Raw genomic sequence first — 60308 nt, forward strand, 5'->3', positions numbered from 1 at the left:
TGCATAACTGGTTCCACAGCACAGCTCCCTGTTCTAAAGCTCAGAGACAAACATCTTGACAATGCTTTCAACTATTAACCGCTCCCAGGATTTACATTTACATTTATGGCATTTGGCAGACACCCTTATCCAGAGCGAGTTACATTTTTATCTCATTTTTTTAATACAAGTGAGCAATTGAGGGTTAAGGGCCTTGCTCAGGGGCACCTCAGTCATGGCCTCAGGTCTGGGAATCGAACCCGGGACCCTCCGGTCACAAGACCAGTTCCCTAACCACCAGGCCATGCCTGCCCCCAGAACTTGGCACTCAAACATACACGTAATTAACAGTTAACTCTGTTTGTTTGCCCAGTTTGGCTTAAACATCACATGGTGAAATGTGCACTGTTGAGATACTGCTACTGGATAATAATATAACCTAAAGGAAGTATCTTTGAGTCTAGAGACACCAAACTTGTCATAATTCCAGCCAGGGGAAGGACCCCTGCACCAATGGAGGAGTTAAGGAAACGATGTTTCCCTACCAGGGTATGATCAAGAACTCTGGACTGAAGTTGATACCTATAAGTGTCTATACCAGGATTTAACATTTGAACATTGTAATATGTAGTTGATAAAAATAGATATAAATAGATGTAGTTGACATAAATCCACCACTTAGGACCCCTCATGTGTTAAGTATTAATGGGTCCAGTCAGGGCCGGAGTGGGACACTTTTTCAACCTGGGAGTTTCATGCCCAAATCCGGCCCAAAATTATTTTCCCCTCCCAATCGGCCCAAACTAGAGATTGACATGAGAATCCTCCCGAATCTCCCGATTAGTCACTCCAGCTCTGGGTCTAGTCCAAGAACCGTTCAGTGTATAATCATTTATATCTCCCATGCATTATTCTGGATCATATGCTCATATGCAGGTGCTGTGTTATTTTAGACTTATGCATGACCAGATATTAGTGTGTGATATGATGTCTTAGATTTAGGCATACCTAGGTATAAATGTGTGCTGTGTTATTTCAAACGTAGGCATATCCATGTATTTCTGTGTTACTTGTCTCTCTATGCATTATGTGCCATTTATCATCTAAATGTATAAGTGAAAGATGGCTCAGGATTTTGAATGACAAAAAATCAAACTAATACACAATTAAGTGATAGGGATTGATATAGACAGGAATAGAGGGTTTCTTTGTCATCTGTGTTACTGTTTCTGCCTAGTCAACTTGTCGTTATCTGCTAACTGGACCTGGGGAAATCCTGTGATTTCAACACTCGCCCTTTCTCTCAAGATAAACCCCTTTTTGCGACAAAGTTAATGAATATTCATTAAGTTCCAATAGTTAGCTGTGTAACTGACCAATACGTTTACTATGATCACAACCATGGCTGGAGTGGGCCACTTTTTCAGCCCGGGAGTTTCATGCGCAAATCCGGCCCAAAATAATTTTTCCAACCCAATTGGCCCAAACTAGAGATCGACGTGAGCCGGCCCATCGGGAATCCTCCCGAATCTCCCGATTAGCCACTCTGGCTCTGATCACACCCCTAAAAGTTGCTTAAATAGTGTTCTACATTCTGAATTATTTGAGTTCCAGCCTCCAAGATCCATTTAGCCTCTTGAGACTTAGAACTGCGTTGTTTTATATCATTTTGGTCAAATTTACTTTAAAAGTTATTTTACTCTTTCACTCAATTAAATTAAAGGTAATTCTGCTCAGCCGGCAGATATTGATTTTAGTTAACATTCGGTTAAGTCAACGTCAAGATACTAAAATGCAGAAGAACTGAGCACCTGTGAGCCACCGCGTTGACATTCTGCGCAGACTTCACTAACCAAGGAAGTTGGGAGCAGCCTGAACTAGGCCAGTTCAGTGAAGGTTTGAGAACTGAACTTGAGAAAGGTTCCTGGGTCATATAAGCACCAACTGCAAGGCCAAGATCTGCGCTTCAAGACAGCGCGTTGAGTCCAGTCCGCCTTTGAAAATTTCGACTGTTGACCGCCCATGAACGGGTTTCCCTTTCAACCTTCAAGTAAGCCGCTATCGTATGTTGCTTCGGGTACCAGCTTTGAATCATCCATTGTAGAATTCTCTCTCGCCATAACGTTTGGTATAGCTAGCACTCTTCATTAGCCTCGGTCTAGGGTTCTGTGCTCTTTCTGATTTCCTTTCCCTTTTTTCCTTCTTTGTTTAGGGAAGGTTTACTTTAGCTACATAATCCATTCATAGTTATATAATAATTGTTTTATGTCTTTCCTTTTGATTTATACTAGCAAGCTTATTTATTAGGATTAGCTATTCTTCTAAGCCATATCATACCACATGTAAAGCTTATAATTGTGATATTAACCATTCAATAAATTTGAACATTTATTCATAAATTTGGTTGTGGTAGTAAATACATATTTTGGTACATGGCATTAGTTCACTGTGCAGATTCAGTATTCACCCTTCGGTAATAAGACTGATTCAACAATACTCCACCTGTTCCTGTTATCAAAGCATTTGGTTCCTGAGTGATCAGGATGGTGCCCCGTTTCATAATTCATAACCAATCAGTATATTTGCTACAGAGATTAATAAAACTTCCCTACTGCAACTGGATCCGGTTGTGTAGTGTTGTTCATCACATCTTAAAAAATACTTCACCTACATTGATCCAGCAGAGCTGCTCAACCTCTTAGCACAACGGGAGGCAGCCATCGCAGAGCTACACAATACCGTCCACAGGCTAACGGAAAATCTACCTACCTTGTCTCAGGAGGGCGCAACCTTGGCACCTCCGTCTCCGTGCATTCTAGTTGTTGTTCCAGAAAAGTATGACGGGTCTCCGGAATGCTGCAAGACTTAATGCAGTGCTTGATCTATTTCTCATACCACTCCTCTCTGTTCCAGTCGGACGAACAGAAGATCCACTTCATGCTTTTTTTGCTATCTGGAGAGGCAGGTGCATGGGAGACGGTGTTGTGGAGTAGCCGAGATCCTTCCTTGCTTTCTGAGACACAGTTGTACGCCATGTTTCATGATGTATTTGACCACCCTGTGACAGGCAAGGACAGACAGCCTTATGTGAGACAACGGCCTGCGGCAGAGTATGCCCGGGAGTTTCGCACTTTGGCTGCCGGGAGAGGATGGAGCATTACATCCCTCAAGACAGTATATCGCCACAGATTACGACACAAACAAGTAGAACTAGCTTGTATAGGTGAAACTGTCTGAGTTCATCCAGATAGCTGAGAATGTGAATAAGCTCCTTGGATTACTTGTGAGCCCCCATACTACATCGACCAAACCCAGAACTCCTGCCTTATCCCGGTTGTAGGATAGGAGTACTGCCACACAGAAAACCAAAACAATACTCACTGATTGTTGTTTTGTAGCCCCGATTAGGTGGAGTATGGATGACGAACTTGAAGAGCCGTTACGTGAAATCCATAGGCCCCTGTGAGTGTGCAGTGTGTAAGCCGTTCATTCCTGTTTCCTTACGCAGTAGATCAACAGAACAGATACATACTGGTCATCTGGGTATAACACGCACTACCAACCTGTAAGCCAAGAAATACCGGTGGCCGTCAATGAACAACAATGTACGTGATTATGTTTTAGCCTATGCTCTGTGTGTTCAATCTATCTTCTACATTCTGATGCTTGGTTTGAACTGCAGCAGATCGTATTTGCCATGTCTACATGCCTAAATGCACTGAGTTGCTGCCATGTCATTGGCTGATTCGACATTTGTGTTAATGAGCAGTTGGACAGGTGTACTTAATAAAGTGAGTGTACATTACTCTCTCTGACATTGTGACTCCCATAGCTCAAGTGACATGGGTTAACTTATTTATTTTTGGCAAGCATATTGTAACGTGGCTCGCGCCACGGAGCGAGGAGACGGACACAAACGCCGAGAAGAGCGAGATTTATTACAGGGCATTCCATAATCGTCGTCGAAGTCACAGGCAGGAGTCATAACCGGAGAGCCATCCAAGTGAGACAAATACAGGGGCATGATCAAAACAGACACGAAACAAAACCAGGCAGGATAACACAGAACAGAGCATGAATCAACAGAGTATAACACCGGGAACAGGGCACATGAAACACGAGAGAACGAAACAGCCAAACATCCAAAACAACCGACAAGGGACAAGGGACACTCAGGGATTATATATACAGAACACCAAACATGGATCAGGTGCAAACAATGATGACAGGGGTGTGGTAACAAACGAGGAATCAGAGACAACAAGCTGGGCGGGATAAACAGGCAGGAAAAACAAAACCACGAGGAACAGAGACGTTGGAGTGACAGCGGGGAGAGGGGGCGTAGCCATACGTGACACATATTTTTGTTAAAAAGGTGGTGAAGAGGTAAAGAGCACTGGAGGGCACCAAATCCTCCAGTTGCACTCCAAAATATTGTGAAAGGCCTTCAGAGAACTGTAAAGGTTTAACTCGTTAGGCATTAAGGAGCGATAAGGCGGACACAAACGCTGAAAAGAGCGAGATTTATTGAAAGGCATTCCAAATTCAGGGTCGTACAGGCAAGCTTGAGTCAAATCTATTAAATAGTCTGAACATGAAGCATATCCAACACAAATTGGCATATGTAGAACAAACAAGCACAAATTGTAACACACTGGAGAACACGAAACACAATGTCTGAAGAAAGCACACTAAAACATACCAGGTAACACATCCAATACATGATTACACAACAAACGCTAATCAGCAAATACATAGACAAAACTCCGGGCTTAAATGCCCAAGACTAAACACCTGCACACAATAATGAGGAGACCAGGATCACAAAACATGAGGAGGGACTAGAACACGAACATGCTTAACAAAACAAAACATACATGAATGACAGGTGGGGCGGTGAATGACAGAAAGGGATTATATCCAGAGAGGGAAGGCGCCAGCCTTATTTTAATGCTATATTATTTCTGTTGCCAGAAGCTGAGACACATTTTATTTCTATTTATTTAATTTATTCATACATTCATGCTTTTATTTCATTTGTACTGTTAGACAACAATCCCCAACCTTTTTTGCGCCACGGACCACTTACATGTTGTGATGGGAAGGGAGTGTGAAATAAAAAGGAAGCGATCAGGCCAAGTCTCGGGGGAAAAAAAGAGGTTTTAATTAATAAGGTGCACAAACCAAAAACCTGTGACACGATCCAAATTAAGGATATAATAACCATCAGTCAACTGGTACAACTGGACAAGACATATATAGACAGACAAACGATTGTCAGTTGCCTTGCTAATAGGCCCCGCCCACCCGAGGGAGAAACACAATACAACAACAACAGGAGAACTGCCGCCATGAATGGGGTGACCAGCAGGGAGAGCCCCCTGTACCGTGACACGTCAGACAATATTTTCATGGACCGGCCTTTAAGTGTGGGGGGTAAATACGACAAAATCAAATGATACGGCATAAAATCTGCATAAAAATAAAACTCACCAGATGCACTGATCGATGTAATTGGGAGAGAATCCCCCAAATTTTTTATTTTTCAAAATAAAACATCACTCAGACTCTGATCGTCGATAAAATATATATATTTTTTTCTGTGTGGCCCGGTACCAAATAACCCACGGACTGGTACCGGTCCGCGGCCCGGTGGTTGGTAACCGCTGCTGTTAGACATCTCTCAGAATTTGATCAAGCTGATAATGAAAAACCATTTCTTAGCTCTTTTTTGATTATCTTTAACAAGGGTGCCAATAATTCTAGAGGGAAAATTCTGCCATATTTTTATAGGATTGTTGTGTTCAGTATTATCATACAGGGTTTCTGGCAAATGTGTAAGAAAGCACAATGCCTTACTGTTAATAATTTGTGATTCTTATACATAGTACACTAGCATCAAATATTTATTTAATAAATTATTTACAAGACTTGATGGTGTTAATGGAAAAGCTGCATCCATGCAAATTAGTACCATGGCATTAATAAGAATGTACTTATTCATGCAAACGCACATTTACATACACACAAAACCATATATGATCAAGTTCACAAATGCTTAGAACCAGACATTTATACAGAGAACAATTTACATAATATATTCAGTACTACCATATCTCTGCCATTAGGCCCTTAGAGTACGCTGCTTATTCTGGATTGAGCTTCTTTTAGACGTTCTATGCGCTGAAGCAGGTCTGCCCTCCTGCACCCCCTTTCAGAATCTTCACTCAGTAGTTTAACAACATCAGCATCATTCCTCAGGTCCACCATCTGATTACGCAGCATTTTAGCTGCGTCCTTCAGCATGAAGAGGAGGAGCAGCATTGGAATGTAGTCTGACAGCCTCTGGTAGACAATCTAAGAAGATTAAAATACCCACTGTGATGAAACTTCTCCTTAAGTCACCCATTTGCCATCCATGTAGTGAGAACACACATACACACACCAGTAATCACTAGGGGGCTGTGAGTACACACATGCCCAGAGCAGTGGGCACCCAGGGAGCTTTTGTGGTTAAGTGCCTTCAGTCACAGCCTAGCTGGGAATCAAACCCACAACCCTCTGATCACAAGACCAGGTCCCTAACCACTAGACCTAGAGTTTTGTGTTCAATGAGAGCTGTGGACATATAAATAAAAAAATTAATAAACCTGTCGCTAGCCCAAAAGTAGGTGTAATGATTAATGAGGTATTTTACAATGGCGTGACCTGGTACATGAGCCAAACCCTAGTTAAGCACAGTGAGGTAGTATAAACATAAAGTCAGCAGTAATTTACATACACATCCATAGTAATTTTACTGCTCACAGTCATCTCCTGTCTTATCCCATCACATGTTTTATGTAATTAAACATTTAATTATATCCTCAGAGTGGATTCATATTTTGCAGGTTATAATTCAGTATAAGGTGACGAACCAACCTCATAGTACAGGATAAGCTTTTCTGGAATGAGTTTCCTGCTATCAAGCGTCATAAACCAACTTGCTGCATCATCATGGACAGCCTCGTTGGTCATATCTTCCTGAACCATCTCTGAGATCTTGGAGTTGCTGAGTTTCTGCTGTAAAATGCTGTCCTGAGTGAAAATCAGCTGCTCCATCTGAATGAACTCTTTGATCCTGGTCTCCACTCGGACTTCTTGCTTTGATTGAATATTATCGATCATTGTCTAACACATTAAAAGAGTAGAACTAATGGTTATATAAGGCCAAGTTGTCCATTCATTGAAAAAATTCAGTTTTAAGCAGTATAAGGTTTATGTACTTACCATCACAAGGTACCTCAGATGAGGGTAGTTTTCAAAAGATATTTCACAGATTTTCTTAAACTCATTTTGAATTACCTCTGAAAATCAAATTTGTCAATACAAAAAAATGAATTCTCTGACACAAGTGAATTACTGAAATTCAAACGTAGTGTGTACTGATGTAGCAGACCTCTGATCAGTTTCAGTGTGTCCATTGCTGGTTCTTCCAGTGCATCCACTTGTTTTTTGATGACACGCTCCAAAGCACAGAAGTCATTAAAGGTTATCAGCTCCCGTCCACGGTGCTGTTTATCATACTCTCTGATCATTGTCTCCACTTTGTATTTGACTTCATTCAGAGTCCACCACAGAGCAAAATCAAATGATTAGTCTGAGTGCAAGAACTGTGTATCTCTGTGAAGTACAACATTTAGTCTAGTGAACCGAGTTTTCCAAACCAGACACACTTTACATTTGAATAACACATTACAGTTATTATACTGAAATGTTGTTCATACTTAATCACTAAGATTGCAGGTCTTACATGATATTTTGCTGGTCCTTAAGTATCCATCCCATTGTTTAAAGACTGGGCGTAGGTGTCCATACAGGTTTTTGTCCTTTGATTCTCCTGTTCTACTCAACTCACTGAGTTTATCACTAAATTCATTTATAACCTAAATAAAGGCCAAGAAAAAACAACTTATAACTTGAAACTTATATTCAGGTATGTAGTAGCTAAACTAAAATGTAACAGTCATGCAGTTATTCAACTGATTCAGAAATGTTTTCAAAATTGATTAAAAGGTTCCTGTTGTGCATGTGAATTAATGCTGATTCTGTTCTAAAGACAAGATGAATTATTTTATTGTATATATAAGCTACCTGGCTCAAAAATGGTCCCATCATTTCACGGTCTAATGGAGGGCCATCTTGATATTTCTTAAGCTTATTATGTAGATCACATAGTAAGCTGTGAATTTGATCTGCCAAATATGGAAGTGATTTCTGTAAGAGAGAAAGCATTTTGTTTAGTTTACCAGCAAAAGAGACCTCAGATCTCATCTTAGCCAACTTCACAAAGAACAAGATCATGCTTGCCTTGATGTGTTGCACCAAGTTTCGGGTAAGCTTTATTCCCAAGCAATGTGTGCTAGCCTTATCTTCATCCAAGAGAGAGCTGAGATATCAAAGTTTGGTTTGATAACACTGTACATTAGGTTTCATCTAAATTTCACCTAAAATGTCAAATGAACCAAGGTGCCTGAGCCCGTCACATGATATAACGTAGTACCTAAAGTATCTGTGGTTCTTAAAGAAGTCTCTCTCAAACTTCATGGCTTCAGCCAAAGAGATGTTATCATTGATATCCTGCTGACCTCGGCATCGTACAATGATGTAACCTTTACTGAGTGGAATCACTTTGCCCTGGAGGACCCTTAACACATCAGTCTCAGCCCCTTTGTCAATCAGATCTGGTTTTGTAAGTATTGCTGCAATAGAAGTGCATTTTAGATCTCAGTTTGCTTTCTGTAAAATTTATCATTCGGATATAAAACCACCTTTGCCTTGCAGTTGGAGCATATATTTTAAATACCCAGGGTCCTGTTTCCTTCAGGGTCCACTTCCTGTGCCATTCTTAGTGCTTCTGTTGTTGCTATGTCAACATTGCAAGGGACCACAACCAAATTAATGGTTTCTCTTTTGGTTATGAATTTCAAAATAAGACGACGGATCTACAAATAAAAGCATAATTTATATAATAAGTGATATTTCAATGCAGTGTGGTATTCTGATAAATAAGTCAAATATAATGCCTGATAACATCTAGTATTTCAAATCAACCAAGGTCATTCTGCAGATATCCCTGATCTTCCACTCACCTGATCTCCAATGTTGTCAGGTTGACCTTTCACAGGAACTCTGGTTATACCAGGGAGATCAATCAGTGTGAGGTCACACACATCAGGAGATGATATTTCTAATGTGATCAAGTCATCACAGATGCCTACGCCATCTCCAGCCAGGATGTTCTGTGCTGTGGAGGAAATCCCCCAAAAGTGCTACATGTAGAAAACTACACAAAAGTTTTTTTGTGTCATTGAAAAAAAAGTTACTTTGTGGTGTATAAGTTGATATAGGGCACATAGGGACTTGCCTGCTCGGACCAGCTCCTCTACCTGTGAGGGATCGTAGAACGTCTCAGAATGATTTTTAAATGAGATCTTCCCCTCCCATTGCCTTAGTTTCTGCTTCCGGAGTTTAAGCTCCAGAGGGCAGCGTGTGACAATACCTGAAAATGAAAATGAAAATATATATATTATGGCTTCTATATTATATAATATAAAATGTCATAGGATACATGTAATCAGTCACCAAATGCTAGCACTTTAAACCAGGGACAGTGCCAATATTCTGACCATCAAAATGTAAGACTTTTTTTTTTTTTTTTTGATCATATAGAGTGATGAGAATATATAGTTTACCACTGCCTCTCGGTAGAGCTACCCCAGACAGTGCCTCGAGAACTGAACTTTTTCCAGAACTCTGGTCTCCAACCACAGCAATAGAGGGCAGAGCAAGGTCCTTCTCTATACCGAGCTTCCTCAGAGAGTCGATTAACTCAATGAGAGGCCGAACTTCTATTTGCATGTAGGTCTGGAGCATGCCGTCATTTTCTAAGGGACCATGTTTTCTTTAACAATAGAGGAAAAAAATTAATGTACAGCAATCAAAAACTGAAAATGTATTTTTTTAGCTTATGGACTGATTGCACCTTACCTTTGCTCTACATCTTCCAATGAATCCATCAATCCAGTTATGAATAAATGAATGAATGAATTAGATGTTTCCTAGTAGATCTTCAACGTTCTTCACAAAATCTGAAATGGTTAATTGTTATCTATCATTTGTTATCTAGGTTTTGTGCTGCTAAACATGATTCTTGCTTTGGAAAACCAATAGAATACAACTGTAGTGTCGATCTAAAATGGGAATTAGCAAAAATCATAATTTCAGTTCTTTAATTGTTAATGCTCAATTATATGAACAACAAATTTAAGTCAGGAATTTAAAAAGAAGGGATTATGATCACCTGTATCATGTGACGAGCAGGTCTCCAGCTAAGGCACACAAAGTTGACACAGAACACAAAGCATAAAAATCTATGCTTCTATGCTTCTATGCTATGTCTTCTCTTGACTTCTCTTGAAATTTAAATCAGAAAAAAAAAAATCTGTATCATGTGATTAGCAGGTCTCCAACACAAAGTTGACACAGAACACAAAGTATTAAAATCTTATGCCTTCCCTTGACTTACTAGTGAAAAACCCCTACAGGTTCTGAAAAACAGTCTATTTATACTGCTCAAAAGACCAAGGGTCATCAAGCATGTGGGTTTTTATTATGGACTGAGAATATTGTAATGGCAGCTGCATGACATTTTATATTCTACAAACATTTATAATTGATAAAGAATAGGTCTTTCCAACTCTTTTGGAATGGGCATTGGCTCCAGTGCGCCATAAAACATGTACTTTGAACTGCATGTCATATCATGGCCTAATTAACATAATATGTTGCTAATCCACAAATCGGTTTAGCAGTCATAGGAATGCTCTATACTAATTAACAAGCTCAACCTAAGTAACATAATACAGGAAGATGATAAAATCCTGCACCTAACATCTGGAATCATGCAAAAGGCTTGGCTAGGATGTATTAACCAACCAACCACTATGATCTAATAATACCCTACTACTATGCTCATTACCCATCGTCTCAACTACCCAGTACTACTAAGAAACTACTGCGATGACAAGATAGATTTCTCACACCCTATGTACACACTAGTTGCTTGAACAGAACACAGCAGCAGCTACAATCTGATACTGGCTCGACAAGGATCCAGAAGCAAAGCGCAACATGTTCATGGTCCATTGCCTCAACTGTCAAGTACTCAGACCACCACACAAATCTGGACTGACCTTCAAAACAAAGTGACATGGACACACACAATACCTTGCAAGCTTTTCATTGGGGTCATCAGGAAGGCACCTCCCTTCGTTGGTGTTTCGATGAATTGAGCCCCCAACACCTCCAGAAGGCTCATCAGTGGAGTCAGGCGTCCCAGACCCACCCCCCTCCAAGCTCACAATGTAGCCCATCACAAGATTTTGCTACCGCATGCTCTGTTGTGTAAGGCATCTACTAACAACCTTGCTCCCCTTATCCCATATCCCAACATCACACACACCAAACAATTTATCTCTTCAAGTACTATCCTTACCCCACCTAACCTCAGCCCTTCTTAGCCACACCCACTGACTAGATCTCTCAGCTACCGCTGACAACTCCTTTACCACTGCTCTCATCACACAGCCTCTAAATTCAAACTCAGCCAGCAGTCGTGTGGTAGACTTCGCCACAAAACCACTAGCCCCTACCTCTACAGGTCTAATATATGCTTGCCAGCCCCCTCTTACCTCAGCCACCAAATCTGCATACTTCAACCTTTTCCTTTCATATGCTGCATCAACTTCATCTTCAAATGGAACAGTTAGCTCTATGAAATACACTATCCGCTTACTTTCAGAGTACAACACAACATCTGGCCTCAAGGTTGTGACTACGATATACTCTGGGACCTGTAATTTACAGCCTTCCAATCAACCAACAGCTTCCAATCTCTTGCATCAGCCCACTTACCGCCAACCTTTGAAGACTGTGCTGGCTCCTTGCTACGCTGCCCCTCACACACAAACCTAATTACTATATTGGAACTAGCAACTGGCGTGCCATTAACTTCCAACCGCTTCTTATCCAGTGCACCTGCCAATGATTTGAGTACCTGATTATGCCTCCATGTGTAACGTCCCTGTGACAAATTCACCTTGCATGCCAACAGGATGTGCTTCAATGTACCACTTCCTGCACATAGCTTACAAGTTGGATCCTCACCTAACCACTGCCCAAGGTTTTGTGGAGTTGGAAGCACATCATAAGTAGCTCCCACAAGAAATTTTATACGGCTCGCATCCAATGCCCACAACTCTCGCCAGGTGATTCTCCTCTTCTCCACACTTTCCCATTTCATCCACTGTCCCTGCTCACTCTGTCCTGCAGCTTTTGCCCGTCTTACTTCCTCCTCCTGCTCTCGAATAAAACCAGTCACCATTCGCCTTCTCTCAGGAGATGTGGCCTTGCTGAATGCCCTCCATGTATCACCTGACCCTAGTCCTGCCCTCCCATTTTGCACCTGCCCTACAACATCTCTATGCTCCAATGCCCTCTTTGCTGCCTGAGTTGCCTCTTGGGAATTCCACTTTCTTCCTGTATGTGTCACTGGTGCCGCTGCTTTGATCAGTGCATCTTTCGACCCCATCAACAACATTTCTCTGCCTACCTTGGCACATTTAAACTCCTCAACTAAGCTTGTTAGTGGCAGTTCTAGTACTCCTCTCCCAAACCATGCCACACTACTAAGACAATGTGGAACCCCAAGCCATTTTCTTATAACCTTATTAACAATCCTTTCTAGCCTCTCAACTTCAGTCATTGGAATATCATACACTGTCAGTGGTCACCTTAGACGAGGCAACAATCCAAACTGCAAACACCACAACTATTATTTACCTGGCAAAAAGGACTTATCGATACTATTAATAGCCTCACCCAATTCCTTCCTTCACTCTACAACCTGCTCTTTGTCTTTCAGTGCTGCGGTGTACCACCTACCTAGACTCTTAACTGATTTCTCCAGAATAGACATAATGTAGATATAATGTTTAATTTTTGCAAATATTTTACATACAGTCCCTGACATGAGTTCTGTTGCTTATCCATGTTGTGGAAACAAAAACTTATAACCTGACTTTAAATTCATCGATTGGTTTTAGAAATGACTCATATGAAAGCTGAAGCCCTCCCAAATGAGATTTATTTTACGAAAATAAATTTGCTTTACTGCAGAAACATTGATCATTTAATGAACACAGAAAAGTCAGATTTTGGCAAGACAAAAGTTCCTATCTCTATTCTGGGTTTCATTCTAGTGTTTTGTCACTCTCCATGTAATAAATATTTGTTTATTTGCAATTGCATCACCCCTGCTTCTGGTAAACGTTACATGGCCTTTTGGCTACTGAATTCATGCCTTTTAGTTTGCGTTGCTTGTGTAATAAATAAAGGAAATAAATGAAGTCTGAGCATAGCTGTCACGGCTACAGCTCCGGAACCCTTGTGGGCGTGTTGTTATGTCGTTTGCGTGCAGTTATGTCCATGTTTGTAGTTCTGTGGGTGTGGGTTGTTTGTGAGCGTGTTCGTTAGTTTCACCTGTGCCTTGTCTCGTGATCACTGGGGAATGTGTTCAGCACCTATTTAATGTGCGTTCCCGCAATGTCTCGTGCTCGTCTTTGTCTAAAGTTCGTGCCTGTGTAAGTGTCTGTTATATGTGCTTGTGCTACCGCACAGAGCTACACGTTATTTGTCAATTAAAAGTTGTATGTTGCACCGTTGCTGTTGTCACCGTGCCTGCCTCCTCCGCACGTCACAATTGCAAAACAAATACCTTTGTACTTAAGCCAGAAAGGTATGTAAACAGTTATAAAAAATGTTCCCATACACAAGTATTGTATTATAATTACAAGAATTGGCAAACTGATGACATTTACAGGAGTGTTGTTTGTTTCCTGTAAATGGCCACTCTAAAGATGATCACACGACTCTTTCGTGACATTGCAGTTCAGGAAGTTGGCATCTTTCCTATGGCAGGAACGTGTTGAGTCATTTGCTGGTATTGTAGTTTGCAGGGTTGCCAACTTTTGACATTCGCTTGGAGTGAGATTTTAACCTGGAGCCGGTGGCGAGTGTATTTTGTTGAGGGGGGGGGGGGGGGTGGCGAACGTAAAATAGATTCAGTGTTATATCGCCGTTGGATGGCGCCAGAGCTAGCGAACTAGTAACGTATTGAATCATATATGTGGATCTGAGGTAAATAAACTGGATATTTTTTTTCGGCGTGAGATATCGGAAGTGTGGCGTGAGAGCGTGTGAAAACGGTCAAATGCGTGTGTCATGCGAGAGTTGGCAACCCTGACTATGTTTTGTTCAACTCCGTCAGTAATAGCTGGTATCACTAGTTCTGAGCTCAGTAAGAAAGCAAATCTACTTTGTAGTGGAGCGAGCACGTGTTACCTGTGCTTGAAAAGTTTTAAAAACCTTTAAGTACACTTTTTTCACCTTGCTTTATTCACAGTGAACGACATGACGCTCAGTTTGATTGCCCACAATTCAAATATTTGCTGAACAAAAAAGAGGTCTTGGTTTTTTTTTTTTTAAGGCTTAATATCATATTCGCTTTATGTCATATTCACTTAATTTCCATTTGTAACGCGTGGTAGGTGACCAAGGGTGTCAAAAACATGACATTTATTAACAACAATGTACATTGACATAGATGGATGAAACCACACACAAACATGCCCAAAGGGAGGGGTCAGGGACTGTTATGGAGCTATTATAGTGTCACCAGAACCTGAACCTGAAATCATTATTACTTGAAAAAACAGTCTGTAAAATCCTCGCAGGTATGCAAAAATTCGAGTTAAAATTCAGGTTCAGGTCGAAATTCAGGTTCGGGTCGCAATTCAGGTTCGGGTCGCAATTCAGGTTCGGGTCAAAATTCAGGTTCGGGTCGTAATTCAGGTTCGGGTCGAAATTCAGGTTCGGGTTGTAATTCAGGTTCAGGTCGAAATTCAGGTTCGGGTTGAAATTCAGGTTCAGGTTGAAATGCGGTTCATCCGGGATACGTAGGATGAGCAAACAAACTCAGAGCTAATCGAACTGCATCTGGCCAATCACAAAACATATCAGAGGTCATTAAGAGGCGGTCTTTCTGCTAAATTTCCTGTAAGAGTGCGGTCCCTGTTTGGCGTGTAAGTAGCATGTAAGCAGCACGAAAGTGACCACTGTGCCACCCAGAAATGGCACCTTGTGGCAGCTGCCACATAATCGTGGCACTTAGTGTGACCAGTGCTGCGTGACTGTGGTCTCCGTTGTCCAGAAACGCCGCCTGCCTCTGCTGACAGACATCTAAAGACTCTTGGGTGACTCTGCGTATCGGCCACTCGCTTAAAATCATCCCGACGAGCTCCGAATCGCCATTTGTTGAAATGAAGATGGTTCATAACTTTTGTTTAAAAATTATGTTGAGTGAAATACTAGCCGACATCCAGCTAGACAGCTCTATATTACTAGTTCAGAATACTGTTTAGCGATAACGTCGAATTAAGATTATAGGAGGGTACGTGAATCTACAGTGGTAGACCGTTAACGACAGCACTAAATTTAAAGGGTTTATTATTATAGTTGTATGGTTATCAGTGAATGTTCCTACACGCCATCAGCGTCATTTAAACCTCTGCGAGCGAATGGCATCGCATTTAGTATTTGTGCAATTTGTAGTATATTTCGCTTTGTATTGGTTTATATTGTTAGTCTAGATTGTCAGCCGAGCGGCTCCCGACATAATCGTTAAACAGCATCCTGAACTCGTAGTTTGGAGCTGTCGGTCAGCTCCGAATCGTTCACCCAACATAAATTAACAAACAAAAAATATAAACCATCTTCATTTTTACGAATACTACAAATGCGATGCCACTCGCTCGCAGTGGTTTAAATGACGCTGATGGCGTGATGAACGTTCACTGATGAACAATCTGTAATAAATCTGTTTTATGTTGTGACGTGGGGGTGAAGTGTTATCAGTGGGAGGACACTTGATGAGAAGAGCATTTTATATAAGGGGTTTCACATTTAACATTAAATTAACTACGTTAATATAATAGAAGACACACGGACAGCACGATCATGATGAAGCATGACTAAACTAGACGACACCACAAACCACTACAGCGACACAACACGGATTGTAAATGACAGCCTTATGTTTATTTATTTGTTTATTATTGAATATTTGATTATTCTGCTACCTCCTGTTATCGCTGAACTAAACTTTCGGCACGAGACTTTCAGCGCGAGCTCTTCAGCGCGAGTTCTTCTGTGCGCGTTCGATGTACGTTGCTCCAGAGTTTGAAAAAACACAAGAACAAACGAATTACTTGTTATATTCCTTGTTGACACTTGTGGAAGATATTTTACTGTAGTTGGCTTCGTTTTTTTGTGTTGTTGTATGTCAAATGTAAAACAAAGTTCAAACTTAGCGCCCTTGGAAGCAGAAGGAGGTAGGAAGAAAAATTGTATTAATCCAAAAGAGTGATTTATTTAATTTGAAACGAAGGGAGATGTGATTGTTGTTTTGTTTTCAGTAAGAGCTGCGGCTCATAACATAAAGTTGAGTTCATGTGCAAGTTTGCTAGGAGTGACGCATTTAAAGTTTGGACCCTGTTCTACACATTATCTATGAGGTATGGTGCTAGGGCATTTGTGTTTATTTTTTATTTTTTGCCACATTTTGTAGTTTTCACGGTGTCAAATGTCAGTGGCGAAAGGAGGAGAGAATAAAGATACACCAGTCGAAGCTCCGAGCATTGTTTGTGTGATTAATCCAAGTGGTCCGCTACACGGATGACTAAAGCGAACATACCAGAGAACGAGTACAGATAAACACGAAAACACTCAAACTTACCCATGCACAGTGGCGTGCACAATTAGACCCCAACTCTGCCCTTTATCAACGAAAGTGCCCTTTTGAAACTTCGTTTTTTATTATTATCATTTTACTGAGGTCGGTTTGAAATGATCTTTTGAAAACCTGAGCGATTAAAAACAATGCCCTGAAATGCGCCACCACCTCGCACACACCCGACCTCTCTCTTCCTTTAACATCAGATGCGCTGCAGCAGCAGTTCAGTTCAGCGAGTGGAAGGAAGCGTCTTCAGCACAGCACACACGCTCACATAGACTTCTTCTCCCGTCCCCACCAGCCAGGTCACATACACATCAAGTCAAATCGTACCGTTTGTCCTCTAAGCCCAACGTGAAATCATTTTGTTGTGCAGTAAAATGTCTCATACAGCACCAAACTACTAAGCATTTTTAGCCGATGGTCACCTGATAAACTAGTCGCACTAGCCCAAATCAGTGATAGATAACGTGAGGACGACCACATACAAATAATTAAGGTAGAGTTTGCAAATCTATGTGTTAAGCTGAACGTTTTCTGTTGTATACGTTTTGTTAGGCAACATAAATTAACACATTCGTTTGTGAAAGAAGAAACGGGAAGTTCCCCATTACCTGTGAAAAATGTCCATCTGCATTCGTGTAATGACAACAGTCAGTAGCCTATAACTCATTCTCGTACTTTTTGGTCTTTTTACTGTCTTAATTGTAAGCCTATATTGATTTACTAATTGCAAAATATATGCAACAATGCCTGCAGACAGTGGAGGGTAAACAGAAGTTAACTGAAGGACAATGACTATAGTTAATATTGGATATGGATTTTATCAGTTGGCGGTGTGACTTTTTCCATTGAAAACTCACGTTTAGAGAATGTTACTAATAAAAGTCAAATTTCATTCAACATGCGCTTGTAATTTTTTTATAATGAATTGTTCCACGTGCGCTAAAAAGTGCCCCCCCCTTCCCCCCAGCACTTGCCCCCCAAAATGTCTGTGCACGCCACTGCCCATGCACACACCACATACTCTCATACAGAACACATACTCTTTAACGATAATGTCGAATTTAGATTAGTGGTAGACAATGAGTGGCAGTAGCCGCTCGGTGGTTGATGGCTGATGCTGCGGTGTTACGTGAACTGTGGATTTTGGGGAGGTTGTTTTCTCTTTCGGTTAATTTTGGTTTAACAGGTGGATTGCCTCGGTACGGGTGGATTATGTCGGCCAATCGAAGATCGTGATTTGGATGAGGGGGAGGATATTCGGCTTCATAATCTGCATGACGGAGTTGCTGGAAGTTGCCGGGAGGCGACGCGAGCATTTATTGCCTTTACGGTTGTGTGTGACTTTTGAGAAACTGTAGCTCATGATTCTCATGTGAGAGTTGAGGGTTTGTGCGATAGCTTTTGTCATGAATAGCGTTGTGAAAATCGCCACCATGGAGTAAGAACGTAGTAGCATGTGCACAATTATATAGACACCCATGCAGGGATATTTTATAAGAAACACCAGTATAGAGGCGGGCACCGTGTATGTATATTTGTTTGAGATTATCGTCGTAGATATATTTTCTTTATTTATGTTAGTAAGGTGTGAGTCTTGCTTTGTTAACTTAGTGTAGTATATTTTGTTTGTTTCTTTTCTTTGGTGCCGTCTACTGCTCCTTTCCTTGGTTGGTTTATGGTCAATCGTGTATTTTTGTACGTACGTGTCTGTTCAGTGTTTTGCTGCGTAGAAAAGGCTCTTCTACCCATTACCACTCTGCAGTAAAGCGTTTTCTTACGTATCCGTCTGGTTTTCGCGTTCTTCTTTAATTTCATCTTGTCCACTACGCACATGCTACTACCCCACACCCCAAACCTAGACCCATGACATCGTGGGGTCGTAACAGACGTAATCTAGACTAACAATATAAACCAATACAAAGCGAAATATACTACAAATTGCACAAATACTAAATGCGATGCCATTCGCTCGCAGAGGTTTAAATGACGCTGACGGCGTGTAGGAACATTCACTGATAACCATACATCTATAATAATAAACCCTTTAAATTTAGTGCTGTCGTTAACGGTCTACCACTGTAGATTCACGTACCCTCCTATAATCTTAATTCGACGTTATCGCTAAACAGTATTCTGAACTAGTAATATAGAGCTGTCTAGCTGGATGTCGGCTAGTATTTCACTCAACATAATTTTTAAACAAAAGTTATGAACCATCTTCATTTCAACAAATGGCGATTCGGAGCTCGTCGGGGTGATTTTAAGCGAGTGGCCGATACGCAGAGTCACCCAAGAGTCTTTAGATGTCTGTCAGCAGAGGCAGGCGGCGTTTCTGGACAACGGAGACCACAGTCACGCAGCACTGGTCACACTAAGTGCCACGATTATGTGGCAGCTGCCACAAGGTGCCATTTCTGGGTGGCACAGTGGTCACTTTCGTGCTGCTTACATGCTACTTACACGCCAAACAGGGACCGCACTCTTACAGGAAATTTAGCAGAAAGACGCGCCTCTTAATGACCTCTGATATGTTTTGTGATTGGCCAGATGCAGTTCGATTAGCTCTGAGTTTGTTTGCTCATCCTACGTATCCCGGATGAACCGCATTTCAACCTGAACCTGAATTTCAACCCGAACCTGAATTTCGACCTGAACCTGAATTACAACCCGAACCTGAATTTCGACCCGAACCTGAATTACGACCCGAACCTGAATTTTGACCCGAACCTGAATTGCGACCCGAACCTGAATTGCGACCCGAACCTGAATTTCGACCTGAACCTGAATTTTAACTCGAATTTTTGCATACCTGCGAGGATTTTACAGACTGTTTTTTCAAGTAATAATGATTTCAGGTTCAGGTTCTGGTGACACTATAATAGCTCCATAGACTGTACCGTGACACCACTTAACTCTCTCACTCTAATGGTTACGCACATTAACAAATTTAACTAATTTGTTGCTACTGACCCCTGTGGTTCTTAAATGAATTACAACTAAGCACATAAACACAAATTGCTTAACGTAAATATAGAACAAAGTTCCTAAATTAATTGTAACAGAACACACACACACAAAATATTTCTAAAAAAACCCCACCCATTTGGCATTTAAGTCCTAAACTTTCAATAATAATAACACTTAAAATGTTTGATGTATAAGACTCCTCCAAATACAGATCAAATGCACATGATATTTCATATATTATGATCCATTTCTGACTCTGAGAAATACAAATGATATCTGGTGTATTAGCAACTCCTTCAAAGATCTCAGATGCTACATTAAACCACTTAGGTCTGACTATAGAGTACTTAATGGATGAATTTGTTCTTTACATATGGAAGTTGAGCTGTTATGAAGTCCACTGGTCTATCCTGACGTGCGATGTACAGATCTTTAAGAGAATTACAGCCATTCAGAATGTGGGCCACAGACTCCAACTGCTGGGTGAAGCAAACAGAAGGGTGAATGAACAGATAGATACCAAAGTGAGAGGTTATATTTAGTTGGTAGAATCTGTAAGCGTGCTTTCACGCCAAATATCAAAACGTCCTCACGGATTACAGCATTTCTGAATATTGAGTGTGATACTGAATAATCAGCAGATGCCAGATTCCCATGAATCTTCAGACTGGAGGCACTGGACCAGTATTGTTGTTGCTCTAAACGTTGAACCTCCAGCAGTATTTTTCTTGATGTTTTACTCTGCAGCTGGTGGGATGTTTCATTAACATTAACACAAGCCTCAACAATCACTGATGTATCTTTCACTATTATTTCTGAAACTTCTACAGATTCCTGCCCTGGTGTTGTCCATTTTAATGCTGTATTTGTTCATTAGTAGATCATTTTGATGTGGCCAGTCGGATGAAACACCAAATCGCTGAGCTTGCACATCCAGTTTCCCATTACCTTTTCTTCTAAATCCTAAGTGTAGGTGCAGCTTCTTCTTGTTTCGTTTAACTTCTTGCATTCAAGTCAATTATGTGAGACTTCTTTGAAGGTTTCAAAGTTTACTAAATGAAACATTTCTCAAATGACAACATACAAATTCTCCTTCACTATATAGTTTAGCTCCATGTAGTCACGGTCAAAGACTGTTGTGACACTCGGCTACTGCAGCTTCATGCCTAGAAACGACGTCGTGCATAAATTAACATTATTAGGAAAGATAATATTTAACAGTCTTATATTCAAATATTCAAACATTACAATAAATAAATTATAAAGACACTATATTCTGTACATAATGGCTCCAACACTAAGAAATTACCTTCACCAGGCAAGGCTAGTGGAATTTTACATCATCTAAAGTCTAAGAATAGCAAGGCTCTTGCCATTTCCCGCACCAATTTATCATAATTATTCAGCATATTAATAAGATGAGATTGTCGGGTGGCATTGTATAACCAAGTACAGTGAGAAACACCCAAGCTTCTATGTTTTCGGCTTTGGAATATAAAGCACCTGGTTGACTGTGTGTTTAGATTAAGCCACTTTCTTACGACCTGCACAATCTTATTGTCCATTTCTTGGAGAACATTTTGTGGTAGATGAACATTACCAAATAGATGCTGATTTTTTGCCACTACAATTTCTCTTATTGCTTCTAACTTCATAACAATTCTCTAATCTCTAATCTAATTAATCTCATATCTAATCTAGAATTTAAATGGGTTCTCATTTATTCCACTTGCTGACTCCAATCTCCTGCTATATTAAATTTGTGACCCAAATAGCTGTAGGTCTCAAGTCTATACACTCTAACTCGCTGATCAAGAATTGTAAATTGTTGGAGGCTTGTCTGTCTTAGATCTGTAACAACGATTTCCTCCACTTCTCCTCTTATAAAAAAACAGCACATTTAATCGAAACCAGACCATCTTAAAAATATATCAGTACATGAAAGCATGTTCTTGATGACAGATTTCTCTCTAGATGCAAGTACGATATGATCAGCCTAGCCCTGCACAGGATTAGGGAATAGCGAATGAGTTGGTGCATACATACATAGCCACTTAATCCAGTAATTAATAGCAAAGATAAGGTTTACAGCACTCCAGGGACATCCAGTTTTAATTACCTATTACCTAATTACCTATTCCCAAATGTATAGGTAATTGTAATAATGTATTGTAATAACTTTATCACAAATAACCTGCAGGAAGGAATCAGAATATACATCTTTCACTATTTCCACAAATAGTGGAATTTTTGGAATACTATACACTGGTGCACCTTTCCATGATGTAGGAACTTTTCTGTTATACAAACAATTGTTAAAATTATCTGTCAAAGCTGGGACAATCTTTTGTCTCGTAGCTTTCAGATTTTCATATGTAACTATCAGCACCATTATTTGGTAAATTCATAATCACCTTTTCAATCTCATGAGATGTAAATGTTGACGTTGGTGGTAGATAGTCTGGCTCCTTTACCTTTAATTCATCACTCCAGGGGGGCAGTTCATTTAATGGACTTTAGGTTTACATTTTTCCACATAATAATTGTACACTTGTTCCACATTGGCAGCACTAGATGGTGGACTCGGATACATGCTTGTTATGACCCTGTGTAGTCATTATCATTTTGCTATGAAAGGTACTGTGCTGTTGTGTGTTGTCTGCGTTTTTGGCCTTAGTTCCTCCCTGTCTGCAGATGTGGGTTCCTCCCTTCTTTTGTCCCGCCCTCCACGGATGATCCCGCTGACGCATATCGTCGCCAATGTGAACGTCCATAAAGGCGACAAGGATGTGAACCAAGACGAGAATATTTCTCCATTTTTGTTGGTAGTAGTGTGCTGGGTGGCTTGTGTGACAATCTGGTTAAGGAGTACTGATAAAATGACATGGTGGTGCATAAGTGCACATAGGGGGCACATAGGGACTTGCCTGCTTGGACCAGCTCCTCTACTTGTGAGGGATCGTAAAACGTCTCAGAATGACATTTAAATGAGATTGTACCCTCCCATTAGCTTCTGCTTCTGAGTTTAAGCTCCAGAGGCCAACGTGTGACCTGAATTGAAAATGAAATAGGCTTCACTCAGGTAACCATAAATACAGTATAGAATTACACACAGTTCAAAGTGTCAAAATGTAAAAGCATAGAAACCAGAGATGTAAGTATATATATTAGACTTATTTATAGAGCATATATCTACAACTGCAGTTGATCCAAAGTGATGTACAACAGAGAACAAAATTAAACTAGGTAATTAAAAGATATAAAACAGTCACAATACATCAGACATAAAACTATATTTCCTAGGATATATGCCACCAAACCAAATTTCTAGAAGGCCGAACTTCTATTTACATGTAGGTCTGGAGCATGCCATCATTTTCTATGGGACCATGTTTTCTTCAACAATAGAGGAACAAAAATTCATTAGCAGCAATCAAAAACTGAAAAAAAAATTAAGCTTATGGAATGATTGCAACTTCCCTTTGCTCTACATCTTCCAATGAATCCATTGATTCCGTTATAAATGAATGAATGAGTGAATCAGAAGATTCCTATCAGACCTTTAGCGTTATTCACAAAATCCAAAAAAGTTCATTGTTTAACTTTTGTTACCTAGGTTTTCTGCTGCTAAACATAATTCTTGGTTTGGAAAATCAATAGAATACAACTCACTCGATCCAAATTAGCAATAATCATAATTTAAATACTTAAATGGTTAATTAATAATTGCTAACCCTAACAACAAATTTAAATCAGAAATAAAAAAATCTGTATCATGTGATTAGCAGGTCTCCAACACAAAGTTGACACAGAACACAAAGTATTAAAATCTTATGCCTTCCCCTGACTTACTAGTGAAAAACCCCTACAGGTTCTGAAAAACAGTCTATTTATTCTGCCCAAAATACCAAGGGCCATCAAGCATTTGAGTTTATTATTGTCAATGGTCATTGGACTAGTATGAAACATATAATTTGACCTGCATGCAATATCATAGACTAACAGAAATATCTAATCCACAAACCAGCTTTGGTGGAGCATGTACTAGAAGATTGTAAAATCACTTCAGACCTTAGCCTAAATATAATAATATTTTGCATGTTTTGAAATATTATCTATCACATAAGAATTTACATCTAGTAGAAGGACTTTTACTTTGCAAAAAAAGAAAAAAAAAACAAAGAAGCTTTGCCCAAAATAACATTTGCAGTACCACTGAGGCCCATTTGGGGGGCAAATCTGAAAAACACTGCTTTATTAAATTGAATTTTATTGAACGGCATTCACGGTTAACTTTGAAAGCCATCATTTGATCAAATATGATCCAACATGAATGGGAACGATGAAAGCTTATGAATTAATGTCTGTAGACCAGTAAGATGTTTTACCAAATTAATGATTGACGGTCCAAAATATATCATAAATGAATGATATCATCTCCATGTTATCTAAAAGTAACTGACTTGACTAGAGTTGCTGTTCAACATACTTTGTGTGTACTAAAAGCTTTTTTGAATGCTTATTAAACAAAGTTTATGGTGTTTTTTAAAAATCGTATAAGATCTACCTACTATTATTACACTTCAGGGCACAGAAATATAAAATGTAACAAAATATAAATACTGGGGGATGATAATAGACAATTCTCTTTCTTATAAATCCCATATTCAGCAAATGGTTAAAAAATTCAAGTTGAAATTGAGGTTTTATTTAAGGAATAGGACCTGTTTTGCTCATAAGGCTAGAAAAGACTTCAACTTTTATATTTGTGTTGGATTATGGATATATATATATATATATATATATTGTATTTTGCTGGTGTTGGATGGTTACCCTTGTCCACTCGCTGACTAAAGCATTGACATATTTATATTTATAAGGCTCTCCTTGGTTTGCTTCCAATCCTTATATGTTTTATCACTAAAGATTGTGGATTTCATAATTATGTAATGTATTATATGTTTGCTGTAAGTCTTATCAGTATTGCTGCCTGCCTTGGCCAGGACACTCTTGTAAAAGAGATTGATAATCTCAATAGGAATTATCCTGGTTGAACAAAGGTTGATTAAATATTTACATTCTCTCTCATATATATATATATATATATATATCAGCACTGATTAAAAGCAACTGAAAGCAGAAGGAAAGCATATATTTTATGCGAGAAAAGAGGATTATTTTTTTGCAAAAAATATATGATTTGCGGTCCAGGCTAGTGATTCCGATTTCGTGACCTCAGATTTTTTTTCATCGCTTGTCTGTGTTGAACTGCTGACCCTGCCTTGGGGGTTCGGCTTGTACGAGTGTCATACTGGAGATTCCGGAAGCTCCTTCAAGTTCGGTGTTTTACTCGTCATTTATCTAGCCCGCAATCGGATAACTTCAGTATGGTTGCATACTAGGAACCAGAAATTGTAACAAATATAAAGAACGTGGCAACCTGACTTTAACGAAACGGTCGGTGTTTGTAACCACCAGGTGTTATGCAACAACTGTGATGTCAGGCCGCTACTTTTAGCCCAAGGTTGGTGCTCTCTGCTCTGCGTGCTAAGCTAAGTGGTATTAGCTTGCATTGCTAGCACATTTTTGAACCTAGACCACGAGAAACCAGACAAGACCAGCGCCGTCAACTTCGTACAATTTTATTCCACACCAGGCGTCACCAAAGCCTTTTTAGACGATGTCTTTTTCGGCTGCAACAAGATTAGTCGGCTTGAGTCTCTCACGCAGCTCCGGGATACTTTCGGTATGTGCCAGTAATGTTAATTCTTCGAAGATTTCAACACTCGTCAGCAAATGTCACCTGGGCAAATACCAGGTCCGAGGAAGAGAAATTACCTCCGGCAATGTCACGCAGCCTCTCAGGTAATGAAACACGCTGGTTGTCGCACCTCGGGAGTGTGTATTGCACCTACATCTAGGACCTCTATCTCCAGGCTTTACTAGATAGACGGTTCACTGTTTGAACGTTAAGCAACTTAACCTTACCACCGTTTGACCTGGGCGGTAGCGATGGGTCTAACTAAATAAATTACTTGGTTACTAGCGCATGGTATAGGTTAATGAATATTATTAAATATTCTTTAAAAATGTCAACCACGATCTGTACAGATCTGGCATAGAGCTTGAATTAACACCAAAGTCTCTGGTAGGAAACGTTTGAGAACGTTTTGGCAAACGTTGTTACTATGTAAAGTGGCAGCCAAAGTGATAAACGCTTGTAGAGGGATTCATTCTAATGACACTGCACAGTTGTCTTTTTGGCTACAGACTGAATTTATGCCTTTTAGATTGCATTGCTTGTGTAATAAATAAAGGAAATAAATTAATAAAGTCTGAGCATAGCAAAACAAATACCAACTGATACCTTTGTACTTAAGCCAGAAAGGTATGTAAACATTAAGAAACACGTTGAAAGTCCAGGTAGTGGGATTGCCTATTGTCACCATTAAAGTCATCATCATCATAGGTCATACGTGAACGGGCTGGAGTTGAAATTTCAGCAAATTTAATCTAGGTTCAGACAAGGTAAAATTGTGTTTAGCCAAATGTAGTGTCTTATGCTTTTTGACACTAGAGGGTAGCATGTTCTCAAATTTTGCATGATAGGCTGAAATTGTCTTTCTCGTTGAAAATGAATTCATTCATATATTGAAAAGAAAAGAAAAAAAACCTAACTTTATTTTCTCTTTACGTTGCTAGATCGGAAAACAAGGTGACTATTAATTTTATTAATCAAGATGGAGAAAAGATTACAGTCAAAGCTTCCCCTGGTGAGACGCTGTTAGATGTTGTGATTGAGCAACAGCTTGACTTTGATGGATTTGGTGAGTTCATACATTTTTGTTTTGAGGAATTTCTTTTCTAACTGCTGTTCACTTTGTTTGACTTGCTTTTAATGAGTGCTCATTTGTCAGTATAGGTTACATAACTATCATAAAAGCACCCACATATAAAATTACATTCTATTTTACTGAAGGTGTTCATTTCAATAAGTTACCTATCTTTGTATTTTCTGAAATAAGAAAGATCTTGCGCCTGAAGAGTGTACACACTGAAAAGCAGTTTAACCTTCATTTTGAAAGACACATTACATATAACCTTCCCTTGGTGTTTAATATACAATAAAGAGAGAAAATCTGATTGGTGGGATTGTCCTTTCACCTTTTGACTTCTCCCTTCACCAGGTGCCTGTGAAGGAACCCTGGCTTGCTCCACCTGTCACCTCATCTTGGAAGAGGACACATACAAACAGCTGGGACACATCAGTGATGAGGAGCTGGATATGCTGGACCTTGCCTACGGTCTCACAGACACGTAAGTGGTGTTTCCTGTGTGTCCGAGACCAGTGCATTAGCACCTTCTCACTGTTCAGACTCGGGGCTGGGGGGTGGAGTGTGTACAAGCGGGTTGCAGAATCACTTCAGACATTTATTTTAGGGTTCCTGATGTTGGTTCTAGTGCCTTTTTACAGATTTACACAGAGATATGATAAATAGTGGTATACGTTTATGGCATTTGACTTCTGTTGACAACATTTCATTTCGCCCCATCATTTTTCCTCCATACTTGACTGTATCCCAACTTTGCTTCCAGGGAAGCTGAATGGCATGTGTTGTAGGAAATAATGCTGTAAAAATGCTGGAGTTCAGAAGACATAATATCCTTCTTAGGGCATTGTAGAGTCTGTTCTTTTCACAGTGTTCTTTTCAGAACACTATGTTCACACCCCAGGAGTCACCTTTAACAGCCATTAGTCTGACGTTAATGTTCGTTATTCTGCAGTTGAGGCTGGCTGCAAATTTGGAAACACATGATTTTAAAGCAATGAGGCAAAGAATGCCAAAACTTTAATGATGGGTCTCTGGAGTCATGGCAGCGACTTCACTGGAGAGGAATATCTCCGAACGAAATCACCCCTCACAGTTGTCATCTACCATATCGGATACATATTAAATTTTAGCACCATGTAAGAAAGTGGTCCAAATCAGAAATGAATTGAAAATGAAAATGTCAGATTTAACACTTACTTTTACTGTGTGAACCTAATAGAAGCACAGATTTGAGCATGTCAGTAAAATGGATTTTGTTGATTATATAGAATCCAAAATGTAGCAAATATTTTTTATTAACTGGTTACCCTTATTGACTCACAAATGATCTGCAAGAGGATGTTTATGATGGTGTATTTCCCCCGACGTTTAGCCTAAAGGGTCTACCTCATGCTCTTCATCTGTGAACATAGTCCATGGTCTACCTGCATTATATTATTTTCTGCTTTCCTCTAACTCATAATTTAGTTTGTTTTATAATGTTAGAATGTTACAATGTAATGTATAATGTTAATGTTACAAACACGTCCTTATGAACACAGTATTATGTCTTACATCAGCTACAAAACATGTTTTAAATTAATAACATGGGTAGCAAACTGACATCACATTGAGTGTCAATAGGTTAAGTACTAATTATTAATGTACAACACTGTTCAAAGTTAATCCCTACTGTACAATGTGACACACATGGACTGGATGTTACCCATGTTTCTAATGCAGTCTCCAGATAATACCCTAGTGTAAAGTATTACCAGAGGTTGGTTGGAAGTTGAAGGTTTATCTCCACTGAAAAAAGCAATATTAAGTCCATCTGGACTTTTAATTCCTTCCAAAGAATGCAGCACTATGTCACAATTATGCATTTATTTTGTTCATTTCCTGCTTTTTTTGGAATTTAATCAAATAGATGGGGAATACCCTCACTGGACTCTTTGTTAGGTACATCCTGCTAGTATCTGGTTGCAACCCCCTTTTGCCTTCAGAACTGCCTTAACTCTTCGGGTCATAGATTCAACAAGGTGCTGGAAACATTCCTTAGAGATTTTGGTCCATATTGGGCCATGTGAAGGCCATTTGAGTACAGTGAACTCATTGTCATGTTCAGGAAACCAAGTTGAGATGATTTGAGCTTTGTGGCATGGTGTGTTCTCCTACTAGAAGTAGCCAGCAGAAGTCGAGTACAGTGTGATCATAAAGAAATGCCATCTGCCAATGTTCCAGGGAACCAATCGTAGCTACCTAGATGAAATTTCCTGTGATTTCTAAACCAATACTGAACTCTTTCCTGTTTTAATTTTGTTGCTGCGGTTCTGAAAGTGTAATACAGTACATGATTTGTCCAGCCATTATTAGCACAGATGTTTTAAAGGGTTTCTAAAGGTGCTCACACCCTAACCATAGATTACAGTGCAGTGCTCTCCCCTGATGCGGCCTTGAGGCTCATCTCCGTTTTGCTATCAGTTGATAAGTGGGCCATCAAGTGCCATGTGCAGTTGTGCACTGTGTACATACAGGTCATGTGAAATGGCAGGCTATAGCTTAATTATTTTCTACAAAGTCTTGAACTCTGTACAAATGTGGGCTCAGAGGGTCTATTATTATAACAAATTATTGCTTGATTTGGTGAATGTTATTGCTGTAAACATTTAAATCTGAACATTGCCACTTCTGTGTGCTAAATGATTTTCTTTTATAATATTAGCTTTTCTTTTACCATCTTTTACAAAATTCAATTAATCCAAATTTTAATTGCATCTTTTAACTGATCTTCATTGCAATAACTTTGTTCTGTCCTTCCATAGGTCTCGTCTAGGTTGCCAGATTTGCCTCACAAAATCCCTCGATGGCATGACAGTTCGTCTTCCTGAGAGTGTGGCAGACATCAGGAAGGCAGATAGCAAAGTCTAGGGTTTCCATCCCCCCACCTGCCTACCTTTAATTAGAGTATACCAATGTAAATTAATCATGGATGGAGTAAAACATGATTGGTGAACGCGGTTGTTAATTCATTGCACTTATGATGGATATTAGTTTTGTTAAGTCACATTATGGCTACAATGTCTTTGTCTTAGGTTGAAGCTAAGGGCATACCTGAAGACCTATATGTATTTTATAATCTGATTACCAGAGAGTTTTGATAGCAATCATGGATACATAGGCATTTTGTGTTGAAAGGCCCTTTGGGGATTTCATGCAAGGTCCCAAGTAGCTTTTTAAAGAACTCCTTAACATAGCAATCACAGTAAATGCAGCAAAACAGCAAAAGGAATCGACTGTTTTATATCTGAAAATGTGAGATATGTAGGCTTGGTTTATTCCAGACAATATATTAGCAAGCCTTTTTCACAATTTAACATAATTTCAGTACTATTTAACCACATTATTCACATTGAGTACTGAACAATGATTGTTTCACACATTGGTTCACAGTGTACCACTAAAGCAGTAAAACCTTAATCTTCTAAGGAATATCACCTTATGTTGTGTTTTAATTCCCTATTGAATAAATCTGTCTGTTTCATAATCCGTCTGTTTCTTTTCGTAAAAAAAAGTGGTTGTTTGTTTTGACTACCACTGCACGTGGTACACTCTGCACTGCTGACATTTTTTTAAGTATATTTTGACATCAATATAAATCAAACCAAACGGTCAACGTGCTATATCCGTAGACTAAAAGGAACACCATCTTTGAAGTTATTTGTTGTCACAATTCAAGGAGACAGGAGTAATGTTGGCCCTAGAGTTGTTCTGTATGTCATCTAGAATTAATGTTTTTTAATGCACATAATTGCATTTGCCAAACTGAAAGCTAGAAAACCCCTGTCCTTGGTCATACCTGTTGGTCTTACAAAAGGACTTGATGTTTCACATCAAAAGAAAGACCATGAATGGTGCTGCTCCGGGGTGGGCTGCCCTGACTGGTGTAGTACACTGCTCACCCTCGCCTCCTGCTGGCCATTATAGGTCATTCACCTCACTTGAGGCCCACATAAAAGAGGAAGTGACTCCTCATACAGGGTAATGTCAGCTTTGAAGGCCAGGTCAGTTTTGAAAAATAAGCCCTAGTCAGGTGGATTGTGTAGAAGAGGGTGCAGGGCATGTTTGGAACTTCAGTGGGATCAGTTCTGGTCCTGGGGAAGTTTTGGTCCAGAGATGAACAATATTGCATATTGGCATTTCCACCTCAGTTCCAAGCCAGCAGTTTTAAAGTAAAATCCTGAACTCTTAATCCGCCTGTGTTCAGTTCAAACATGCAAACAAAACTTATGGTTCCACAGTGAAACGTTATCTAATGGAAAAGTTCAGGATTCAGAAAATACCCATACCACGTAACTACAAATATTTTGACCAAGAGTCATGGTAAATGTTTATACCGGTCTGACAGGTTCAAAGGTTCTGCACCAGGAGACTGTTATGATGGCACAGCATCAAGAACCTGAAAGGCTCTGTAATTCCTGTAATACAGCATAATTACTCTATGAACGCACATGACTTGAAATGTGATTCGGAATTTAAGCGAGAACACAATATGCATTCTGGAATTAGTGCAGTACATTATCACAACTGTGACATTTTATTATGGCTGTTATAAACTTTCAAACTTCAAGATACAAATGATCTGTCGTCCATTACAATCGCAAATATACATGACCGCAGCAGCAAAGACAAAAATGCATTACTGCCTTAAGACACTATTGGAAGCGTAATAAAACAAATCTACACATCATAAAAACAGTATTTTATGAAGAGCACTAATATCATTTTATATACAATCATTATGCTACAATGTAATACACGTTCAAAGGGTTGGTAGCTATGTTCTAGAAAATAAACATCTCAATATTTGGAAAAGGAGAAGTTCTGCAAATGAAGACATTTTTAGAATGTTTTTTTCTGCTTTGTGTGCACGTCAGTATTCATTCACCGTCACTTCACAACTCTTCAGTCTTAAAATATAGAAATATATGTCTAAAGCATAAATACATAAATATAAATACACAAATATTTTACTGAGCACAAATTTCTTGGCTTATAAATTTTTTGTATGAACAGTTATCAAGTAGCAAACACATCAAATATATCACAGACCTTCAGTACTGATGTTTTATATGTAATCCTTAAATTTCTCACTGAAACCTAATGAAAACACACCAGCAGTCTTGAAAGTTACAATTTACATTTGATAAAGAAGCACACCTGCCATCACAATTATAGTTTCTTACAGAATATTAAGGACTAATTACATATCTACACAGTTACAGTTCGAACACTTCATATTAGCTTTGTTTAATATCATTAAGTTAATGAAAATATCAAGCTAATTTGGAACCTTGTTTTAATAATTTCCAAACTAATTAAATGGAAGTAAGGTACATGAAAGGACTGAATGAATCAAACTCCACTTCTGAAGAGCTATACGCTGCAAAAGCTTCTTGACACAGAGGATTAGTTAAGAACCCACCTTGTCTTAGGAACACACAGAAACACCAAAGATGTTAATCCACCAGTTACTTTTTAGCTTCTATGTTTAAGAAATCTATATTTATATGTACCATAATTTTGTTATTTAATCAGTAATATAATGCAAACACCTAATGTGCATAATTAACTTCCACATCGTTGCATTACATTTAACCAATAATTCTGATAATTGAGTTAGTGCAACTAATAGCTACAATTACCTTTTAAAAGTGGACCACCCAAACCTGATCTATGATGCAATGGATAGCATACATGACACAGTGGGTTTGATGTTCAATGCTTATCATGTATAATTCTTAGAGTATCAAGTACATAATCTAGTTTTCTGCAACCCACTGAAATTGATCAATTTAACACTGATATTGGGAAATGCTGCCTTCAGAGACCAAAAACCTAAACGTAAGACTCCTCTGCAAAAAGCATTTTTTCCAAGTCCTCCTTCCGAGGGTCACTGCACCTCCTCATCCACTCCCGTTTGCCATGGAGAACAGCCATTGCCACTTCCTGACTCTTTTTCAGATTATTCTGGGTGTCGTCACCTCCATGCCAAGAGAAATAGTCGCTCACTGCCTTGGAGGCAGAAGGTGACAAACAGAACTGGGCTGAGCTGACCTTGTCATGTGACTCCATATCAGACACTCTGGGTCCACGAGTAGCTTTCTCTTGTTTTCCTGTGGACTGCTTGCACAGACACTCCAGGCTCTTTGAGAACTCCTTATCCAGCAGCAGACAGCTCCGTCCGGGCTCAGATGCTCGACGCAGATTGGAAGGACGCACATGGGACTTCTCTTTCACAGGAATGAGAGAGTGTGATTTCTGCTTTAATAATGCTATGCATCGTGCACCTTGGCCGTAAAACATAGACTGTGGTAGACTGCTGCTGTCTCCTCCTGTAGTAGTGCTCTTTTGTATATTCCTGCTTCCAGGGGTTGACTTGTTCCCCGAGCCACCCTGGTTGTGAAGCTCTCTCAGTTCTTTTACTGTGAGTGGTTTCTCTGAGCCGGCGTAAACTGACATGTTACGCTGCATCTGGTTCAAGGCTTCTTGATACGTTGGAGGGCTGTTGGGTCTTTTCCTGGGAGTTGTAAGGCTAGACTCTGGACTTTCCTCCTTGATGTGGCGTGCGTTAGAAGGGTTATCACACTGGTGGATGGTATCATCAGTGTCGTCTTCCAGACCGATTTTGTCTTTAGATAGGGACAGTCTGTGGTCGGTCTTGAGCCAGGTGTTGGGATGTAGCCCATGGGTGTTCCTCAGATAACTCCAGTCAAATTTGTCTTTAGGTGGAGATTCCCTAGGGGAGGGGACTGTTGGGCCAGGTGAAGGTAAGGACTCAGCACTTGGTGATTTGGGCTTGAAGCTGGATCCAGGGTTCGTTTTGGCTATGTCGGCCGAGTGCTGAGAGAACACGCTGTCCAGGGAGCTCACCGAGGAATGTGTTGGAGACGCCCCAGGGGAGTAAAGACTCGAGTAGCTGCTCTCTAGATGCAGAGAAGGTGGTTTGAGTTGCTCTTTCTGTCGCTGGGGAGCACTTCTTTCACCGTGACCCCTCTCACTGGGGCTTCTCTGCTTCTGCAGTCTCAGCTCATTCAAATGCTTGACCGTGTCACCGCAGCCTGGGACCGTCACTCCATCATAACTGCCCTTTCGGTTCACGTTGGCCTCCGGGTGTTTGCTCACGGACGAGGTCGAGTTCCAGATGGCAGGCTCGGAGCAGCGCCTCTGCTGACGGAGTCCCCGCCGCAGTGCGGGCACCTCAGCGGGGAAAAGCGGGCGAAGAGATGATGGGCTCACTGCGGGGGAACCTATCCCAGGGCGTACGGTCGGGGGGAGGAGGGGCCTGGCAGCGGCGTTGTCGGGGTCTGCGTCTGGTTGGTCAAGATCACAGTCACTCAAAGTGAGGACCGAGTCGCGGCTACAACTGTCCCGATTTCCCCGTGACCTTTGTGTGGGCTGGAAAGGCGACCCGGAGTCATCGTTCAGCTCATTCTCAAGGCTGTCATAGGATGAGTCAGTCATCTGATAAGAGGACACATCTGAATGTGTTGGAAGAGGAAGAGGGCAAGATAATGGGTCAAGTATGAATAATATAACAGGGACATTTATTTCTAATGACATTATTAACATTGAAAAAAATTACCAGATGGTTATATTAAACAGTGATTTAAAAAAGATATTTATTACAAGAAAAATGAATTTTTATATGGTCAATTCTTGGAATTCTTTTTTTTTTTTTTTTTACCAGATCCATGACCATCTGTGCCGCATCTTTGAGGATAACCATCAAATAGTGTAGTCACATCTTCCCCCATTACTGCCATGCAATTTTCAATCATCAGGCGTGTCAAGTCACAAATCTAAGAACAGAGTAATAGCAACATTGATTTTTTTTTTTAAACAGCATCATAGGATAATCACAGTAGATACTCAAAATGCAAACGAATCCTTGGAATTAATGTTGTTCAAACTCAAAATTTTCAGCAGTATAGACATAGATGACAGATTTGGCTTGTAAATCTCTGGCTTACGACATTTGCCTGATGGTTTTATTCAAAGTGACTTACAATTATGATTTATACTATTCAAGCAATCGAGGGTTATAGGGCCTTGCTCAGGAGCCCAAAAACAGAAATGGTGGAGGAGCTTGAACTGGCAACCTTCCACTTACTATGCAAGTACCTTAACCAAAGAGCTACTACTGCTCCCTTACCCAAGCCCTTGATTAGAACAAAATTAGAACAAAAATTAAACACACATGGAGCACTGAGATGTTTCTTTTGGACTGTTTTCAGTTTGTATCCAGCAGACGTGCATTACCATGCTGTTCTGATTTCATAGCTGTTTATTAAAAATGTGTTTGCAGGCCTCAAAAAGAGCAAAGGAGCGTCTACCATAAAAATGTCAAGGCCTAGAAAACAGTCATTCAAAAACAAAACGTTTCAATCTTTATTACTATGTAGACAAACTTTGGAATGCAGTGATACTATTACCAACCAAACATTTCTCAAATGATGGAAGATTATACATATATATCTCTCCCACAATATTATAACACAGTATCAGTATCTAAAATGAGGCACAAAATAGTCTCATTTCACAAAACAGTCTTATGTCAACTTAAGAGGTTCAGAATAAACCAAAGTCTATAAAAGCCCAGTTCTCAGCACTCCAGACAGGCGGACTTTAGGTTTTTACACAATATGTAATTCAACAACCACACCAGGCAAAACACCAGTGACAGAGAGAATCCCATGTTCGTATTATTTACTCAAAGAAAAATAGCCATGTTATTGCAGCAGAAGCCTCACAAACAAATTTACAGTGGTTTATTTAGGCAGAGCTGGAATCAGCACCGCCAAGATCAGTGTTGCTGAGGAATGTCGAAATCTAAAAGTTTTCTGGACCGAACGGCAACGCACAGGCCGCCACACACGTCCACGCAAACCGCAAGAGGCGAGGGCTCCATCGCAGCGGATGCTGTGAGAATGGCACTGACCTCAGGAATCTGAAGGAAATGCTTGAAATATTTCCCAGCGAGCTGCTGCTTCCAGCAACTAGCTCGAAAAACAGCCCCAAACAAAAAAACAAAATGTGTGAAAGAAGATATGTGTATAAAAAACAGAGTACTGGAGTATGGGTGGCAACTTTCACTAATTGTATTACCAGTTTGGGGGAAAAGGCTCTGTATTTCATGCAAAAAAGTACCAAAAAGGTAAGTTCTTTTTTTAAAGACTAAATGTAGTATTCATACATTTACATGTATGCTTTACTTAAATAAAACTCAGCAGAGACTGCCTGGGCTGTCAGGTTTTTCAAAATATACTAGTATTAATGCCTGAGCTTATATTGTTTTTTTTTTTTTCTTCACATAAAAACGCTGCACCTTTGGTCCTCCCAAAGTGAACATACACGTGTTCTCAGGACTTTGAGGCTGGTGAGGAGACCGGTAGTACAACCAACCGTTTTGGCACCTTCACCCTCCATCTCAGGGCTGCTGGGAGCTGGGGAGGAGAGCAGGCTGGGAGAGATGCAGACCGCTAGGTTGAAGGCGTTCATCTGGTTGTCTTGGGCGTGGAGCTGGACGCTGTGGAGTACGGCCATCACGTGCTTTAGCAGGAGGACGTTCTCCGGGGGGAGAGCGGACACCAGTCTGAAAGGTGAAAGGAGTTAGCGGGCGTCCCCGGCTGTGTAATGTGTGTGCTGACATTCTGACCGAGGTGCTGAGGTGAGTTTAAAGTACTTCTGAATGGCCTTTAGCTGGTTATCGTCTGTGTCGTCGGACAGATCCATGGTGGCCATCCAGAGATCGTAGAGATCGGACATCAGCAGGTTGCCTGGTATGCTTCGCAGGAAGTCCTATGTTATGGGGGAACACACACATTCTATAGTCACAGTGCTGTGGATCACATAGTTCTGAAATCAGAAAACGCTGAATAAATTCTTTCTTAACAGCTGACTACACTGCTATGTCATACACTGCTGTTCTACTGACTCTGTTCATTTTAAACTTTAGAGATGATCTGTTAATGTTTTAGCAGGACTGCTTAATATATCTAATATATACAGGCAATTAAATCCTAAAATACTTTATGATATTTGCTTAAGATTATTTGCATCAATTCACACAGTTATGTGCAACATATTTAAATGTAATTATGCAATGTTGAGCACTTCTTAATTTGAGTGACCAATTCTGAGCATAGCTTAAGGGTACTTAACAAGGTACAGGATAATCTTGTAATATACTGTCCTTTGGCAACACACCAGATGACTCATAACCGATGAAATAATGGAAAGAACAAGTGTAAGTAACCACTTTCTGCCCTGGTTGACTTTCAATGGGAAATAAAGATATTTACCATGTTAAGTAAATATTTACCAAGTAAATACTACATATATACAGAGCAGTGAGTGCAGTGAAGGGGAAAAAAATCACTGGGATTTGTGCGGGATATATGATAGTTGAATATGAATATAAGTTGTCAAAGATGTCATACTTCAAAATGTACTTCCAAACCTTGTGCACAGTGAAATATGGAATTCAAATCTGGAATCCGCTTTGAAAACTAGAAAATGTTATCTGCTTGGTGTTATACAGTATTATGCTCTTCAAGAATGTCTCTCGGAACATGTGGGACACATATGACATCTATTCTGAGATATCCAGAAATGTAAACAGGGGTTATGTTCAGAGAAAAAAATGTCTCTCACACACACAGGTTAACAACAGAAACATGAACATATATGCACACGCATACACGCGCACACATTTGGGAAGGTGAGAGGATTATCAGCCACTTGGCAAAATAAAGGCTTACAGGTTGTTCCGTTCCATTAATATATTAATCTCAGCTTGTATCACAGAGTGAAGCTTGCCTTGAAGACTGCCGCGATCACAAAGACAGACTGGCGGCTGAACTGAATGTCCTGGATTCCTGAGTCCAGTCTGTCTCTCAACTCCCTGCAGGCTCTGGCCCCGGCAGAGCGCCGGAAGATTCCCCTCGTGAACGGCCCCTCTTGGAAGAGAAACACAAGCATGTCCTACAGACAGACAGACAGCGACAGAGAGATAGAGAAAGAACATAAAAACCACACATATTACATAACATACTATAGATGAGCGGGAAACCCAAAGGTAAATTTTATACTTTTGAATGTGCCCTGGAAATAGCCAGTACGGTAAATGTACGTGGGGTTTCATCACTTGACAGGTTCAAGCCCTCTCAAAAAGTCCAACACCATAGATCAATAGAGACAATGCATCAGATGAACCACTCCTGAGATAAAAGGGTCCTACCACCAGGGAGGGGATACATGACCATATAAGGCAACTTAGCTTTATAAAGAAACACTCCCTTCACTTCCTACTTTCTTACATATGAATATATAAACATACAGATGGACATCTCTCTCTCTCTCTCTCTCTCTCTATATATATATATATATATATATATATATATATATATATATATATATATATATATATAGACAGGCAGACAGACAGGCATTCAGAATCTAGCGAAGTACACAAGATTTCCAGAGAAACAGGATGTTTTGGACAGTGGTCCTTCATAAGCTATCAAGCACAGCTGATGAGGGACTCTGTCCAACATGTCCTGTTTTAAATATATCACTACATGTCTTACTACAGTACACTGCAATTAATCGATAGATAGATAGATAGATAGATAGATAGATAGATAGATAGATAGATAGATAGATAGATAGATAGATAGATAGATGGATGGATGGATGGATGGATGGATGGATGGATGGATGGATGGATGGAGAAAAAAGTGCGTAAGTGTATCTGAAGTGTCTCAGTGCTAACGTTTTGCTAACACCAGTAAACATGGCCTTTGCTTGAAGGTGGTACTCAGACCTGTCGCACTTCAGTGGAAAGATTCATCACTGCAATATGCACACACAACTTTGCTTTTATCTATACTTATATATATATAGAAGTTTTTTAAAACACAATGCACAGTGGACCTCACAGCCTCCTTAGTCACCATATGATCTGTATTTGCACATTTCAATTATTCAGACCTGCATGGGACTTACAGGAGCATTCTGGGGTCAAACCAGCAAGAAATACAAGAAAAATTCAAGAAATATACTTAAAAAAAAGAACACACTTTAAATTGTTATTGCCTTGTAGTTTACTACTGACTTTTTTTATGACTGTGGTGAATATAATTCCCACACTCACCATGATGGGCTTGGGAAGGCTGTTTTCCTTGCATACCACACTGAGTGGCAGACCAAAGAGCCTACCAGTTGCAGGGGGAAGGGGGGATAGGGGTGGGTCATCTAACTGAGTGGTGGAGCCACGCCAAAACGCCCAGTTGATCAGCGACCGTCGTCTTTTGAAAGGTTTCTGGTCTGGATCAACTTAAGAGTTTGAGAAGATTAAAAGGTATTTACTGCAATAAATAAAGTAAACAAAAATAATCAAAAATTATATATATAACATATATAAATAACATTCTAAAAAAATTATGGAAAGGACAATTACCCACAAAAGAGTGGCCCACGGCAACCCGACTTGGCTTAAGGATGAATTGGCATGGACTATCTGATTGCAGCTGATCAAAGAGTAGCTCCACCTGTCTGTCAGGAGGAGTATCTGCATCACTTTTGACACCAGTTTCGTCCAAGGGCTCTCTTATATGGTTCATCTGTATACTGAAAGGAAATTCGTGACCTGTGTAGAGTAAAAATGAAGGAATCAATATTCCTTGTTCATATTACACTTCTACACTAAGCCGGAATCAATCTAAATAAACATAAATTGCATGAAGACGCTATGACCTTGTGGAGAAGTGCTGTAAATGTGGTAGTGAACTCACCAATGAGAGGGTAAGGGGCATTGTCGTTTCTGGAACTCACCCACAGCTGATAGTCCTTAACACAACCCTGTAGAGACAAACACGTTCAGGGAAATGTTGTGTAGCAGGATAAACAGCTGGCCTATCCAATCAACCATGTGGGGTCATGTTTTGAGACAGGTATTTTGGGTTAGACTAGATACACAATGGTAGCTATGACACACTAGAACTCCATGTTCTTTTAGATGCATCTTGGTTTTATTAAACGCATTTCTGTGGAGTCACTGGAGGAACAACAAACAGATTACTGACACATCAGAGTTAAATACCCTGCATAACTGCACTCACTCAATGATAATTCTGCCCACCAATCGCAGTGTTCGACTGCCAAAGACACGGTGCAGTGATGCTTACCACAATGCCGAACTGCTGCAGCGCTAAACGAATTACTTCATTAGCATTGTCAGAATTACTCACAGCAAGGGTTTTCTGAACAAAGAGAGAGTAGCCAATGAGATTTCAGCATGATTAGTACAGAGAACAGTACTTATTTGAAGGCACGGGCACCTACGTATGAAAAATTCCTTATATCCTTTGCATACACTTTTAGAGGGATAGTTTTGGGGTGATCCTTCTCTTTCTCATCCTTTATTCGACTGTGAATATTAAGGACAGACACAGACTGAATTCAGAAGGAAAATGCCATTAAATGAAAGAAAGACAAATGCAGTCTTTTACTCTAGTGTTTTCTCAGACAATTTTACTGACAAAACCTGCATACCCAATCAATCTTCTGCTACACTGAAAGAATTCTGTAGTATTTTTAGAAGTGACTGTGGTATTTTTTAGAAGTGACTGTGGTATTTTTTATAAAGATAAATGTTCCGCTCATGCCTCCAACATACCTTTTTATGAAGGAGAGCCACCTCTCTTTCTGTTCAACTGAGCTATGGTAGGAAAAAGCATAAAATTGTTTTTATCAATAAATCCCAGTGTATGATAACCACCATCTGAGCTGCACTTTCACCCGTTTACAGTTATTAATAGAACACGGTCATGATCTTCCATGACTTGTCTACATTTGGTTCAGAATGTTCCATTTACAGACTGTATCTATGTTAGAGTTACTTTCCTAAAAGCGTTTTTATTTATATTTTATTATTTATAAAACAGTGAAACAATTAAAATAAGAATGAAAAACAAGTCAGCCCTTGTTATGATGTACAAGTTAATGTTGTTCTAAATCCAAGCATAAATTCAAAGGGGTTTCAACTTGTGTGCAGAGCATTCATAGCACGCAGAAGATCAACGATCTGCTGTACCTGAATGTGGCTACACAGTTGCAGGTGGGCCAACCCATGACGAAGCTCCTGTCCAGGCTGCTACTTCCCTCACACACTTCATCCATGCAGTCCGCTGTCCACATTTCACAGACACGGGCCTGTGCCTTCAGCTTAAAGTTAGTAGACGACCTGTTCGCAAAACATGGGACACGCTTGTTTACACACAGCAGACGTTAAAGTTTATCATGTCAAACGCTGGATGTGTGGATCTGAAATCTGAGAGTATGTCACATGAGTAAGATTATCAGGAACTACATTAGAGTTATGCACCTTCTAAACTAACCACAGCAGTTTAGTGCTTTCAAAAAGAAGGATGCCCATCTTTCCATAGCCATGCGCTCACCCACGGGCACACACTCGTGCATGTGCACACACTCGTGCACGTGCATAGACTCACGTGTGCAGAGACTCAAAGCACACTTTTGGTTCCCATTCTACATTTATACTGATGCTCTTCAACAAGCTCTTGCTCAATCATTTCATTTCCACATCCAGGGCAGAAAACGAAAGAGATCTGAACGGTGTCTCATGATCTTCTTTACCAGCCTTCCCCATTAACACGCTGACATGGCACAACTGTTCTTTACAGCCCTAAAGGAATATCCCATGATCTTCCAATTTAATCTCCGTCTGCAGCATCTCTATTATTATGGAGAATAATTTTGACCCCTTTCCCTTTACAACTAACAGAAGAGCCTCTTGAACCCATATACATTTATAATCGAAACCTACAGGGCATTTATTGAGGAAAGACGAAAGATCAAAGAGATGGAAAAATCAAAAATATGCCTTTAAAAGTTTAAAAAACACCCAGGCAGAACCATTTCAGAATTCTTTGGCTTGTCTAAGAGAACAGTGGTAAGTAATTTTCTAGGACAAGGTAAGCAAACCTTGTACTCCCGAGAGCTGGTATGCAGGCTTTCATGCCAGCCCAAGATGGTCCACGTTACAGTCGACACAATTACCTGGACTGTCTCAATTGAGGGTCAGTGGTCCACCACAGAATGGTTCTACATTCTCCCAAAACAGCTCTCTGCAAATATCTAGCCCAAAAGTGGAGACTTGTGTAATATCGCCCCTTCATCACAACCTGGAAACTTGAGGGAACATTTTAGAATAGCAAAATGACAGAAAACACCTGGGAGACATCCAAAACTTAGACTTTGAGACTACCAGAACTTAACGGTCTCCGATATTACATTTCTAAATAACAACTCCATGCCATGTAAGGCTATATTACGCTGTGCCAATGGTGTTGCCCAAGCACACCTTCTCATCAAAATTGACAAACAAACAAACAAATAAATAAATATATATACACATATATACACACACATATATATATATATATATATATATATATATATATATATATATATATATATATATATATATATATATATATATATATAAAGCCCTTAAGGAGCTAATAATGAGGAAAGGTTATTCATGTTTAAACACTTACATCAACAACTATCTATTCCATTAAGACCCTTTTAAGAGTAGTGAGAGAATTTAAGACTGTGAGACTGTGGAATTTAACTGCAAAAGATGCTAAATACATATAAACCAAAGTCTAAACACAGAGATGACACTGGATCACCAATACGAGAGCACTGCGCGTGATAGCGCTAACTACTCCCGCCTCTGTGTCCTTCACAGGGTCTGTGGTGACTTTGATCCTAAACCCAGCCACAGATCGACTTAATTGGCCCTCTGGGTCGTAATTATGGAGAAGAGCCCCCTGGCTGGGCAAGGCACCCAGGGAAAGGAAGGAGATGTGGGCCACAGAACCCTCAGAGACTAAATAAAAAGAGAAAGAGAAGGGGTGGAGGAACACAGCACCCCTCCGCCGTGTCTCCCGCCGACTTCTCACATCTCTACTTATGCTTCTCATTTTGTGGTCACTATTCAAAAACGTGTCATAGTTCCAAATGGATGGCAGTTGGAGGCTTTTCCGGCAAACTGAAGCGAACAACGTCAAAAACTGTTTTTGCGAGACCGAAAGGTGCAAGATTTATTGTGTCTTACACACGAGATGACAGAATATTGGTCAATTTCTCCAATTAATTTCACATTCTTATACATTAATCGTGTCATGTCCTCAGTTTGTTTCAATACATTCGAAATGTTTAAGGGGCTCGTACTTGGCCTTGCTGATGAGCAGGATGTCTGTGAACAGGAACAGGTGCCTGTCCTGGGTCTGTAGTCCAGTCTTCAGCTGGGCATAAGCGTGTGAGATGAACCTGCGGGACGGAGAGAGGTACGACTGCACCAGCAGGCAGGTCTCTGGGCTGACCGGGGACAGGCAGTTCTCCCTGTGAACGAAGAGCATGTTAGCATGTTAGCATGTTAATCTCTTGTTAGTGCATGCTGGGAAAAAACCAAACAAACAAAATAAATGTTTTGTTTCGCGTGAGTGGCTTGTTAAAATGTCATTGTTCTGAACGACCCAGATTCAGTAAGAACAAAAGCACTAAACTCGCTCATTAAACTTTGAACAACAGCATTTTATGGTTGGTTGGACATATTAAATAACATACGATACTTAAAGATATGGCAATCTGCAGGTGGGAATGGACATTCTAAACCAGCGGTCACTAGCCCTCCTTGCTGAGGTCCCTCCTGCTGAGATTACTGACCTCTCCACTTCAGCACACCTGATTCAGCTTAGGGACTTCTTGAGAAGCCCACGAGAAGATTGAACAAGTGCTAGACAGTGTAAGGAAATAAACTCCAAAGGAATATATAGATTTTCCAGGAGAAGGTTTAGTGACTAGTTCTTCTCCTGAACTAATACATTTTTAGACCTACAAATGGAACATTAATGCCACGAAAATGAAAGAAATTACAAAAGATAAACCGAAATAAGCAAATGTCAACACTGTTTAATCTATCAGGAAAAGACCTGCCTGGAACTAACCAAGTATGGGTTCATGGGGCATCTGGGGTCATCGTTAGAGTGGAAACAGTGACTAACTCTCCAGCTTCAACAAGGTTATTCTCATTCAGAATGACTCAGGTCAAAGCCAGAGACCTATATTTAGCCCATATAACCCCAGCATTATCCTTCTAAGAAGATTTACTCCTGCAAAAAATGCTGATGGAGTCACTTCGGGACCCTGAGCTGCTGTGAGAATGCAACGCTGCTCCAGCGTCAAAAAAGCATTTGCTGCTTTATTCACAAGTGAAGATAAGAGGTTGAGAGGTTTCAGAAGGATCCCCGGTGGCACATCTCAATGCAGGCTCTGCAAAAAAGTCTAGGGCTGACTTTCAACACCACTGACATGTTCACGTTTACAAGGATGTAGAAAGCTAAATACCATGTTCACCACATTTGCCACAATACCACATCAACATTATCTGCCTTAGAAGCACAGACACAGAAATGCATGCAAGCTTACTCACGAACACATGCACACACACACACACACACACAAACACACACGCATGCTCTCACCCACACTGACATACGAAGTGAAATGTCTCATCAAAATCATGTTTAGATCTCAACACAGATAAAATCATGTTGAACGTTATGAAAACGCAGGTCTCCTCCAAGAACTGCATGATATGACATTAAATGTGCAGTAATTGTTTAAGTGCTTTCATCAGGAAGCTTATTAGAACTGACTTGCACTCTGACCCAGCCACATACAGCCAGAGTGATTTCAATCTATCAAGTCTCTCTAAATCAAGTTCCAGAGCAGAAAAGTGAAGTTGTAACAGATCTCGAAAACCCGCTGAACGCAGAGTGCACATTGCTGCATGCTTAAAAAACAAAGTGTCTGTGCAAAACGAATGCGGCTGAATTTAGAAAAGTGTCCAGTGTGGCTAATCGGCCTGCCCAAAATGTCCTGCTCCAGTGTCTCAATCTGCACATGCGTTCTGCGTGATGATCCTTCCCTCCTTCCCGGGGGGGACAGGATGGCACCCTCTCTCGTGTCAGTGAAATGTGTTCACATTCACACCGTTGCTGCCACTGCATGAATAGACTGGGAGATATTTAAAGGGCCGTGAATATTTCCCACTCCTCCATCACCCTCGCATTCAAATATCATCTGTGCTATTGCTGTAATGCAATTAACACTGGGATTTCAGATCATCACATATATGATGGGGCATATAAATGGTATAACTTAATATAAGATGGGTGGTCCTGCCTCCCAAGAAAACAAACTAGCACAAAGTTAATTGTGACATAAGTTCATAGTTTTGGCAAAAGGAAATGAAAACACATTAATTAATGCATTTAATTAATTAACCACTTGTTCCTTAGTTTATCAGTTTGTTTCTCACTGTTTACTGAATATACTGTGCATGAAATACCACCTTAAGTACTTTTTTGCTTTAAATGTTTAGTGTAACCATGTAAATGTTGAAAGTGCAATATAACCTTCAAAAAGCAAGCCAGAATTATTTCAAGCCTTTCACGTGTAAAGATATTTTAACCCATCAAAAATGACTAAGAGGGAAAGAAAAGTTTCAGTTCAGCAGTGAGAGGTTCCTGGACAAGATCCATCTTCATACCTGGACATGGTTCTGGATCTGGTGAGCGCTTTGCTGATGACCATGGAAGGAGCTGACTGCCTGCGGCAGGACAGGGCCTTCATCCTCTGGGACAGAAATGACAGGGAACAGAAATGAACACTTCAAACTGCTCAGTTTACATGACAGACCAGATCGGCACGATCAGCTTTTGTGCGACATGAAACTTTCCGTGGCTAATGAAGCCGTGTGTGACGAAAACAAATGTAAGTAGACAACTTTGAAGAGTCAGTCAAAGGGTAGAGAGGCGCTTTGATCCAGCAGGTCTTTGAGCTTTGCCTAATGAGCATGTGCTGCATTTTGCACTTTGCTTGAAAGAAACACACAGATTAAGTCCCTAAGTTCCTGTCCAGGTTTACTGTGCCCAGGTTTACTATGGGGACGTATATCTCTAGTTCCTCTAGTTCCATAACAGAGCTGATTTACAGCATTATCACTATCGCTCAACCAGACCTACTTCCTACCATTATATTGAACAGACAAGGAAGGTAGTGGGCTGCCATGTTGAATCCATGAACCTGGAGATGTCTTAATAAGGGAATGGTTGTTATTAGCAGAAAAGCCCTAAGTGTTGCCATAACAACATTGTTCCTCATGGTGAGATAGAGAACACAGCAGGTAATCATAAGTGAGGAGGTTTAATAAGCTTAGTCAGTCAAAGTGGATGGTATAACCTAAGAGGCAGGGGGTCCAGAAGAAGTACCCATTTAAAACGTTCTGTTTGTTACTGCATATACTGTAATGCAATTGACTACAGAATACACAGCGGTGCTTGAAAGTGTGTGAATCCTGTAAACGTTTGGACTGATCCAAACATTTCTGCATAAATATGACCTAAAACTTCATCAGATTCTCACCTAAGCCTAAAAGATTAAGAAAGATTAAATCAAACAAATAAAAAATGTTTAATCTGTTTGGAAAATGGAACATTTGGAAAATGGTCCTGTGGCTAAAGGATGTGAACTTTTGCTTTCAGTATCTGGTGTGAGTCCAAACTCCATAGAGATGGTTTTGTGAGCTTTTCCCAGTACCTGTTCTTCTGTGGATCTTCAGAAATCTCTATTGTTTGTGCAATGATACACTTCCAAAAACGTGTTGTGAAAATGAGACTTGAGATGAGATCCCTGTTCTTTAAATAGAACATGGTGCCGATTTACACCCGACTGTCATCACACTGATTGACCTAACCTGACACATATTTCATATTATCTGCTAAAGGTTCACATACTTTTTCCACTCACAGATATGTAACACTAGACCCTTTCCCTCTATAAATAAATTAGTCTAACATTTTTCAATCATTTGTTTGATTCAATTTATCTATGTGTGACATCTGGTGAAGTTTTAGGTCAAAGTTATGTAGATATATTGAAACTTTTAAAAGATTCACAAACTTTCAAGCAGCACTGTAATTGCTTGGGGGTGTAAAAGAGCAATGGTGAGAAAGAAACAATCACTTTTCAGTTGTGAAATAGCAATTCAATTGTAGAGAGGGGGTTGCAAGAGGGGCGAGAGAGACAACACAACAGGCAGTAGTAAACGAACACCTTTAATGAGCTCAGCTGAGACCTAACAGCCATGGACAAGCAGGGGACGTAGAAATGCGAAGAAACATACAAAAACAGTTTGCATTGTTGCACTTTCTTATTCCGCTGCTTGTAGCATAGCTACGTTATTGTGATGTATTTTCTGACGAGAACAAAAAATATCCCTCGAATTGTATTGAACACCTGATAACAAGCCTGTTGCTGAAACATTAACCTAATGTTCTGTACAAGCTGCAAATACTTAAATGCAAACACTTATTTCGCTTGCAGTCCCTGTGGTATAACTGATTGAGAATGAAACCTTTCTGCCAGTAATACCAGACACAAGGGGCTTACCAGATATTACCCAATATTCTCTCAATAGTTTTCTAGCTTGCTTGTACGTGTGCTATTTTGGATAAGATAAGAGAGGTCATAAAGTTAAGATTTTTAGATAAGAGAGAAAACTTAACTTTATGACCAATGAGTTATGCATTTTTATACACAACCTGTATAAATGAATAGTATAGTATGAATTCTCTCTTGACTCTCACAATGTGTCTCTCTGTTTGGGCATCCCTGGTCCCAAGCTGTCACTCATTGATCAGCACAGGTGAAAGGATAAAGCTGTAAGTAGGTGTCAATCACAATATGTCTTCCACAAAAAAGTCTTGCCGATTGGTATCACCTGATGTAGGCACACAACTGTAGGAAAGGCTCTAGCGCTAATCAGACCATAGAAGGACCATCTGGATGAGACTATAGAAAGAGTCTGATATTTTTACAACATATAAAATATAATTAAGAAAAACAAAATGGAAAATATTATATAAATCAATAAAAAAGCGAGATCATACTTTATTCTTATAACAATGCTTTAAAAGCTTGTAATGAGTTTTTTTCTGGCTATAGTCCATAAACATCTCAGAAAAAACTTAAGTACAGAGATTACTCAGACAGAAACTTCTCAGGCAGTTTCTCAACAAGAAGAAAATATTCTTACAGAATACATCTTTATGTTCCTCCCTGTCATAAGCATGTGAGCACTGGTGTGAAGAATTTCCTCTCACCTCACACTAAGCGCCATTTTGTAATGTTTTACCCCATAAAGGGGATATACCCTACTGTAAAGATGGCGTAACTTTCTCAGAAATGCTTCCATGTCTCTTCTGCCTCATCTTCACGTTATTTTAATTAAACACCACATGTGGGATTCTCCCCTCCGCGACACCACCATTATCGGCGGCGGGGTAAAGGGAGGAGGACGGTCCTCTGAACTTACCAGGAAGTGCCCTGCGTTCCACTGCCTGATTTTGAGAAACAAACAATTTCCAGTTTCCACAGGGAGCCCGAGGCAGGCCGTGCTGCAGATACACACCATCCGGTGTGCAGCATGTTCTTAAAATACTCACAAGTTTCCAGCCTTCACCTCGACAGAGGGAGTGCAAGTCACCAGAACTGGAGACTGGTCTACATATCCGCTGGCCAAGAACTTTTACTTTAACACTGAACTACTGTATGTTGAAGGTGCGTGGTTCCAGTCTTTACAGTCTACGCAGCTAGAACAATCTCCTGCTCTTATTTTCTAGGGACAAAATACATGACAAGCTCTCATGCTGTTCCTACTCATGACTCTGTAGGCATTATGTGTTAATTGTCACAGAGTAGACGCTAAGATCAAATCAAAGCTGTGCAGCTGTGATTTAGGATGTGATAGGCAAACCGGATCCCCTATCTGCAATGTTATTCTAAGAAGTTTTACACTCAGCTGTTGTTCTTGGCTGTGGTGTGTTACTCTAGTGTTTGTGCACAAGAGCGCTGAGGTAGTGTTATGAAACGGAAGGCCTGTCACAACCGACCATTAGAGTCCAATTCTGCACAACCATATTCTGTTTGTCTGTAAAGACATATTAAGCTGTTCTGTTTGCAGAGTGGCTGATTTTCCAATTTCATTGAAACAAGAAGGCATTATTTTAAGGTTTAGAAGAAAATTAAAAACACGTCTTTCAAAACTACAATTCACTTCAACCAACACAGGGTCAAGAGAACATAACTGTCAATGAAAAAAGGCCCAGGTACTTCGTGAGCCAGGCAAACAGCCAAATATCACAGTCAAGGACAAAGGATTGAACATTCAAACTCAAAAGCCCATTCCTTGTTTCCAAAATCACGCAGAGGTGTTTTAAAAACAGACAAATCACGTACAAAATAAAAACAAACAAAACCAATGATGACAAACACGATGGCCTGACCACTGGCAATCCAGACTGGAGAGGGATCCCCGGAATAACTGTCCTCTGCGTAAACATGGAATTACGTTAAATAAAGCACTGTTCAGACAGACCTTACCAAGGGCGCCAGGGCTCGCAACTCTCGACCACAAAGAGAGGGACGCGGTGTTGACAACAGTTTTCCACCTCATTATTACATTAGGCTACGAAGCATGGGTTGTCAAATTATGGAAGAGAAAACAACTAGACGTCGTATGCGCTAAGTGTAAACAACGAACTCAAACAAAACAAACCAATAACATTACGCTGACATCTTCTTGGAGAGTTTCAGTTCCCGACAGGGCACGTGCCTGGCGTTTATTAAACGGCATTAAAAGTAAATAGACACTACAAGGGTGTAAAGGACACGGACCTTTAACAAAAGATATGTCCACAAACATTGTATTCATGTGATTTTAACTGTGCGAATATGCAAGACAGTAGTTCATGGACACTCTGAAAAACAGTAAGTAAGTTGAGTAAGTGAGTAAATTGCCTCTGTAGGGAAAACATCCAGAGTTCATCACCTCGTGCCATATCCACAAATTCACTAAACTTGGACCCTCTTTATTTTCCCTAAATATTTTCTATATTTCCCAGGAAAAACAGATCCATTTGCAAAGGCTCAGACAACAATTTCTAAACAAGTGCAGAATGTTATTGCATTGAGAAGATAGCAAATGTACATATAATCAGCAGACAAAGAAATGTACATATAAACTTGCGCGAGAACGTGCACAATTGCCCAGATACAGTATAGCATTGCGACTTGAAACGACTCTACATACTTTTCTGATACTGCAGGAAAAAAGAATTTCAAGAAACATTTTAGATCAGAATAAGCAATAATGACATCATTTTGCTGTAACTTTAATTTCTTCGAGTAATAAAATATGCATGTCTTACCCTCTTGTTATCCAAGTGCGCGCACATTTTTGTTTCGTCCGTCAGTGATGAAGAACGATTCTGGTTGATGTCAATTTGCTGCTGAGGTGACATACTTGCCATTCAGAGAGTTACAGGTGGTTGGACTGATCCAAGCAAAGTAACCCCCTGCGCACTTAAGTCCAAGTTATCCCACGAGAGAGAGAGAGAGAGAAAATACACGTTCATAATAATGTAAAAGCATCATTCAGAATGCATCTCCAAATTGTTTTACAAACAACATGGTCAAACGACGATAGAGCAAAAACATAGTCCATAGCAGGTAATGTCCACGGAAAAGGACACCTCGATGCGCCGAGCTGCGGTATCCTGAAAGGCGAAAAAAACTTTCATTTGGCGATTGACAAGCCCCGCGCCGCTGGGTCCTAACGCTTCCGCTTACGCCATAACTGATTACTGGGCCGCCATAACGTCTGCGCGAGCCACGCTATAGGTTACTAGAAGCAGTGGATGAGAAACCAAGTATATATTCAGATGGCAGTTTAGTCAAAAGTTAAAACTAAGCTCTAACCTTCTTACAGCTTACTTTAAACTAACTGTAGCGTATATTAGGTTTTTCATCAGTTAATTAGTCTTGATCCGTCAAAACTGTCGACAAATGCTGAAAATTATCCTAGTCTGTTTTGCATATGTGATAATCTAAATTCCGTATTCTATTGGACAGACAATATGAGAATCATAACCTAATTTAATACCTTATGTCTTATATAAATTAACAAATATAAGGTTCGTTATTACATTTACCACTTCGTATAGGCTATAGCTTATTTACCGTATTCGTTGCATGTCTTGATACATTCATAACATCTTATAGATACGGTACATATTTATACAAATACTTGTCCGTTTAAATCAATAATTAGGTGTTAAAACTGTACACGTTACACATTTAATCGTTTATAACACATTTCTAAAGCCAAAGGGATCATGGCCCATGGAAAAGTACATTGCATAACACACTGACAACCATAACAGTACATCTTATAATTTAGTGTGTTTTCTTCATGTCATTCCTCATTATGAGAACCAGCCCTAGGCACCAGTGTGGCCAATTGTTCCATGTAAATTCTTCACATTTACTTGGAAAGTTGGAAGTTTTAACATGTCTGTTAGTAGTAATTTCATCTCAGCATGCCGTGAAATGACAATTATATGATATACGTGCAATAATCATAAGCTATGGTAAGGTATTACATGACATTGGATAAATTAATGAGATACTAAAATGCACCAGGAATTCTCTAACTGCAGCAATAATACATGTTTCCCATATATTACACTCACACTGTTTCTGATGAGTTTTGCATAAACTCTAAAAATACAGCAGCCTACATTTAGAATTTGTAACACATAAATACTGCTAGAACATGCCACAAACCTTTATTAATACTTGAATACATTTCTAAGGTATGCAGTGTGCTCATAATTTATTATATTCCTGTCAGAAAGCTACCATTTGACATTAGTTGTCCATTTCTATGTTAAGTTTCTTATATTTTGCAGCTAACTAGGGGAAATCATGGAAAATAAAACAAAGCATTAATGTAAGAGCTAGTTATTATTAACGGATTTCTACTAAACAAAACTGTTTTCAAACTGTTTTCACATTAAGGGTTGCCAAAAATTGCAATATTTAACCTAGCCATGCTCTAGTTTAAGGTTTATTAATCATTGTAGTACACTCTGTCTAATCTAACCTGTAATCTGAATCATTCTCTTACACACTGCAGTCATTGAGAATGTTCCAGGATCTTCATCCACTTTGTACTCATCTCAAAAGACAAGCTACTTAATCCCACTGGTCACAACATTTCTAAACTGATCCTTTATCGCCAAGGTGACAGCTCTCTCCCCTTCTGTTTGTCTTGATCTCGCTAGTTATCTAAAGCTTGCTGAAGGCTGGAAACAAGAGGTAGGGATTTGAAAGTGGCCAAAGGCAAACAGTTCAAAACAGCAGTAAACGGTTTATTATTCAGTGTCTCTGTCAGTGTAATTCAGATGGGGCCTTTTAGGACAATCCATTTTATGTTGCTAGCAGAGAACAACTCAATAAAAAAAGCAATTACTGGGCTTGTGTAAAACTGAGCAAAAAAGTGGGCCATTGTTTAAATTGTGCTAAAGTATGGGAAAGTAGGCCATGAACTGTGCTACACTTAGCAAAAGCAGTCTATAGAGGACATGGTACTCTCAAAAACCTGAGATAATTAAGAAGACAAAGATAAACTAATTTAAACAATTACAGAACCATCATAATGATGGCAGGCCAGTGCCTAGGGCAATAACAACAAGACTCTCCTTCATGAGGAGTGTAGAGAATAGATGGTAACTAAAGACAGAGGAAGAACGGTGTCCCTTTGTGAGGTCATAATTACGGTATTTCTCTTGAGGTTCCGACCAACCCATGATTTTCAGCTTGCATTAAAAAACTGTAGAGAGCTGTGATGTGTATGACTTTTTACCATAAATATACTGTACATGCACCCAAAACAACAGTTTGGACTTATTAAATATTCACTTATATGGTGGCCAAATGGGGAAGTAACTGCTCCGCCATAAACTACTCTTGGGCCCCAGTGCTAAATATAGTTAAACTCCATCCCCCAATTTCAGCTGACAGTGAGTGGAGGATCAAAGGAGAAAAGTCAATTTGAGCCCTGTTGTGTTGTGACTGAAGAAGGGGACATTACAGTCTATATAACAGTATATTCATTACTAACAGAAAATGATCAGAGTGTAAGGTACAGTATGACCCATAGACAGAGAGAAAATTTTCACAGACGCCTTATACTTACTGAAGGCGGGACAATGTGCAGCAAAAGATAACGGGCTAAGCAATATGGGGAAACATTTGTTTATTCTTTCATACAATTAGCTGTTTTGAAAGTAAATATAAGGGAAGACGTGAACAGACTTTATGCGACAAATTTACCCTGATGTAGTTTAGACATCCGTCCCACAGGGGGAAAAAAAGAAAAATCAGGGAGTGCAAACAGGTAACAGTAAACTCCGCTGTACACATTCATTTACTTTTTCTTGAGCATGAACCTTGGCAGTGTACAGTTCCCCCAGAACCATTTTCCACTGAAGAAAGGAGTATCAGAGTAGTTAAAAAAAGAAGAAAAAGTTTTAGGAGCGTGTGCCGCCCCCACCCTCTACAACACGCTGGCAGAGGACAGAAATAGTCAGAGCCAGAGTCGAAACCAGTAGTCTCCACTTCCCACTATGTGCTTCTCTCTGTAATTTAGTGAATCCGTCATGGAACGGAGCAGAGGACTTAGGGTTAGCGGCAAGAGCTGCTCTCTGGTTTTTTGGCCATTCCAGATTTATCTGTTATTACATCCCTCTAGGGAGATGGAAATATGGTCACCACATGGGGGTTTACGGAACGACTGCTCGTCTTTGTGCCAGTTTGAGGATTCTTGATGCTATTTCGGTGAGAGCACAGTAGGCAACTATGAATACACTAGGATCTTTTGGTACACAACACATGATGCAACTTCCATGGGAGGACTTTCCAGGCACAGATTAAGCCTGATCTTTGACTAAATTATGCTGCCAATGGGGATTTTCTGCTGTAAATCCTCCAAGCCTAGTCTTGATCTGTGTTTAAAAATGTTACAGGAATTCGGATTGTGGATTTAGCAAGATTGCAAAGCAATCAGACGCTGAACATTGCTAATGCCCAGTAAAGTCAGATCTGAGTCCCCTCTCCCTATCGTGATATCTACATGACTGAAGTACTCAAAGCCACGGCAGGGTCAAGACCTCAGATAGAATATGCTATCAGCCTGGAATGCTAGCAGAAGTATACAGAGTATCATGTACACAGATCTGGAACAAACAAGAAAAGGCATTATAAAACAACCTTGTGTTAGCATCTATATGTTAGCATCTGATCATCGACAGGATCAAATTAAAGGTTTCGTGCAAAAAAAAAGATTTAACTGGTAACTTTAAATAAAAAACTTTTTTGGAACAAATTACAGTGATCACAGTTTTTCTTGCAATTTTATTTTATTGAAGTAAGCATGAACTTTCTTCTGCATTCCATGTGGACACAAGGACCAATGTTATAGAGAAATTACAAAGAATCCTTGAAGTATGGTAGGATCGATAAACAAACTTTTTTCTTCCTCTCCTGTCATATATTTGGTCTGAATCCGCTAATTTTGATTCCTTTGCCGCCTGTCAGCTGCTCCATTGATATTTCTTTAATGTGTATACATGTACGTACACATTGTACAACACCTCACTTGCTCACTTGTTCTGACTCCATCACATGGTGGGGCCTCTGAACTGTAGTACAGTGTACATTAGACTATAGCTTCAAACATCAGAACAATTAATAAAACTCAACTGCTCTCATCTCAGACCTTTGGCACTTTCCCAGGTAGATAATGAGATAACCATGGACTGAGCTTTGAAATAGTTACCAGGTAAATCTTTGTAATTAAGGTAGTCTCTACTCATTTCTTAAGTTGCAAATATCTCTTTTTGGCAGTAATGTCTTTTTAGATATTTACAAAATCTGTGAATAGGTAGTGCCTTTGTACACACACTTGCTTAAACACCATCTAAAACAGGGCATGGCTGTACTACCTGCATTCACACATGATTTCTGCTAACTTCAATGTATTCCTCTTAGACTTCTGCACAGAGTCTACAACACTGCTTGAAAGTAGTGCCAAATACGTGATACTTTAAGCCATGCATGGACCAGCCGTGCAAAGACAACAGCAGATTAGAAACTGTTAGGTTATTTTTGGACACTGTTTTGAATGTACGTTACTACCAGCAGTTTCTGGTCAGATATTTCAGCTCATAAATTATTTGAGTTCAGCTTTCCTCTTTATATCACACAGCTTCAAATGAGGAGTAGGCTTCATAATGTACATACTGCTAATGAAAACATAGATATCTAAAATGTGGGTTTATGAAGAATATACCGTTTCTTGCAAGATGTGAACATCTGGGTATGGTAGGCACAGAGAAAAGTTATAAGCACCACTAGATTGCGAATTTAGTTTTAAATGTAATTATTAAAGTAGCTGCTTTTTCGTTGGTGCTTTTGGGGGCCATTTCCCTCAGTGCTAAAAGCATCGTGTTTAGTAATTGCATGCCCACTGATTAGACTTTTCTTTGCTCGATCCCTAGCACCTTCTCTCATAGTCTTCACATACTATTCTTCATTACACCAGCTATCTGAGCAGAGGGGATGCTTCCAGCATGGTTCGGGTATTTAATTGCCAGCTTTTCTCTCTGTAGATTCTGAAGCTAATTGGATGTGACATCTAAAAGGGTCTTTCAAAGTTCAAACACCGTCTCATAAAGATGAGAGATAGAGGATCAGAGAGATGCTCAGGCTCGAGGTGTTTAGATGATGGCAATAATCCCACTGGAAAAAAAACTGCGACTTCATGTGCTGTGGGCAGCCATGGTGGTCTTGTGTGATGAGCAAATGCAAAGCACTTGTGGAAATCCTGAGTCAGAACTCGTCCTAAACTACGTATTCAATTAGCTATTGTAAGTGCGTGAAGTGACGATGGCTTTAATTACCGTGACCATGTTTCTACGGTCAGGAACACTGCTCACGGCTCACCGCTTTGTTTTTGCAACTGATCGTTGTACGAACATTTGTTTCTTTTCAAATACTGCGGTGGGATGGTAATGGTCTAGAACAGTGACCCCTCTCTTCACGTTCCTCTTCTTCCACTGTCACCTGAACGCAGTGTAGACATGAACCAATCGCTGCAAACTGAAGAAAAGACTAGAAGCAACAAGCACAGGATGTATTACAAAGAATTAACCTAAAAAACTGCAATGTTTGATGAAGCTCAAGATCCCACGTAGACTTGTTGTAATCGTGTGTTTAAATTAACTTTAAGCCATCGGTTCAGATGCACACCCAGGGAAAGCCCAGTTCAAACCATTGCTGCAAAGCCAAACAATAGGAACAAAAAATTTATGAAACAGCTTAGATCTGTTTTTTTTGTTCCCTCTCATAAAGGGCCAGACATAATCTGTGTTTGTTCTCATTCTTCTCAGCCGCCTGTCTCTTGTGGTATGCGTTTACAGTAAGTGTGGCCTCACACAACCTTGCTGGACTGAGGCCCTCTGCAGGATTATTGGAGATGGCAACCGTTGGTCCACATGCTCTACAGCTGAAACACTATCGCATGTAAATCTTGTGACGCTTCTCTTATTTACACCTACAATGTCTGCCACACTTCTTTTCAATGTGGAGGAGGAAGAAGACTTTATAGTGATTAAACAGGGTTTGTTGAAGCACAAATGTTTAGTGAAAGGACTGAAGAAACTTATTTCAGTTGATCATAAAATATTCCTATATCGATCCACACCACATATTACTGCATATTATTTTGTTGAAGACGATCTGTGCATACACATAGGTCTGTGTCACCAAAGTGGTGATTTAAGTAAAAGTGATATCAGTCATCAAAGCAAATATTATGTAAAGGGTTAATTTTTAAAAGTACTAAAAAGGAAGTACCAGATTTGCATTAGGAATTGAGCCAAGTGTTATTACTGAAATACAAGACCCCAGATTACCCCTAAATGGGATTATTATAATCCATTAATAGGATTTCACTCGGAATTCTGTATTTACTTAAAACAGACGAAGTAAATACAAATGTGTGCATCCTGTGAGATGCTGCAGTGTGGTTTTGGTGCTGCACAGCCATGATTCAAGCATTTAATAGCTCTGGAATTGGTGCAGTAGAACCATACTGGTAGCAATAAATTGCTCAGCAGAGGGGATTACCAGTGATCCATGTTCTCAAAAACAAAACAACCTTTACGTGAAACCAGCTCCTTCTGCCCAGGAATCAAGCACTGATTGCAGTTCTGGGAATAGAAACCAAATTCTGCAATGTGTTTTCCTGCTGGATCCTGGAGGATTTTTTATAAATTAAAATATTTACAGGCTCTAAAATAGTGAGTGGACACAGCATGAAGATCAACAGATCCAAATAACAAAATTCAGTTAACCGGTTGTAGCGTTATTTTATTTGTCCTTGGCTGGTCTTTAGATAAGGATTTTTCTTTTACAAGCAAATGTGGAGTATTCATGATAAATATTTATGGGACTACTCACAGAGCCCCTATTCATGATTAACATACAATGTAACGTGTGAGTAAGGCAACTTTTCTGTTTGAAGAATAATACATTCAGCCCACTGCTTTCACAAGACCTGCTATTAAACACCGTCTAACAAAGCCTTGTAATTTCGTGAGAACAGTCACTAGTTCACATTTGCTACACAGAACTACAGTTTTAACATGTTATTTATAAAGCAAAACATTTCTCCTAAATAAACAAATAAGGCTAGTGTAATGCCCATACTTTCATTCAAAGTTTATCTACATTCTTCAAACCATCTATGTAATCTATGTATTAGCAAGCCACCACCAACCAAAAAAATAAAAATTGTCATGGTCGATCATTACATCACCCCTCAAATGTTTAATGATCAACAATCTTTAACAAGCCATAAGACATCCTGGCAAAAATCTACCGCAGGTGTTTCCAGACGGTGCGGTTTCCTTTTCTTCTACTGAAAAATTATGGTTTTGAAAATGGTACAATCCGCATAAAAGCAATTTGAGAAACATGAACATTCTCTCACGCCTGACCTAGGTCCTAATAAAAGGAATTTGTTGACTTGAAATGTTGACTGGTGATGAGCCCGATGTAGTAACAGTGATGTGTCGGCTCTCAATTTGAGACAACTGGGCTTTTGTTTTCTGATAGCTCCTTGCTACCACAACCACTTTAAATAAGGATAAAATTATGTGATTTCTTACAATAGATATACCACCCCACTTAAATCACACATAGTAACATCTAAAACTATTAGGACAGGAATAGAATTTCAGTAGTTTAATGATTCCGCTCTACTCACATCAATATATTGAGGTCTACACCCATTTATATATGGTATAATCCTGTTATATATTTTCTATTGGCCTGTTCAAAGGACAGTGCTGTGTGAAGCTGTTTTCTGTCAACATGTACATGAGGATACTGTAATGTGTGAACATATATAGTGATGAATTAACACTCAAACAAAGCAATCAGTGCTAAAACAATAAAGCTTAACTTCTAATGCAGAGCTTTAAAACTTTGTCGCCGAAAGCATGTTAGAATAGGACAGGTCATCATGACCCACTTACTTTATTTGTTACATGTTCCAAATTTCAGAATCCAATAATTAGAGGAAAATGGGGAAACCAAGCATGATGTTATAAAATGAGAGTCAACCTCATTTTTAACACCATTCCATCTGTGCAGTAACCTAAATTGAATCATTACACCTACAACTGAGATGATGTTCTCAGATGATGCAGTTGTGATTAAAGCAACATTGTTTATCAATACTTTAATAATTTATCAAATTCATGAAAACATAACTAAGTGAATAAATGTTTCATAGTTATTCCATAACAAAGATAATGTATTACCAGATATCTTATATGCATAGCCACCAAAAGACAGAAATAAGGTGGCGTAGTGTTTAGAAATGACTGTAGGTTGAGTGTGTCATAGGCATGGACAGTCATTAGAGATTCACTCTGGTTTCAGTACTTTATTAGGTACACCTGTCAACTGCTCATTAATGCAAATGTCGAATCAGCCAATCACATGGCAGCAACTCAGTGCATTTGGGCATGTAGAGATGGCCAAAACAATCTGCTGCAGTTCAAAGCAAGCATCAGAATGGGGAAGAAAGGTGAATTAAGTGAAAGGCTGGTCTGAGTATTTCAGAAATTGCTGCTCTACTGGGATTTTCATGTACAACCATCTCTAGGGTTTACAGAGAATGGTCTAAAAAAGTGAAAATATCCAGTGACCGGCAATTCTGTGAGCGCAAATGCCTCGTTGATGCCAGAGGTCAGAGGAGAATGGCCAAAATGGTTTGAGCTGATAGAACGGCAAAAGTAACTCAAATAACCAGTCAATACAACAGAGGCATGCAGAAGATCATCTCTGAACGCACAACACGTTGAACCTTGAGTTGGATGGGCTACAGCAGCAGACCACACTGGGTGCCACTCCTGTCAGCTAAGAACAGGAAACTGAGGCTACAATACACAGGCTCACCAAAATTGGACAACAGAAGATGGGAAAAATGTTGGCTAGTTTGATGAGTCATTTCTGCAGCGCCATTCGAACAGTAGGCTTAGAATTCGGCATCAACAACATGAAAGCATGGATCCATCCTGCCTTGTATCAATGGTTCTGGCTGGTGGTGGTGGTGCAATGGTGTGGGGGATATTTTCCTTGTACACTTTGGGCCCATTAGTACAAATTGATCATTGTGTCAATGCCACAGCCTACCTGAGTATTGTTGCTGAACATGTCCATCCCTTTATGTCCGCAGTGTACCCATCTTCTGATGGCTGCTGAAGAATGTTTGTAGTACCTTGTTGAATCTATGCCATGAAGGATTAAGGCAGTTCTGAGGGCAAAAGGGGGTCCAACCTGATACTAGCAAGGTGTACCTAACAAAGTGGCCGATGAGTGTATACCTTGGAAAAGTTAATTTGTCAGGTTTTCCAAACAAAAACACCTTATAGTATCTTTGCCATCGGACCCCCCCCCCCCCCCACCCCACCGCTTAAGACAATTCACAATGTAAAATATCCTAGATGCAAAGCGCATGAATAAAAAGTATTATAAAATGACCAATCTAATGAGATTCCATGCTTTGAAAGAGTTTGTGCAAAGCACCTGGGGATGAAGTTTTATTTGTGGCCTTTATTATGGCAGTTAATATTGTAATGTAATAATGTATTAAGTGGTGATCAGTCATTTTGTCAAGTGCTGTTTATCAGGAATGATACATTACTGCTGCATTTGTTTAAAAGCCAGTAATAACTTTAATAATCCTACTATCATATAACTAGCCTCACATTTTTTTCTTGACGTATTTGGAGAAATGGCTTTTTGCTCTGTTGAAGAATTCTAAACAAAGGCTTTCCATTTAAGATGGAGAGCTTGAGGATAATGAACAAATGTTACTGTTTCCAGAGAAGGTATTGGGCAGGGTCTACTGACCTACATTCGGAGCCACAAATACACTTTTCAACTTGAAACTAGCCAAGTCATAACAGGAAATGTGAGAGGTTTATTACACATTCTTAATTCGATCCGATGCTTGC

The 60308-nt window shown here is 39.8% G+C and overlaps 3 protein-coding genes across 4 annotated transcripts; 1 reads left to right on the plus strand and 2 right to left on the minus strand.

The window, feature by feature from the left end:
- Positions 1-5822: 5822 nt before the first annotated feature.
- LOC143484137 (interferon-induced GTP-binding protein Mx3-like) lies at positions 5823-11990 on the minus strand. 2 transcript variants are annotated; one of them, XM_076982683.1, is made up of 15 exons: positions 11935-11990; positions 10322-10433; positions 10009-10109; positions 9714-9922; positions 9386-9520; positions 9111-9265; positions 8825-8963; positions 8522-8720; positions 8329-8407; positions 8113-8235; positions 7772-7904; positions 7418-7576; positions 7249-7325; positions 6901-7149; positions 5823-6336 (listed from the first exon to the last, which is right to left on the minus strand). In XM_076982683.1, the coding sequence occupies exons 3-15, from the start codon at positions 10035-10037 to the stop codon at positions 6112-6114; spliced, it is 1911 nt and encodes a 636-aa protein (XP_076838798.1). In that variant the 5' UTR covers positions 10038-10109; positions 10322-10433; positions 11935-11990; the 3' UTR covers positions 5823-6111. The 2 variants fall into 2 exon arrangements, with proteins under 2 accessions (XP_076838798.1, XP_076838799.1); XM_076982684.1 differs by having other exon boundaries at positions 10322-10428; positions 11935-11982.
- Positions 11991-25114: 13124 nt separating this feature from the next.
- LOC143484007 (adrenodoxin-like) lies at positions 25115-30202 on the plus strand. The gene is made up of 4 exons (XM_076982421.1): positions 25115-25708; positions 26546-26670; positions 27031-27160; positions 29481-30202. Exons 1-4 carry the CDS (start codon positions 25524-25526, stop codon positions 29584-29586), a joined length of 546 nt encoding a protein of 181 aa, XP_076838536.1. The 5' UTR covers positions 25115-25523; the 3' UTR covers positions 29587-30202.
- A 1018-nt stretch (positions 30203-31220) lies between these two features.
- LOC143484006 (rho GTPase-activating protein 20-like) lies at positions 31221-50453 on the minus strand. Its single transcript, XM_076982420.1, has 15 exons — positions 50085-50453; positions 45365-45450; positions 42982-43152; positions 40814-40963; positions 40397-40438; positions 40063-40147; positions 39906-39980; positions 39513-39579; positions 39179-39367; positions 38873-39054; positions 37537-37701; positions 36401-36516; positions 36121-36310; positions 34403-34517; positions 31221-34196 (listed from the first exon to the last, which is right to left on the minus strand). The coding sequence occupies exons 1-15, from the start codon at positions 50184-50186 to the stop codon at positions 32554-32556; spliced, it is 3378 nt and encodes a 1125-aa protein (XP_076838535.1). The 5' UTR covers positions 50187-50453; the 3' UTR covers positions 31221-32553.
- Between the last annotated feature and the right edge of the window lie 9855 nt (positions 50454-60308).

The sequence above is a fragment of the Brachyhypopomus gauderio genome, chromosome 20 (genome assembly GCF_052324685.1).
Source record: "Brachyhypopomus gauderio isolate BG-103 chromosome 20, BGAUD_0.2, whole genome shotgun sequence".
Lineage (NCBI taxonomy): Eukaryota > Metazoa > Chordata > Actinopteri > Gymnotiformes > Hypopomidae > Brachyhypopomus > Brachyhypopomus gauderio.

Coding starts and splice junctions, on each gene's coding strand:
- LOC143484137 (XM_076982683.1), bottom strand. CDS start 10,037: ATGGATTCATTGGAAGATGTAGAGCAAAG. Junction 9,521..9,713: donor AGCTCTACCGAGAGGCAGTG/GTAAACTATATA, acceptor TTTCATTTTCAG/GTATTGTCACACGCTGCCCT. Junction 6,337..6,900: donor AGCTTATCCTGTACTATGAG/GTTGGTTCGTCA, acceptor TAATCTTCTTAG/ATTGTCTACCAGAGGCTGTC.
- LOC143484007 (XM_076982421.1), top strand. CDS start 25,524: ATGTCTTTTTCGGCTGCAACAAGATTAGTCGGCTTGAGTCTCTCACGC. Junction 25,709..26,545: donor AATGTCACGCAGCCTCTCAG/GTAATGAAACAC, acceptor TTACGTTGCTAG/ATCGGAAAACAAGGTGACTA. Junction 27,161..29,480: donor GCCTACGGTCTCACAGACAC/GTAAGTGGTGTT, acceptor GTCCTTCCATAG/GTCTCGTCTAGGTTGCCAGA.
- LOC143484006 (XM_076982420.1), bottom strand. CDS start 50,186: ATGGCAAGTATGTCACCTCAGCAGCAAATTGACATCAACCAGAATCGT. Junction 40,964..42,981: donor CTGCTCATCAGCAAGGCCAA/GTACGAGCCCCT, acceptor TTTTGCGAACAG/GTCGTCTACTAACTTTAAGC. Junction 39,368..39,512: donor TGCCCCTTACCCTCTCATTG/GTGAGTTCACTA, acceptor TACTCTACACAG/GTCACGAATTTCCTTTCAGT.